The sequence below is a fragment of the Polyodon spathula genome, chromosome 3, assembly GCF_017654505.1.
Source record: "Polyodon spathula isolate WHYD16114869_AA chromosome 3, ASM1765450v1, whole genome shotgun sequence".
Classification (NCBI taxonomy): domain Eukaryota; kingdom Metazoa; phylum Chordata; class Actinopteri; order Acipenseriformes; family Polyodontidae; genus Polyodon; species Polyodon spathula.
This window is the reverse complement of record NC_054536.1, coordinates 38,566,813-38,627,760: the sequence shown is the minus strand read 5'-3', so window position 1 is coordinate 38,627,760 and position 60,948 is coordinate 38,566,813. Positions and strand designations below refer to the sequence as shown.

The 60,948-nt window shown below is 37.5% G+C and overlaps 2 protein-coding genes and 1 non-coding gene across 3 annotated transcripts; all 3 read right to left on the bottom strand.

Annotated features, from left to right (window-relative positions):
* Positions 1–9,698: 9,698 nt before the first annotated feature.
* Positions 9,699–15,553, bottom strand: LOC121308969 (uracil nucleotide/cysteinyl leukotriene receptor). The gene is made up of 2 exons (XM_041241734.1): positions 15,464–15,553; positions 9,699–10,677 (listed from the first exon to the last, which is right to left on the bottom strand). Exons 1-2 carry the CDS (start codon positions 15,526–15,528, stop codon positions 9,699–9,701), a joined length of 1,044 nt encoding a protein of 347 aa, XP_041097668.1. The 5' UTR covers positions 15,529–15,553.
* Positions 15,554–20,517: 4,964 nt separating this feature from the next.
* Positions 20,518–20,590, bottom strand: trnaf-gaa. The gene has a single exon. It is a non-coding gene; the product is annotated as a tRNA-Phe (tRNA).
* A 2,678-nt stretch (positions 20,591–23,268) lies between these two features.
* uba5 (ubiquitin-like modifier activating enzyme 5) lies at positions 23,269–36,304 on the bottom strand. Its single transcript, XM_041245211.1, has 12 exons — positions 35,882–36,304; positions 35,070–35,115; positions 34,896–34,985; positions 34,160–34,269; positions 32,868–32,954; positions 30,467–30,551; positions 29,993–30,097; positions 25,670–25,797; positions 25,409–25,544; positions 24,747–24,825; positions 24,537–24,643; positions 23,269–24,327 (listed from the first exon to the last, which is right to left on the bottom strand). The coding sequence occupies exons 1-12, from the start codon at positions 36,169–36,171 to the stop codon at positions 24,244–24,246; spliced, it is 1,347 nt and encodes a 448-aa protein (XP_041101145.1). The 5' UTR covers positions 36,172–36,304; the 3' UTR covers positions 23,269–24,243.
* Positions 36,305–60,948: the final 24,644 nt, after the last annotated feature.

Here is a 60,948-nt window from a genome sequence, read left to right as displayed (position 1 = left end):
CTGTAAGTGTAGAAAATTGTGTAGGTTGTCATGGTTATCCACCAGATACATTTTGGGTCAGGTGAGGCTATCAGAAGATTTGATTTATGTTTTTAGATACAAATCAAGGTGGTTTATCTTCTTTAAAACCATACAATCGTAATCAAATGAGGTTCTTTGTTTACTTCATCTTTGTAGCTGTTAGAGTCACAGTGATGTTACTTTCAAAACATGCAGGAAAAATAAGGATTTTAAATGGATAAAATTCATGTTTCATTTACAGCTACACTTTATTAAAGTAGATGGGTAGAGAGATGTGATACGCAGATAATTAATTAAAATAGAAAGATGAGGGAAAACTTTTTTGCAAAATGATAAATTACATTTAAATGATGTTTTCTGACCAGCAGTTCAGTATACATTTTGATTTAAAGCAGAGTAAAAACATTTCAATCTTAGCACATCTCTATTTTTACATGCAGTTAAAGGGATAATAGATGATCCATTAGCAGAGAGTAATGTTGAGTGTTCAATTTATGAAGGAATTATAATCATAGATTAATTTAATAGGGTATTTTATGGGTTACAACAGCACAAAAGAACATTAACAGTTGAACATTAACATGTATTTAAAATACTAATAGTATGTACTGACATTTTAATATAAGAAATAAATGTATGAGTCAGATGAAATGTAAAATCAGTATAAATATATACATTAAATTACATCAATGGCATCAATTTAAATTAAAAAAAATATTACCATGCCAGCAGAAACCTATAAATACCAGTATGTTTGCCCCCTTAAGAACGGTATTTGAATCATACCAAATCATTGGGCATCTAGCTCATTGTGGTAATATACATATATACGAACAGTATAGTGATCTCAAATGTGATTTACAATAAAGTTAGAGTAGCTAAGTATCACCGCAGTATCACCGGTGTAGTTAAAAAACTACAATTTTGTACCGGTAACCATTTTGTGTTCAATCTGGCCTCTGAAATACATTATTACTTTCTGTCAGAACATGGACTGTTCCAAAACCCTATTGGATCTATGCCTGGCTAAATATGTTCAGAGACAGAATGGTGTGGAAATACTAAAATTGGGGATATCAACACTGCAGGGTTGCCTTTGTGACAGTACACTAAACTCAAATATCCTTAATGATAGTACATGACTCCCTATATCAGTGGAGATGTTTTTCACACTGCCCCACTGTTATGTCTTTTGGGTCTGGAAATAAATGAGCCCAGACAAAGAGAACTGTACAAAACCAAGTGTTGTTTATTAAGGCAGTTATACACAGAACACACCAACACAGAACCCCAAGAACCCAAAGCACACACTTGCCTTCCCTTTTATACTGTCAGTTAACACGCGGCCTTACACGTGTTGATCTACATTGTAACTATTTCGTGCGTGCTGTGCATGTGAACAGTTCTGCACCTGCAGCAATATATAACACCCACTATGTTTTTTTTCTTGTTTAATATAGATTGCAATTTATTGAAACACAGACCACAGATACAGGACAGACAAAGAAGCAGACAGGCACTTGCGGGTGAACGTGCTGGTGCGCGTTTTTAATCAAAATAAAATTAAACAAAAAAAAATACTCACAGAGCAAATTAAATATTTAAACAAAACAATACCTAGGTCAGGCTGGACAGTGGCCTTCACTGATCCTATTCTTTCGTTTTATTTTTACTTTTGTTTGAACTCCACTCTTTATAACCCCACTGACCAGCAAAAGCTGCAGGTTTTTATACATGTGACCATCTCTGAATTAACAATAAATTAATCAGTCTGGAGATGGTCACATTTCACATGGGCTTTAACCCCATCCACTCTGCCAAACAATAATAAACACTTGTTTAAAACAAAATACATTCAAATCATGCAATAACAGCATCACCCAATCCCAAACAATATATTTCCTTTTAAATAAACCCACAAACCATTCTTTTAAATTCATAATACATTTCAAAATAACACATTAATAAGCAGGGCTTAGACCTGCCCCCTGTGTATGTGCAGGGCTCTGTTCTACCCTGCCGCAGGGACAGATTTGTGAAAACTGTTTATGGTGGTGAAACTGACTGAGTTTGTCATGTGCAGGAAGGCAAGCTGAAAAGCAGTTGGCAGCCATTGTCACATGCATCACTGTCTCCTTCAAAGGAACCAGGCTAGATAGACAACATGACCTTTACCCAGAAGAAAAGAAAATTCATTGATTACATGTCTAATTATCTGGACATCAAATGAAACTTTAAGAAGGCAAAGCACAGGACACTACATGGATAGTGTATCACAGAAACTCAATAATGTACTTGCTAAATGAATGTTTATCTAAAAGTCAGTTGCTGTCATCGAGTATAGCAAAATCTATTGGACAGATGATCCATGAACATTTTATCATGTTAGCAATTCAGAGAGTAAAATGTATGCAATGTTTGCTTCATTTGAACAATATTTAGACACAGGGTTGAGGTGTAATGTGTCTACATAGGTGATGACAATTAGGTTATTAAGCATTTCCGTGACGGAAGTTAAAATAGTACAGTATTGCCTTGTACATTTTTGCCGCTAATATCTCATGAACCATTCGAGATGTCAACTTCATATTTTCAAAGTTATCTCCTCAGGCTAAATATAAAGGTACCTTTCACTTTGACCTTTGACCAAATATGACTGCCATAAAATGTAATGTGACTTGTTGGTTTCCAGAGGATAAAGACCTTACGTTTCGCAAAACCTTTCGATTCACAACTGTGTTTCTAGGTCTAGATTGTTGGTAATGTACAAGAACAATGAAAACTTTTTGCCACTCATTTTACAAATCTGTCACCACTGCACTGATTAACAATTGTCTTTCCATTTTAATTGGGTATAGCAAAAAAACCTGACTCTACATGTGTGGGTGACTTAAAGCAACTAGTATAGATGGAAACTCCAAATACTAATGTAATCCTTGTTTATTTTTCCATCAACCAAACCAAACCAAATAACTGCAAATAGATACATTGCCTTTTTAAAAATGCATTTATCAAGTGAAAAGAGAAATGCTGTAACTAAGTACACCCAGACTCCATGCATCCTGTTAACAGAAGCAGTACACGCAGCACAGCACAATACAACTGTACTAGGCAATCTCGCACAGGCGTATAAGTAAAGATTGATAAGCAATTTAGTCTCACTCTCTCACCTTTAGTCTCAAATTGATGATGCAAAAAGCCCTTGTGGGATTTTGAAGTTAGGCTAGCCAATATTCTTTTTAGCAACTGAACCTAGCTGGACTTTTACAAAAATAAAGTTTTAATGATGTGATGACAGATAAAAACAAGACAAAAATTTGAAGCCAAAAAAATGAATGACTCATGGGTAAGAGAACAATCCATTTTGAATCCCTTTACATTCCACCTTTAACTTTGCTTTAAGTTGTACTTCCATTTTATTGACATTCCTTGTGATTCAAGATTCTCAAAACCTTATCATGATATGGTATATGTTGTGAGTTTCTGTATACCATTAGAAACATCAACAGTTATCACAAGGCACCTGCAGTGTTGACACGCCACCTTTCTTTGCAACCACAGTCTGAGAAAACACAGGAGACTCCAGCTCCTTCAAGAGTTTAACATGGCTTACTCAATTTACGCAAGTGACAGCGTAATCATGTACTCACTGCACTGTGCTATGCGAACCTGTCTTGCTCTAAAAAGCGATCTCTGGTCATCATTTGACTGTATCCCAATTAAACAAAGTGATGTTCCAATTAAACAACATAAATAGCACTGGGAAGAACCGTCTCCCAGAGTTGTATCCCATTTAAGCAGCAATCCTGATTATTAGTATCCTGATTAGGTGGTTGTAATATATAACTGATATATCTAAAAGTCTCCTCATACTGTTGGTGAAATGTATTGCATACAATGGATGACACCATTATTGTTTTGTTTTTTTATATTCACATACCTAATCATCAAAAATGTCACAATTACATTGTCTTCTGTGCTGAAACACCATCTACCATCAATCTTTAACTAAAAGCAGTTCACCTTTTTGGTCTCTAAAACAAATGTCACTCTCTGCACTAGTCTTGCAATTGATGAATTAATCCTGTTTGTGAATTAGTAATCAAAAATAAATTATTCTAGCAAGAAAGGTGTCTATTTCAATGTACACCCTGGCACCATCTTGCCAGGAAAAAGAAGTGGGAACTCTCCTGATTGAAGGTATCAAGGTCTCTAATTGGGTCACTGGTTTAGGTAACAGCTCGTTTTGCTTCATACATCTTGCAGCAATTACTTTTTGACAAATGCTAATGATTAGTAAGCAAGAAAAACATCTAAACACAGAAGACGGAGTGTGAAGATTACACCTTGCACATTTTCAGCATGTTCTCAATGTAAACCACTCAAGACCACATTTTACAGATCAGAAGAATGGTTTACTGCACCGCTTGTTCTTGGTAAAGATGTACTTTTAAATACACCACACATAAATGACCTATGAATTCACAAATCAACCTAGGGTTTAGGCTTCCCACCATATTCTGGCCAGTGTAATTCACTTTCCACAGGTGTGATTGATGTGGAATAATCATTTTTTAGTTAATCTATGATTTTAAAAACTACAAACACAAGTGCTTCTGTATCTAAGATTAAAAAGGGTTTGAGAATTTTTAATCACCAAGCTATACTTATTCAGCACGGGCCTCAGCAATTGTTTTCTTATTTCTTTATAAAACAAAACCCCCATCCTTGGCATTGTAGAGGGCACAGTATGCACACGATAGACTGGCACCCTGTCCCAACCCTACTGTATTTCTGTTTTCTTTATTTGTTTTTAATCATTCCATAGTTTTCGGCATCAAAGGTAAGCAAAGGGATGATTTTGCTGTAGAACATGATGTGATAACATAAGAAACACCCACTGCTCTTATGTTATTGTTATCTTTATGTTTTAATACAGGCTCATATCTGTGTCAATTCCACGTATTATAGAATTTACCTACTATATTGTACTCCTGGTTTTTGAGTACTGTGACAAAGAGTGAATGAATCCGAATCAACAATCTCCCTCTTGATTTGTGAGAGCATTGTACAACAGGAGCTGCATGCCTCATACTGAATGGTTGGGCAGTTCATTCTGTGGGCAGTCAGAAGCTGGCCATTAGGGAAGGGGGCAGCATTACGGTAGCAAGAGCCATCGCCCTAGTACAGTGAGCGAAGTTTCAGTCATGAATTGGAGGAGAGGTTATTGACTAGCTATCGGAGGGGACAGGGCTCAATGTACTTTAGGGGGGCGTGACGCCGTAATCGGTCCTTTGTTGTGGTTAATGGGAGGAAACGAGGACAGAGAAAACAGTGAGTGAATTGTTTGTATTAAATGACGGGTATCATTGTTTTTGCCAGGCAGTTGTTATACATATCCGGGAGCTGCTGCTTCAAGCCAGCCATAGGCCCGGACCACACTGCAGCTGTACACCAGCAAACACCCCTGGATCCAGCACCACACCTGCACCTAGAGCAAGCACGGTCTGGAGACGTGTCTGTATCTGTGTTGTGTATCTGTGTTTTGTGTATTATTATTTTGGGACTGCAACCCCTTGGTTTTTACACTGGCAATACCCATTGTTGGGTAGAGCCAGCATTTATTATTTATATGGTCAAGGAGAAAGTAAACAAAGGAAAATAAAAAGAACTTGAACCATGAACTTTGTGTGTTGTCGTTGTCTGGAGCACCTGCATCAGCCTTTCACTGGCCACTGCAAACCACATGTTCACAAGGACACTATAAGTGCTACAAATTAGTTATTCATATACAGTAGATTACTTGTCATAATGTGTGGTTCATGTCTGTGTTAGTATAATAAAAATATATTAAATAGTAATAATTTTATAAAAGGATGAAATATATCAAGCCCTCCAATATTTGAGGCATGAGAATATGCTTGTTCCAGCCCTGTAGCAAAAACATCTTTGCTTGAGTGTTACATGACTCATACTGCAGCTAAAACTACATTTTACAGGCTGCAGTCTTGCTCTGACTTATGGTTGTGTGACTCAACATCCCTGGCTACCTCTACATTTAATGTGCATACTTGTCGATGGCAGGCCTCCAGTCTATCATCAATGAATGGCTTGTTTTAGGACTGAAATTAAAAATTTGCCTGTGTAAACTCCTTAAGTTGGCAAAAACAGGTCCTACTGAAGATTTGATGGTTGATGAGCCCTCTATTATGGTCATCTAAATTATCTTAATCAAAAACTTGTCCTAATAAAAGGACATCTTCAGATTCCCTCCATATTGAAAGGGGCTGACAGAGAGTGGTCTGAATGGTGTCTACTGTCACAAGAAGGGAATTTACTGTATTTTAAAGGATAATATATTTTATTAGCACATTTTCTTTTTCTCCAGGTAGTTTTAACACACACACACACACTGCATTAGAGAAATCTGCCAGACTTTTACAACATTTAACACTTACTGACACTGCCTTTTAACACAAAATAAGGCCATTCCTTGGGCCGTTTTCATGGATACCTCTGGAAGAGACAGGATACAGTGTGGTGAGTGAATGCACTGGTGTGCGGTTTAATAATAAAGAAACAAAACATCTGTACAAACAAAATGGCACAGTGGCCAAAATAAACAGACACGGAACAAAACAAACAAAATCGCACAGCAATTTATTACATTTCTCAGTTCTCTTTACTCACGTTTCGCCTCAAAACACACAACCCTGTATCACCCGTGATCACCCTCGTTATACACCTGTGGCTGGAACCTTAATTAATCATTTAATCACTTATTCAATTCACAGCTCCAGCCACATTCTCTCGTGTTAACTTCCTCCCTGCCACCCATTATTCCACTCACACACACACACACACACACACACACACACACACACACACACACACACACACACACAGACATCCCCATGCTCACATACCAACATACCTTTTTAATCTGCACGTGAAGCGATTGTGCAATCCCTGTGCCTAAATACAAATTTACATTTCAAATCACCCATGCTACATAACCCACACTTCATTCACCACTACCCACATGCATATAAACATAAAACACGCACAGGAACAGGGCACCCCACCACAGCCATTCACAGATGACTACAGTCCTTTTGACGATGGAAATAAAACCTCTTGACCATCATTGGGGGCCATAATTGACATCTTTAGTACAGCCTTGGGTAATGATGGGCCCTGGGTTCTTTCACCAGCAGCTCCAGTATTGCCAGAATAATTTGCTGTTGGTGCTGCTGCTGTTGTTGTTCAGCCTAATATTCCTGCTCCTGCAGCTCCACCATTGCCAGCAAGATATTTCCTTTCCATAAGCTTCTAAAAGAAAAGGGGTTAGGCACCGTTATGCCACCATGTGTAATAAAGCAAGAGTCACTTAATGTACCACAATGAGAAGAAAGCAGGCTGCAGGTATCTTTCACTGCAAAAGCTGGCATTTATTATAGGAGTGGCAAGCAAGGCTTACATACAATGTTTTTACACAGTGCGTCTGTTGTGCAGTATACAAATTCAATAACAAAAAAAGAGTTGCACAGGTGGGCAAAACTAAATAAATGGGTCTCTTATCTGTGTCCTCCACAGCCTGCACAGGTAACAGGGAGCCAGAAGGATTACTCCCAGACAGAGTCCGCCAAAGGCTTATAACATTGCAATTACAAAATAAGACATCTGAATAAAAAGAAGGTAATCCCAGAGTTCAACATTCAACATACATGTTGATGATATAGTATAGGAGTGATGGAGGCATTGCAAGAAAACATACTTTGTAGAAGTATAAATATACTGCATTGACACAATAATAAATATCACACAGAGTTAGTCTCCACTTGCATGTTCGCTATCTGAATGGTTCCTTCAGATATCGCTCATGCATTCAACAAAATCTAGAATTGGAATGGATTAGAATGATATTAGATAGAATAAACTACATACAAAACATAAACTAGAATAAACTGCAACAATACAGGTCACATACATTTTGGTTGTGTTTGCACGCACACTTTTAATACAGTGAGCTAATTATAGATATGCCATTGGTGATAAACATCCTACAGTCATGCTCATCTGAAAAAAAAAAATTTTTTTAGAAGATTTGATAGGAACCATCTATGAAAGCCATCTTGCAATGCTCAGTCACACAACCAGATACTTGTACTGCCCTGCATTAAATAAAGAGAATATATTCAATCAAATTCCAAAAAATAGAAAGTCCTTTACGTAACAGAATGCACAAATTATATAAAGCACCATGTAAAACAATGCTAACATGATGTCATTTAAGCAAAGAAGCACAAGCGGGTACAAGTTGTGCTGGAGGCATAGCCAAGTGCCTGCAACCATATCAAGCTTATAGAAATAAAGTTAAAAAAAGGCCGAGGTGGATTAGCATCTACTGAGGAATTAGTTGAACTTGTATGGGATGCATAATAGGTATATGAATATATATGCATTCAAAATATATTCAGCAAATAATGCAGAGATAGTGCAAAACACTATCTTATGGATTGTTTTTTTTAGTATGTGTGTACAGTCATTATCGCCAGGTAATTCACACCCATTGGCTCTAACGTATACATTACAGTGCAGGAGTTTAAGGTACTTTGTGTAGCTTTGTTGGAATGAAGATAAAAGGCAGGTGGATTTTCCAGGAGTTTTAATAAATACTTCTCCAGTGAAGGTTTTTTTTTTTTTTGTACTTTCATTAAAGGTCATCATGGCATAATTAGCTCTGTTTTCATCTGTTTTTATAATAAAGGACTCCACCCTTAGTTGTCTGCCTCCTTCTTTTCTTGTGTCTGAAATGTAACTGGATGGCGAACCAAACTAAGAAGACCAGTAGCTGTGTCAGGATTTAGGGCATCAGAATATCTAATTATTGGAATGTCTCTTTCTGTTATTGGAGTGATGGTTTTATTAACTCGGCCTTCTTGTCTCAGTTTTTTACTTGTATTCACAAACACATTGTTTGAAGTTGTGAATTCTGTGTCACTCATTAAACTCCAGGATAAATTTTGGAGTGAGTCGTTCATATGTAGCTACTTATTGCTCGCCTTTACAATTTCTGACAGTACAATAAAAATATTAGATATCTAAGTCAAAATGTATAGTTTTTTAGAAAGCCATTCATTAAAGGTTTTAACTGCCCAATTTGTTTGCTTAGTGATACTAATTAAATTTTTGTACCTCAGCATGACAAGTTAACTTTTCTTCAGTTTCAGGAAAATTGCTTTTATGTATCAATGTGACTTCTTTCTCTAACCATTCTTTAATTGTCATGGGCACAAAGTTCAAAAGCGATGTCTTCTGTATCTTCCATGACAGCAAGGTGTTTTCTTTGATGTTGGGTGGCACAGTGATAAGTAGTAGCACAGGGGATTTGCCGTTGTTGCTAAGTAGTTCCTAATCTGACATTGTACTGTATATTGTCACTGCTTGGAATGCTGATTGACCAATCAGTGTGCAGCATTCTTATACTCAGTTTTATACTTTATAAATAGATGTATCTGAATATCAAAAACAATGCATTAAAAATGTACAAAAAAGAGTACTAATGTCTTAAGTGAACACTAACAGAGAACAGTAAATGTAATTTTTTTACTGAAAGCACATGTCAACAAGGTATGTCAATAAGAGAACTGGTTATGGCATTTCAGAATTCATGTCTAGTACTTGGAACCTCTTGATGGGGGAACGTAACCAGTGGTGCTATCTCTGTATTCATCTCTGCCGAGTAGATTTAGTAATGTTTTTCTGAATTTTTGTGTAAGAAAGAAGTACAAAATAGGATTCAGAGCCCCATTGAGGCTGGTCAGAGCAGAAGTGATGCGATTGCTGAGGGAGAGTGTGTTTTTCATTTCAGAGGACACGCTGCTACTAAATGCATGGATATAAACAAACCGGTTAACATGATATGGAACAAAACACACAAAGAAATCTATCATCACCAGTATGATCATCTTTATGGCTTTGTCCTTAATTGACTTTGTGACTTGATCTCTTTTACACAGCCTGTGCATGATAAGCAAATGAGAAAACACTGTTGTGATGAGAGGAATAATAAAGGCAACACTGAGAGACCCAAGGGCTCGTCTGGATGGCTGTTCCCGGTAAAGCTGGAGGCACACTGTAGTGTTATCCATGTGTACTGTTTGAGGTGAAAAAAGCAAGGGGAGCAATGAAACAGTAAGGGCAACCCATAGGATGCAACTTATTATGTGGGCATTCTTGAGCTTCCGCACATTAATGGACTTGACTGGAAACACAATTGCAAGCAAGCGATCCAGGCTTATGCAGGTCATGAAGTACAGGCTACAGTACATGTTGAGATAAAAAAGAAACCCCATTAAACGACATAGGGTTTCACCAAATGGCCAGTGTTTGCTGTTCAGGTGGTAGATGATACGCACTGGTAGTATTAACACGTAGGAGATGTCAGCTATTGCCAGGTTCCTCAGAAAGACAGTAAAAGTTTTATTTTCACTTTTGGAGATAAAAACCCACAATGCCATGGTGTTGCCAGGGAAGGCTACAATAAAAACCACAAGGTAATAACAAGCAAATAGAATATTCTGAAGGTGGGATTCTTTTGTGAAATGTTCTGCTTCATCGTCACTGTTATTGCTCATCATCGAAGATTTTAACCTAGGATTAAAGAAAAAGAAAATCGATATGGCAATTTATAACAAACAACACAATAACCACAAAACCATGGGTTTGAAACGCCCCTCAGAACTTACTGTGTTGTAATTTAAAAAAAACTACTTGAAGCACAATTTAAAGATTATAACGAAAATAAAATATTTGAACATAAACAAAATACTGAACACCAACCAAACTGGCACAGTGGCCAAAATAAACAGTTACAATAATTTAAACAAGCATCGTGCTGGTCTTAAGCCAGCACGCATAGCAATTGTTTATAAAGTTTGTCTCTCTCTTACTTTGTCTCCACTCTCTCGTTCATACTTTGCACTCTCATCAACCTTCACTTTTATATACGTGGCCATTTCCCAGTTGGTAATTAATTTGGAATTGGACACATTATACACAAGGTTAGCTGGATGGGGGATTTTAATAATAATAATAATAATAATAATAATAATAATAATAATAATAATAATAATAATAAACACAGGGGCAGGGTGTACCCCATCACACCAAACTACACTTTTCTTGTTTACCATTTCTCATATGTGGCTAGAGTAATTAAAAAAACATGAAAATGAATGTGTCCGCTACTTAAGACTTCAATCACAGGCTTTCCATGCGTATTTTTTTTTCGCTCGAGGCATTTGCTCGAGAAAAATGTCTCATGTAAAATGCTTTTTGGGTTTCCAGTCGCTCAATTTATTTTACTCAAGTAAACCGGGCTTTTCACCCGACGTCATGTAAATGAATGGGAAAGGCGGGGGTTGATATGTGAATTAGTTATGTGTAAAGTACTTGGGCTATTTTTGAAGCTTACTAGTGAAATGTGGTTTACATGCACAGAGAGCTGGTACATGATTGAATTTAAGCTGTAATAAAGCAAAATAACTCGTGCCTGGTTGGTTAATAATGTGTTTTACTGCTCTTGCCCAAATTGTTTTTCAGATGTCATTAATGGGGTGTCATGTAGTTAGTAGCGAATACTCTTTCAACTCATTTATCGTACGACTCATTAATTAAAAATGAACTCGAAGGTTTAAAATGAAACTGACCATCACCGTGGCTGAAAACCAGCAGAGACATTATATATATTTCCCTTTCATTCAGGGAATAAATCATATAGGGGATCAGGTGATGCTGCATAAATGACCCTGGCTTAGAAACCCTACTCCTCCGGACAGTTGACAGCTACTGAGGAAGCATTCAACACCACACTTGGGCAAATACGGGTAGTGGGCACTTGAAACAGTGGCAGATACTGATGAAACGGACTGAACTCTTGTCAACAAAATGAGGTGTTCAGGAATCAGTGGCTGCCAGTGAGACAGACAGGGAAGTTTACCAGTGTTGCCAACTCTCACAAGAAAAAAAAAGTAACACTGCCTTTCAAAACAAAGAAAATGTAAACCTGCGACTCTCAAAAAACAAGCCCAGTCCCACTTATTATATTTGATCCGATCTGAGGAAGCTCGTGCTGTCAGAGATTCTCTCTTTTCTTTTAAGTTGTATTGGATTTATTGTTGTTTAAATATTTAAGATGCAAACAAATAAAACACAATCAATATGTTCCTTTGAATTTGGTCAGTTCTGAGAGGGCATCAACAACTTGTTGGATGGTGTTGCGCTGTTTTGGGCAATCGAGTTGGCTCATGACATCCAGTTCACCAACTATATTTCATAGTAAGTGGTTTTATGCAGAACTGTAAGCCCACAAGAGATATACAACATGACAGACCAGACACAGCAAAAAACAATAATAAAAAAAAAAAAAGCCGCCCGCATTACCATTAAGGTGAACTACTTCACTGCTAACCATAAAATCGCCCATCGGCTATTACTTTCTGCCGTCTTGGAATTCACAGTAACTGACCTGCTCCCTTGCAGTATTTATAGTTAAGGATAAACACACTGATTAACATTTACACGTGAAATGCGGGTTTCCATGCGAAACTGGGTGTGGATTTTCCCTCTCTTTGGCCGTTTTTTTCAGGCCACAAACCTGATTTACACGAGTAATTCTCATAAAACGTGCACGCGCATTGCTATTCTACGTGCAAATTGACCAACATGGAAACCCCATGAATGGCATACACTGTCTGTTTACATCTGGAGACAGGCTGTCCAAAATAATAAGACATCTGGTTAAAAAAAGTACAAGTAAATTGCGCGCACGCACGCACACACACACACACACACACACACACACACACACACACACATATTTAGAGTGTTTGGTTTATTTTAAATGTATAAATCACTGCGCTAAGATAACATTTGTGTATTCTCTGTACACATTACATTAGACAAAAAAATTAAAAATTGATATTTTTTTAAAATAAAGTTCAAAAACATTTTAAAGGATCTGAAACTGATTTAAAGGTATCGGAAAATGCATTTTAGATATCTTACGTAAAGCTCCATTTAAACAAATCTGGAAATCATTTTCAGATATCTCTTAATGTAGTTTAGATATTTTAAAATGATTTAGAGATATCTTTAAATTAATCTGAGTTCTCTCTAAATGATAGTTTGGCTTGCCATAGGCAGCTGTTTTTGTTTTCATACAGCTTCACAATTTCTTTCAAATATTTTCAATGAAAAAGACACCAGCTGCATCAAAAATTGGAAATATTTCCACAAAAGTACCTGAAAGGGGACATTTCACATGTCTGTTGTTATTTTTACTTGTGGCTTGCCCACAGTGCCTTGGGGATATTGGGGACATGAAGGCACTGTGAGCAATTCTATCTTCAAGACTAACTTGGTAATTAGAAAGAATCAACTTTCAGGTATGGTTGTTAGCTCTGCCAATTGTCTGTGCCTGTCCACAACAAATGGATTAGGTGAGTTATATAAGAGAGCTGTAACACCTGGGAGACCACAAGAAATGCAAGCTGCAGGAAACTCTGTACAGTGAGTAGAACAGCATCAGTACAATTCTGAATACTTGGTGGGGATAAAAGTTATCCTTACCCAAAGTTCAGAGTAGGACAGAGCTGCGGAGGACATTCCAGCTTATAAATTCAGTTAATTTCTCTAACCGTAGAGGGCCAGAATACTACTGTAAAGGTTGTTTATTTTTCCCTCAATTGAATTGCCCAACTGGTGCTTGAACCCTGAAACACTGCTTCTTCCCCACCATCAATACTTTTTCCCAGAATTTGTGCCATAGCTCACTGGACATGCCAGTCATCAATAACTATTAAACATGCAATAGTACTGAATTTAAAACTACAAAAAGAAACTGAGTGTATTAAGTTTATTTTAGTATTCCTAATGATGAATGTAACAAATGAAAACCATAGGAGTAGAAAGTCTTCACAGCCAAAATGGATTATTTGTAGGTGGAGGAGAGAGGAAATTATATTTTCCTGTTTTAACAAAGTAGCACCTGCTTGTTCCTTTCAAATTGTGGGTAATGCATGTACATTAAATAAGCACCCATATGTTAATTAGTTAGCAAACACAAAGAAATTTGCATATCTAAAAATGTTTGATTTAATTAGAGAAACATAGTTTGTGAATAAACATGTTGTTGTTGACATGGTACTAACTGTAATTAGAAAAGGATTCAGTATCCTCAGCTAATCAGCTTCCAGCTGTAGCGGGCTCTAGTAGACAGTAGATGGCCGACGAAAGCAACCAGTCCTGTACTCGCAACTGCCGAGTCAGCTCGACTAGCTCAGACAGCATCTTTCAACAACAGCAAATGGAGACACAGATAATTAAATAATATTGCTCCATTCAGATGTCTGGCTCTGTATGGATAAACTGTAACAAGTACAAAAGTTATTTGTTAATAAAGTTATATGCTTGTTTCTCTAATTATGTATGTGATCGTTTATGAATATTTTTGGGACTATAAGTTTTCTGAGCAGAAGGGTACCCGACGAATCATTACAAGTTCAAGGCAAATGTAGGTTTAAAGTGGGTTTTTTTTTGGTTTTGCTTTGTTTTGTTTTGATAGAAAATAATGGGAATTGGGTTTTAATAGCGATAGTGCCCTCTCGATGAAAGCTGTCATGTGGTAGTTGATCTTAACTTTCGTTAGCTCCTCCAACTCTACTAAAGCAATTTGTATTGTAAATTAGTACATGTCTCCTATCAAGTTATTTAAAGCAGTTTCACTGACAGTGTAGAAGATGATTTACCCTGATTAAAGTACAACCATGTTCTGCTGAATTCTACAGTAAACACTACAATTTACAGCATAAAATTGCTATACAGTATAATGCTATTTACTTTAACATATTGAAGTTCTGTTCTGTAAGTAAATGGTGGTTATAGAATTGATACAATTTACTATGATTACTATTTACTGCATAATTTACAGCAGCCATTGTAATTTACTGTGGTTAACTGTTGTAAATACAGTCGATTACATTTGTGCTGTACATACTGCAAAGTGGGTGCAGTGTTCTGCTGTGTTTACTAAGTTTAACATTAATGGCCCTTATGAATTAAAACCCTATTCCATTGTATGCTGAGCCCAGAGTAATTCAACTATTACATTACACAAAAATAATCATAGCAATTGACATAAAACTATAAACGTCAAAAACAAAGTCTTTACAAAATCAAGAAATAACCTTTTACATATCTGTACAGAAACAGTACAGCAAGACACAGATCATTGCAATGCTATGTTTAACCCATGCTTCAAAAAAAAAAAAAAAAAAAACTTGCTGATTATTTCAATTCTGTTCTGATTAATTAAATAATGGATACCAATGTTTCATAATTTGCTTTAGTAAAATGAAATGGCACTGTTTCCACTTACCTTATCCTGTATATTCTTGAATTATCAAGGTCAGACTGCCTATTGGACATGGGTTTAATACACATAAACTGTAAACTATGTTGAGTGATATGACAGCGACAAGGCGAGGCTCTTGAGTGTGATTTCCTGTAGCTTCACAGTAGGAAGACTATAAATACCTTGTTCTTAATGTACATCAAAGGTGTTTTTTGTAAACACTACCAGGTGATATGTCAGGTTCAAACAGTTGATAAAACACATGTTTTTCTTTTACATGTACAGTATTCTGTACCCAGATTATTTAATGTATCCTTTTGTTAATGAGTCTATATTTGCTGATGTTTCAGCTGTATGTTCTAACATATTAAGACTACAATTTGGAATTCCCAAGTTACATTTAAGGGGCAAGGAAAGATTTGTTTCCAATTAGCTCAATTGTTTAAATGTATTTGAATTTCTTCCATTTATTCATGGTTTGAATCCTGCTCCGTAAATATATTTTAGTTCTAGACCATTATTAATGAGGCACACCCGGCTGCAGGCAGAGATCCTGTAGTCACTAATATTATATAAGAACATAAGAACATAAGAAAGTTTACAAACGAGAGGAGGCCATTCGGCCCATCTTGCTCGTTTGGTTGTTAGTAGCTTATTGATCCCAAAATCTCATCAAGCAGCTTCTTGAAGGATCCCAGGGTGTCAGCTTCAACAACATTACTGGGGAGTTGATTCCAGACCCTCACAATTCTCTGTGTAAAAAAGTGTCTCCTATTTTCTGTTCTGAATGCCCCTTTTTCTAAACTCCATTTGTGACCCCTGGTCCTTGTTTCTTTTTTCAGGCTGAAAAAGTCCCTTGGGTCGACACTGTCAATACCTTTTAGAATTTTGAATGCTTGAATTAGGTCGCCACGTAGTCTTCTTTGTTCAAGACTGAACAGATTCAATTCTTTTAGCCTGTCTGCATATGACATGCCTTTTAAGCCCGGAATAATTCTGGTCGCTCTTCTTTGCACTCTTTCTACAGCAGCAATATCTTTTTTATAGTGAGGTGACCAGAACTGCACACAATATTCAAGATGAGGTCTTACAAGTGCATTGTACAGTTTTAACATTACTTCCCTTGATTTAAATTCAACACTTTTCACAATGTATCCGAGTATCTTGTTAGCCTTTTTTATAGCTTCCCCACATTGTCTAGATGAAGACATTTCTGAGTCAACAAAAACTCCTAGGTCTTTTTCATAGATTCCTTCTCCAATTTCAATATCTCCCATATGATATTTATAATGTACATTTTTATTTCCTGCGTGCAGTACCTTACACTTTTCTCTATTAAATGTCATTTGCCATGTGTCTGCCCAGTTCTGAATCTTGTCTAGATCATTTTGAATGACCTTTGCTGCTGCAACAGTGTTTGCCACTCCTCCTACTTTTGTGTCGTCTGCAAATTTAACAAGTTTGCTTACTATACCAGAATCTAAATCATTAATGTAGATTAGGAATAGCAGAGGACCTAATACTGATCCCTGTGGTACACCGCTGGTTACCACACTCCATTCTGAGGTTTTTCCTCTAATCAGTACTTTCTGTTTTCTACATGTTAACCACTCCCTAATCCATGTACATGTGTTTCCTTGAATCCCAACTGCGTTCAGTTTGAGAATTAATCTTTTGTGCGGGACTTTGTCAAAAGCTTTCTGGAAATCTAAATAAACCATGTCATATGCTTTGCAATTATCCATTATCGATGTTGCATCCTCAAAAAAATCAAGCAAGTTAGTTAGGCACGATCTCCCTTTCCTAAAACCATGTTGACTGTCTCCCAGTACCCTGTTACCATATAGGTAATTTTCCATTTTGGATCTTATTATAGTTTCCATAAGTTTGCATATAATAGAAGTCAGGCTTACTGGTCTGTAGTTACCTGGTTCAGTTTTGTTTCCCTTTTTGTGGATCGGTATTACGTTTGCAATTTTCCAGTCTGTCGGTACCACCCCTGTGTCAAGAGACTGCTGCATGATCTTGGTTAGCGGTTTGTAAATTACTTCTTTCATTTCTTTGAGTACTACTGGGAGGATCTCATCCGGCCCAGGGGATTTGTTTATTTTAAGAGCTCCTAGTCCCTTTAACACTTCTGCCTCAGTTATGCTAAAGTTATTTAAAACTGGATAGGAACTGGATGACATGTGGGGCATGTTGTCAGTATCTTCCTTTGTAAAAACTTGTGAAAAGTAATCATTTAACATATTTGCTATTTTTTTTTTCTTCCTCTACGATTTTGCCATTTGTATCTCTTAAACATTTAATCTCCTCTTTGAATGTTCTCTTGCTGTTGTAATATTGGAAAAACATTTTGGAATTGGTTTTAGCTCCCTTAGCAATGTTCATTTCTATTTCTCTCTTGGCCTTTCTAACTTCCTTTTTGACTTGCGTTTGCAGTTCCATGTACTCTTTCTGCGTACTTTCTTTTTGGTGTGAGACACACCCGGCTGCAGGCAGAGATCCAACAGTCACTAATATTACATGAGACACACCCGGCTGCAGGCAGAGATCCAACAGTCACTAATATTACATGAGACACACCGGCTGCAGGCAGAGATCCAACAGTCACTAATATTACATGAGACACACCGGCTGCAGGCAGAGATCCAACAGTCACTAATATTACATGAGACACACCCGGCTGCAGGCAGAGATCCAACAGTCACAAATATTACATGAGAGACACCCGGCTGCAGGCAGAGATCCAACAGTCACTAATATTACATGAGCCACACCCGGCTGCAGGCAGAGATCCAACAGTCACTAATATTACATGAGACACACCGGCTGCAGGCAGAGATCCAACAGTCACTAATATTACATGAGACACACCCGGCTGCAGGCAGAGATCCAACAGTCACTAATATTACATGAGACACACCCGGCTGCAGGCAGAGATCCAACAGTCACTAATATTACATGAGACACACCGGCTGCAGGCAGAGATCCAACAGTCACTAATATTACATGAGACACACCCGGCTGCAGGCAGAGATCCAACAGTCACTAATATTACATGAGACACACCGGCTGCAGGCAGAGATCCAACAGTCACTAATATTACATGAGACACACCCGGCTGCAGGCAGAGATCCAACAGTCACTAATATTACATGAGACACACCCGGCTGCAGGCAGAGATCCAACAGTCACTAATATTACATGAGACACACCCGGCTGCAGGCAGAGATCCAACAGTCACAAATATTACATGAGAGACACCCGGCTGCAGGCAGAGATCCAACAGTCACTAATATTACATGAGACAAACCCGGCTGCAGGCAGAGATCCAACAGTCACAAATATTACATGAGAGACACCCGGCTGCAGGCAGAGATCCAACAGTCACAAATATTACATGAGAGACACCCGGCTGCAGGCAGAGATCTAACAGTCACTAATATTACATGAGGCAAACCTGGCTTCTGGTAGGGCTAGCACAGGCTTGTGAAAAGAATACTGGGAAGGGGGGAATGGCTGCCAGCAAGTTTGAGGCAGTGATAGTTTGTCACCAGAGCCATGGTAACTGACATCACTTAAAATTGAAGACCTCTTTCTTTAGGTCTTTCAGTGTGACAAAAAAATCTCTTCCGGTACGGGCTGAGGACAATGGAGTAACAAAGCAGACTTCACCACTATCCCAGAAAAGGCATAAACCTTTGCATACATTAATTTAAGAAATCTAAATTGGTGGCATAAATTATGCATTTTGATTTTATTTACATTCATCAGTGGGTTATTCAGTGAGCTCTGAAGGAGGTGGTGGTAGACCACCACTCCCCCCACCCCAGGGGGGGGGGTCATTTTTATGCTACCTCTGTCAACAGGCATGTAATCAGGAGTGTAATCCATTAAATGTAACTGGGAAGATCTATGGCTTATATTACTTTGATATTTCTGCCAAGGGGGGCTGACAAAAAAACAAAACAAAAACACACAGCTGCTATGACCAATATTATTTCAACGATGACTGATGCCAGTCCATTTTTCAGTTTGATGAAATTGGTTGTTACACTAAAGGTCAATGCCTTTATGTATCTCTGTATATATGTAGACGATAATGAATGCCTATAAGATCTTTTATCAAATGCAGGACCAAGAGGCTTACATTTTGGGTTGCAGCAGCATTACACATACATTATTATTAAACTGCTTTGCGTATTATAGATTGTTGCATCTCACAGAATTTAAAAACCCAATATTAGCTAAATGTCAATTTGGCACAAATTATGTAATGATACTTGTGGAATTTCTGTTACTTTTGCCAATTTGCATTGCGCTTGTCTGAAGTTTACAGTTTATCTAAGCAATCACATCTGCTGTACTATGATGCTTACATGTGACATAAAGTGCTTGAAATCCTGTTTGCTTAGCGAGTGAAATTTGACGAGGTATGATAGACTCGTAAATTAATCACACTGCACTCTGATTGACTCTCATATTGTTAATAAAACCATGAATAATTCTCTTCCTACAACGAAACCCTTACCTGAAGGCCAGTATCCTATACTGCAATCATTACACATCTAAAGCAGTTCATGTTTGGCAGTGAATAAGCGTTTTTGTTCATTTAAAAAAAAAAAAAGTGACCGGAGGTGCTGACTTCCTCAATTGGTAAGCACAGGATCACAGCGCCACCTACTGGGGTACAATTTCACTTTGAAGGATGTATTATTATTATTATTATGATTATTATTATAAGACATTGTATCATTGCCATTATGTATAATACATGTTAAATAATTAGTTTTTCTGCAGTCGAAAAATATGCTGCTACAATAGTTATCAATTGGCAATTTACATATCTATATATGCACACACACATACACACACAGTGCTATTTCAAATACATATGGACATATGTAGTTTGTGGGTGGGTTTAGTATAGATACAGAATATCTGTATCAACCAGTGTCTGTTTGCAGCATGTTTCAATGTTTGGTAAACCTCTAGTATCATAATTAACACAAATTTGTGTGAATGCCAAATTTTCTTTTATTTTTATCTTATGAAATAATATTATAAAAAAAGATTGCCGAAACCCGGGATCGAACCAGGGACCTTTAGATCTTCAGTCTAACGCTCTCCCAACTGAGCTATTTCGGCTACACTGTTAATAACACGAAATACGCATTTAGTCTGTCACATACTATCAGTAAAATATTTTCGAGAATATCTGGCTGCAGTATATTACGGCCATGTTTGTTTTTTTTAAATTTTTTTAATAGCATCTAAAATAATAGTATAATGACTCCAGACGTCAAATGTCGTTGCGCTTTAAAGACTATGTATACATGGTAAAACGGGCAATGGCAGTAGAACATTCCTTCTACACATATGTTATAGTTATATTAAATGGCAATATAACGAGAGAATACATTTATTTCAGTGTAGTTGTCGAACGAACCAAAAGCAAAAACAAAACAAAACAAACAAAAAAGACATTTTGCACAGTGGAGTGTTGAAAGGACTAGCTCAGCGAGAATGGAAATACCCAAATGGCAATGAACAGTGAGATTCGCAAGAACCGGACTTTTGATGTCTGGTCACTGATTCTAACCGGACGCTGTACAAATTCCCTTAAAACCAGATTTCCGGTTCAAAATCGGACAGTTTGGTAACCCTATAACGTAATCACACACGAAACATAAGCTTGATATAAACTCCTTGCAAGGGAGCCGGGTTTTTTACAGCTGTGTAAGGGTGCTATTCTTCTTACCCCGTGCACGAAAAAGACTGAACAAGAATGGTTCATGGTAGGATAGCCAGGAGGAAACCACTGCTCTCTAAAAAGAACATTGCTGCCTGTCTGAAGTTCGCTAATGTTCTCTGGACAGACGAGTCAAAATAGAACCCTTTGGCCACAATGAGAAACGTTATGTTTGGCAGAGGAGCTGTACGAGAGTGCCCACGACATCAGGAGAAGGGCGCTCTTGTCTGATCACCCCTCCCTAGTGTAAACCATCAAACAACATGCAGTGCTCTACAAGAGGAAGGCGAGGCAGCTGTGAGTCAGGGTATATAAAGGAAGTCAGGAGACAGAATCAGGGGAATATACACTACATTTATATTTTTACATGTATCTACAAAACTGATGAGAGTCCCAGAATCTGGGGATATATAGATAAATCTTTTAGCCTGTCCATCCATTCCTATGTAATTTAGACCTAATGCTTTATATATTGGCTTCATACTTAGTACACATAGATATTCAGTGATTCCCTAGATTCATAGTTTTCGTATAAGAAAACACCTTTCGTTACCATTTCTGTGCAAAACTACTCCCAAAGATGTGAAAGACTCATATCTCAGAAACCATTTGAAAAAGTGATTTCATATTTTTAAGGTTGTATAAACCCTGCATGTGTAATATGGCTGTCATATTGAGGTCATGTTACATTTTATTGTAGTATAGACTACACTTTGATCTACTGCCATAATGTTTGGTACGCAGCTGTATTCTTTTAATTTCTGTTACATTACTTGTGTTGTCCTTTAAAAAAAAAAAAAAAAAAAAAACCCTTTGACTGTTGCATTAGTGTAACCTCTGGCCATATTAATACTCACAGTTGTATATAGCCCCTTTCACACTGGTGCTCCTACCCGGGTTCCGACATGGGCTCTGGCTACTGGGCTCACAACACCCCCCCCCGTAGTGTGAAACCATGTACTTGGGTCGTACCTGGCTTGAAGTGAGCCACCTCAGGTTGTAGGTCGACACACTTTGACCCAGGTTGAGCCACATTTCTATTGACTGAGACACACCATGAGCCAGATTGCAGCAGGGATGAAGATTTGCTCTAATCAACATTTGGGCCGATGATTCAATCCAGAGAAGCTTGGACAGACACGTCCACAAATGCTGCTCATGGGACATTGCTATGCGCGTTGTGTACTTGCTTCTGTTTCAGTGTGAAATTGCATAGCGGACCAGCCTGACGCCTGGTAGGGTCAGACCCGGGTAGAGCATGCCAGTTAAAATGGGCTTATGATTCTCTTATGGTAATGTACATTATTTTAAACCTTTGAACATTTCATGATACAGCTCTTTCACATTCCCATTAATTTATGTTTACAAACCATTCTATCTGAAATAATCATTTATAGTTTATCTATTTATGTAAATGTTATTATTGTTATTTTTTAGGGTAAACTGGACAAGGCAGCTGTTCCTCTGTATAAACTGGCAGAAGTCTTTTGGGCCTTAACACACAAGTGTGGCCACAGCTTTAGTAAACCTAGCTGTATTATACTGTCAGGTGGTAAGTTGTAGCTACATTTTGCCACATTAAAAGTACAACATATATGCAACATACAATTTAAAAAGTAGTGGATTTAAACTATGAGTAAAATAATTAGAAATGACTACTTTATCTACCTATGCTTTTAATATGTTGTTTAGAAAAATCAAAGCAGCTCTGAAGGTCTATGAGGAGAGCCTGGGTCACAGTCATCCCACTGGGAGAGATGCTCAAGAATCTAGCTGTGTTGAGGTGAGTGGTGCTGGGAAGGTGCAAAATGCAGTGCTCCCACTTTTATAACAATGTAGTTGAGAGGCAGAGTTACAGTATAGTTCTATATAGACATGTGTGAAGTAGCCACAGAAGAGCATGGCAAAGAGGATAGTAAGATTAGCACCTTGCGTCATGCGAAGTGCTATCAAAGCCCGGTTAACAGTTATAACCTACCTGGTTGCTTTTCAGTGTATTTATTTTGTATATTGAGTGACAACTCATACATTTTCACAGATAAACAACAAAGAAAACAAGACACTGGTCTTTTAAAATGTTTTAAATGCTCTTCAGGATTTATTAAATATAATCACTGGGATATATTTTGTCTCAAACAACATAATTAGTTTTATTTAAATATTTTAGTTACTCGACCCAAACCTTTACATACGATACATAATGCTGAAATGTTTAATGTTTTTTTTTTTTTTTTTTGTAACAGATTATAATTCATTTGCAGACAGGTGACTGATTTACATAATAGCTTTTAAAAGCCAGTATGCACGGAACTCTGGTTTCTTTATATTTTAAGTCTTTTTTTTAAATTATTTCTACCTTACTGGCAAAGGGGGAAGTAAATAATGTGTCAGCAACTTCCATACGGCGTACTACCAATTTTTTTTCTGCATAATTACTCCCTGGCCAAAATTCTGATATTATATACATTACAACATATGACCAAATTTAAATACAGTAAAACCTCAGTTACGAACAACAAACTTAGCGAACACCCCACTTTTAGCCAGCAATATGCAATGCTACCAGATAGGCACTCCTAAGTGGTGTGCTGGTCATGAAGGCAGAATTACTGTACCAACAAATGTATCCAGACTTCAAAGCAAGTACTGCATTTTTGTTTAAAAAAAAAAAAAAAAAGCACTATGTTAACCCACGTTTTCCTGGATGTTTAAATTTGTTATAATTTAAAATGTGAACTTAAATTTATTTCCATGTATAAAAACTTTTGAACCATAGCAATATGAGTATTACATTACTGTATCCATGTAGTATTCTTTAGATTGAAGGTATAGATAGCAGGTGTACACATTTATTAAAACTATTGAAAACTGATTTTCAGAGTTAGACATTCAGACTTAGGTACAGCCATCATTCCCAAAGTGTTCATAACTCTGAGGTTCTACTGTACATAGAAAGAAAACAGAATTTTAAGCGTTACTGATACAGTATTTGTTAAGAATAAAAACTGCAGCTGCTTTAAGACCTAATTAATTTTCTTCATATGAATATCTACATTTTTCTCATCTGTGCCATAAGTTCTTCAAGACTTTGCTCAGAGTCTGGAACTGTTTCATCACCACAGGCTGCTTCCACCTACAATAAAGAGCAGACATTCATTAAAACGCTTGATGCCACAGCAACTAAAACTTACGGTTCTCGGTATTCTCTCAAATGCATCACTACCTTAATACAGTTAATACGATACATAACTTCTCTAGAGCGGACAAGACTTTTCATAGAGTATAATAGGTTTTTATATAAAAGCTTTAACTAAAAGTCAACTAATAATGACATATGCAGACCTTTTCTGGAACAGTGTACGCCACAGTGATCCCTTCTGGTAAATCTGGCACGGGACCTGAAGCAGCTTTTAGTTCCTCATCTGTGACCTCTGAAACCAGCTCAATGCCTGTCCAACAAAATGAGTCTCAGATTTTTTAACCATTTTGTTTTGTAAATTGCATACATTTACCAGATATCTGAATTATTCTGCAAAATATTTTAGCCCTTACCCCAATCATTGTCTTCATGAAGCACTTGTTCCTCTTCTACCACCACCACCTCCTGTTTTGGTCGTGCTGCCTCTTTATTCTATGAGTGAATACAGTGGAGTAGCATTGCTTTTTAAAAATACATTTTCTAAGCCTAGGATTTATTGTCATATATTCTTGGGGGCAGGGGAGCGGGAGGTAATGTCATTTTTTTTTCTTTTTGCAATTAAAACACACTCTTTTACATGGTTAATGAAATCAGGTCACATTTCCCCTAATCCTCTAATGTTCTTTAAATGGTGCCTTACATTGTTTTAATGCATCCATACCTTATTAAAATTAGTTCTTGAGTTCTTAAGTCAATGCTGACCATTTAATGTTTATATTGCTTCTATACAAAGTTATTAGATTTACCTGCTTTTACATCAGGTATAAGTTCAAGGTACACAACCATCTACTTTCAATACATTTATCAAATGATCAGCCTTAGTAAAAAATCTAAAATAGATATCTGGTTTCATGTACTCTGATTAGCATATATTATTCTATTAAAGTAATTTAATGTAGTTCAAGATTAGTGCTAATCTGGGAAATGAAACCAGCTGAATAGAAGTTAGTACTGTAAACATACTAATTAATATTTAGCCACAATATCCTAAATAATAAAAATACAGACTGCTTACTTTGTATTCCTCTTGCTGTTTTCTGCAGTGTCTGTCATCACACTGGGTGTTGGGTTTCATGACCATTGTGGGGAAGAAATCCTGCATTGCATTGTAACCCAAATAATAACTCACTGTACCAAAACCTAAAAGATACCTGTGTAAGCCAACAAAATCATTATTTGCAAAGGAAATGACAACAAGATACAGTTATGTTTCCCCCTAAATACCTTATCTGGTCCGGCCAGCATAAGTGAGGTGAAAATACATTAATTCACTTACTTGAGAACATTTTGAACTAGGATTCCTGCAACTACTCCCATGGTGGTAGGCAAGCTGGCAGCACAAACTCCGTCTCGTTTCAAGGTCTTCTCATCTATGTTGGAAGCCACCACAAGAGGAGGAGCACACTGTAAGAAATTAGGTAATCCAATTCACTGTACAGGCACTTCCAAAATACTCAATGTATAGCACTTTAAAGTAGGACTGTTACGAAAGTATAGGGTCAGTTTAGTGCAGTTTTGTTACTGTTAGTATAAGCCTCTGAGGAAAAGTTAAATAAAAAAAAAGTTAAATTATGTCTATACGGTAAAAAAGAACACTTAACTGGGTTTGCGGCTAAAGTGGAATTTGAAATATGAATCTGTATTACACCAGACTGTCACTTTAAAGAACTAATTGGTAGAGGTAAAAAAATGCAGCTTTAAATTTACTGTAATGTTGTTTAATTCTTGGTTGCTTATGTGTCATTTGTTTCAATGTTACATACTGGTAACATTTTACTCTCTCAGGTTTTAGCCACACATAGCTCTATCGTGTGAAATCAATATTTTTTTTGCAATTTGAGTCACCATTTCGGATTCAGACGTAAATGGGTTTGCAGAGTGAGTCAGCGAACTACAGAGCTCCAAGATGAGTAAAGGCCTCTACACACTGGATGTGATGCGATTTGTCCTGCGATAAAATGGTACTTTTGATGTGTCACTACCTTTCTTTCACACCTGTGGTGACAGGCACACACGTGATATACAGTCAATAAAAATGTATAATACATAATTGCTTTTCAGAATACTTATTTTAGTAAAGTTAAATGAATCATACACACCAGCTATATCCATTTCCCTGGAGATGAACTGCCAGATGTTCTCCCTCATTACCGTGTCTTTAGAATTTGTGTGTCCTTTATTGTACAGCTCCGGGTATTTTGATATTGCAAGAATTATCTTCCGCCACTGTTTACTGAAAAAGGCACTCAAGGGAAGCTGTTCCTCATTGGTCAGTTCCTCGTTTCAGTGTCTTCTCGTCGCATCGCAGGCAGTGTGAACGGCTTGTGTTTGATTTTTTGTTGTGGTGCGATCTGTCTACACATTTGCTTATCAGTGTGTAGAGGCCTTTAGCCTGTATTCTTTTCACAATTATCATGGATTTCATGATTTCCGTGAAAATTCTCACTTCTGAAAATAGATAAATACATATTTCTATCACTTAAATAAATACAGCAAATGCTCGTCTTATTGACACTACCTGTTACACTGCATTTATAAACTTGACAGCCGGTTTAGTTTGCTTCTGGTAAATGATTGAGCATAGAGCTGCAACATTTCTTTAAAATGTCTAACGAAAAAGACACCAGCTGCTCAAAGATTGTAAATATTTCTGCTAAAGATCGCTCTGTCCAGTACGAGGGCCATTTCATGTGTCTTGTTATTTTTACATTTACAGTGCCTATAGAAAGTCTACACCCCCTTGAACGTTTTTCACATTTTGTTGTGTCAGTGCCTCAGAGTTTCATGCATTTAAATTAGGCTTTTTTTCCCCCACTTATCTACATACCATACTCCACACTGTTAAGGGGAAAAAAGTTTTTATTGAGAAAAAAATTATGTATTAAAAATACAAAACTGAAAGATCATATTTGGATAAGTCTCCACCCCTGAGTTAATACTTGGTGGAAGCACCTTTGGCAGCAATTACAGCTGTGAGTCTGTTGGGATACTTCTCTACCAACTTTGGTCAAATACTGCCAAATCTAGGTGTGCATGCTTCTTTACAAAACTGTTCAAGTTCTGTCAAGTTCCTTGGGGAGTGTTGACGGACAGCAATCTTTAAGTCATGCCACTAACTTTCAATTGGATTTAGGTCGGGGCTCTGTCTGGGCCACTCAAGGACATTTCTGTTTTTGTTCCTTAGCCATTCCAGTGTAGCTTTGGCAGTGTGCTTTGATCTAGGCAGGGTCTTGGTGGTGCCATACCTGATCTGTGCCTTTCAGCAACTTTGTCCCAGAGTTCGTTTGAAAGCACCTTGGCACTTATGGTTGAGTCTTTACTTTGAAATGCATTGCCCAGCAGAGGGAACCTACAGGAACTGAATTTATCCTGAAATCATGAGAATCACTACAATTTAACACAGGTGAAGGCCAGTTAACTTGGTGTGTGATTTTGAAGGCAATTAGTTATACCTGAGCTAATTTAGGATTGCTATTACAAGGGGGATGAACACTTATCCAACCAAGCTATTTCAGTTTTTATTTTTAATTAATTTGCTACAAATTTCTAGAATATTTTTTTCACTTGGAAGTTGTGGGGTAGGATGTGTAGATAAATGAAAAAAAAAAAACTAAAGCATTTTAATTTCAGGCTATAAGGTAACAAAAGGTGAGTATTTTGAAAGGGGGAGTAGACTTTCTATAGGCACTATTTGTGTTTTTATTTTGTTTGATAATTCATGGATGGTGAAAATAGAATGTCTTTAAAAAGGTGGACAAAAATCTAAATATTGAACAATTTTGCATTTAGTGTTTTTCAGGTAAGCATTTAAATATTTAGCAACATTTGTTATATAATAATCTAGAAAACATGATCAAAATTGAATGTGAAGCTATTGTGTGTGCTTTAATACACACGTTTAATCGTGAAATATCACTAGACTGAAATACGCATTTTTTTTATTTTTATTTTTTACAGTGAAATAAATACATCCTTAGATATGAGGTCAAAATGCCCTGACATTTAACTCTTTCCAATGACACCTCAACAATACACTGAACTACCAGGACTGTGATAGATAAAATGCCAAATTGAATTAATTTACACACATTCTTCTATTAGTACACTTTTCATCCTCAATGTTAACGAGCTACAAGTTCTGACAAAAGCTCTCAAACGTGTATTCGACTTCCCAAAGTGAGCTTACATTTAAAAAGCTCTCATACAGTGACTAAAAGTGAATGTTAATACTTCCCTTTGAGCTTTAGAAAAGTGTCAGTTATATGAGAACAAAAACAAAACAGGAATCGAGGCATGAATTGAGCATAACATACAGTACACTCAGCTGCATCAGTCAACTGAGTTGATAAAATTAAATGTAGGTATTTACATTACTTGTGCATCTGTTGATTCGTCAGTTTGTTTTCTTTTTACAAAATGTGTCGGAACATAGTTGATGCGTAATACGTAGCTACAGTTTACTGCAAAGATGGCTAAACGTTCTGTATTATATTTCTTAGCAGACATCCTTATCCAGGGCGACTTACAATTGTTACAAGATATCACATTATTTTTACATACAATTACCCATTTATACGTTTGAGTTTTTACTGGAGCAATCTAGGTAGAGTACCTTGCTTAAGGGTACAGCAGCAGTGTTCCTCAACCCTCCAGTTAGGAGTCCTAACAACTACTCCACATTGCTGCCTGTTTAGGTAGTTAGATAGCTAATTGCAAATGTAAAAAATAACTAAAGAGCAGCTGTACAATCTGGTTGCTTGCATGCCTTGCAATGAAAGAAAAGTTCCTGTATGTATGCTGCCGACGTGCTGTAATTTCAATACTATAGTATCGAAGACATAAGAGCTCATATTTCAGCCGTCCAATCACCAATCTTTTTTTTTTTCTCATAACCATGACAACGGTACTGGGGTGGGTGGGACGGACATATATTTCTGAACCACGAGGATGAGCTAGACTTGCCGCAGCAGATTACGTTCTGATACGGTTTGGTATGAAATGTTTTTAATTGTCAATCGCTCCATAACTGGGTGGGCCCATGAGCAAAATGGATGTGCCGAGGCCCCTCAGGCCCAAGCATGGCACCGCCTCTGGTTTATGCTTCACCCTTTGTAGCTTCAAATTTTTCTTATTCTTACTGCGATTGGCTGCAAAGACAACAGAGCTAGCCAGAGATTGGATAATGTTTGTTGGTTGTTTTTTCTTATGTACAGTTTCATAGTAACAATACATTATATTCTGGGAAATGTAGTTGTTTGTGGATGTTTTAGGGGCGGCAGGAGGGGAGACAGACAAGCTGTACAGCAAAATTGCTGAGTATTTTTACGCATTCAATTTGAATTTATTGTATATTTCTCTTTTTAATGCAAAAACCCGGCAGGTACGCAGTTTACCTAGACCACTGCCTGCAGTCCTCCTTTTCAGATACCCTTGTCATATAGGCAATGCTTTTTGTTTCAGCCTACAAGCACTACTTGAAATGGTGGATGTTGGACAAGATATTTCAATAAATTTATCAAAACCAGTTTGCCTGAAATTAACACATTTGCAAAACCATTCAAACAAACAATATTGTACAAATAAATGTTTTAGAACATACTGCAAAACAGGCAGTCTCTCCAGGAATGATGAGTTGAATGTGTCCCGAAACAGCATTTTCACTGACGCCAGATTCCATCCATATCTGACCAATTTCATTACATGCCTGAAAAGGATCAAATTGACCACTGATGATTTCTACATCACCAGGACATGAAAATGGTACAAGACAACTTGCTCTCAAATAGCTCAATTTCAATGGTTAAAAACTGCAATACACAGATCACACACTACATTAGGATCACCCACTTCAAAATAAACAGATCGTGAAGCAATATTATTCTAAATAACTGCTCCAAGCAGCGTCACCAGAGATTTACATAATGGCACATGTGAAAATCTATCCGGTATTGTGGTTCACTAGTACACTTTGCATGATGTAATTTTTAAATGTTCTAATTCACGTCTAGATGTTTTATTAAATGATCTTCATTTCAGCCTTGTTTATGGAAATGCAATGTAATACAGCACTTACAGTGTTGACTGCCATACGCGCTTCAAAGTTGTCCACACAGCTCAAAACAAGGTCAACAGGGTTCCCTTCTTCCAGCCCCCCATTACTAAAGAGAAAAACATGACATGATAAAAACAGTACATCAATCGCACAGTATCGAAAAAGTTTAACATATTAGTATGAAATCAAGTTTATTATAGTCTCCTAAAAATATCTTAGGAGGCTGGAATGTATGATAAAAGTTTGGTGATCAAGGCAATTATTGTGTTCACCATGTAGTGTGACAGACACAAGATCAGCACATAACGGACAAAACTTTAATTAGGACCCTGAAAATATATGAATAGGCCAGAACTGATCTTACTATGAGGGATTAGACCTTGTTTAAAAATGTAAGACAGTAGAACTCTGCATAACCGCAATAATTGGGACCGAGCCCTGTGCAGCTGTGAAAAAGTGGTTGATCAGTAACCTCCCAAAACACAATCTGTTAATATATAAAACTCCAAAACTAAAAAATATATTGGTAAATATATCATGATTGCCGTGCAAGGATAGTTCATTATAAAAAACGGGTAGTTGCGCCTCTGACAGCTCATTGCAAGTGGGAGAAAACAAAGCAGCGAATGAAAGAGCAGTGTTTTAATTAAGTATAACGTTCAATAACAGAAAACCATTAGACAAATGTATTGTGTCGTTTGCATGTAAACAAATGCAAACACTCTTTGTAAGAAAAAAAAATCTTACAGAATTTACTGTACAGTAGTTTATCAGTGTCTTTGTCATTAGAAAAAATGACTTTTCTGTAATTTACTGTGCAAGTAAATGAATGTAAACAATTTTTATAACAAAACTCACAGGATTTACTGAATTTTACAGTATAGTATAAATTTTTGCCGCTAGAAAGAACAATGTTTTGTGTCACTTACTGCGAATGTAAACAAATACAAAAAGCATACAAGAGCTCCAGTTCTACGATTGATACTGTGTCACGCACACTATGAAACTTACACCCCCTAATTATCTTGACTTTGGATGGTCCACCGCTGTCTGCATCCCTGTAAAATGCACACAGCTTATTCTTCAATTTCTTGTTGCTGTAGATTGTGAGGATGCCCACACTGTATTAATAGGCCAGTTTTGTTGCTTGTTCTCCCTTTAAGACACTGTATTATATTTAGCTTTGTATCAACAGAGAGAACCATTGGTTTTCTCTTGCATCCCACTCCATTGCTTTATGTACACTTTTCACGTTGTTGCGAGAACGGTAAAACCGTGCAACGAGTGGTTGCCATACAGAAAGAAAACCATGCGTGAACCTTGCGATTGACTGGACATGCGGTTCTTCAGAGCTCTACTGTATAGAAATTAGCAAGTGTAATACGGGCCATTCAATGACATATTAGTTCAGTATGGGCCATTCAATGACATATTAGTTCAGTATGGGCCATTCAATGACATTGTTTTTAGGTCTCCCTCCAATACAGTTCATAGATATATTGCCTGATAGAGAGCAAGGTGGAAAGTCTGACTACAACATTATCATTTGAGTACATAAATGTATTGAAAAACACTGATTTACCATTAATACTGTATCATTATGTTACAGGGATGTTCAATTTTTGAAAAAAACTTCTTGTCTAAGGGACTACTTGACCCCTCCCCGTCACACAAAACACACACAAAAAAGTAGAATATAACTTGTAGGATTTTGGTTTTATTTAACAGTGAACACAATCAATCAATTTGTGATTAACAGGGCGGATCTAGCTTTGTAGCTTGAGTGGTTCACTAAATTCTTCAAGACACACAAAACACTCCCTGTGATCCCACCTCACCCCAACAAATGTATAACATACCTTAAGGAATAGACTTATAATTTTATAAATGACACAACATTATTCTTTCTAATCCATCAATACCTTAGTGACTATGATGTTTTTTTTTTTTTTAATTTACTAGAGTGCTGCACTTAAATATTAGGTTCATGTATAAAGAAATTTACAAAAAACTTAAATAATACCTTAACTTTAAAAGATTAATCTGTGCCTTGCCAGAGGCTCTCTTGGCAGCCATTTCTGTGTTTCTTTATAACCAATAGAAGATCAGCTTTTTCCACAGCTAGCCAATCAGATAGAGGCAGGACGTAAGCACTTTTTAAAATGTTTGGAGGTGCTTCCGCAATTCAGTTTTCAGAAACTTGCGTGGCTCTCTAGAAATATACTTGAAGTATTTTTCTAGCAATAGAATGAATATAGGAAAAATAAATAAACAAACAATATTTGTCCAACGGACAAAGTATAACAGCATAATTTGTTGTCCCTCACACAAATCTCGTGGTCCCGGGCGTCGGGTGATATGAATTGCACACCCCTGATGTTATATATCATTATTCATAGTAGTATTACATCAGAAAACTCACCTGATTCGATCCATGAAATGTGTAAAATTGTCCACTGTTGTAATGTTGTAGTTGTGCCTTTCAAACTTCACATCAGGATTAATGTTCCTAATAAAATGTGAAGTCATTAATACAAGCTAGTGGCTTAAATAGTATACAGAACTGTCATAGCTCAAGAACCTCTTAATTCCCATTGCACTCACACTGTCACATTTCTAATGTTTAAAGAGTTTTAAAACATAACTGCTGAACCAAAGTAGAGCTACATGCCATCATATTTTTATACTACAGTCAGCACTCGCACATCCGATCCTATAAAATTTTGACTTCAGTGGCGGTTAAACGCGTGTGATGCGTATTTGTATTGAATTTTGGTCCGTTCCAACCCTTGTCCTTTTTCAGGGAACACAAAAAAAAAAAAGATACAATGTCAAAAATATAGTTGAAGGGACTGTCTAAAATAAGTAGACCTCTATTTAGATGTACTGTAGTTGGTTTTGTTGGTACTGTATTATATTTTCAGCAGAAGTAGTATTTTAATTCAGATGTGATTCTGAAAATATCACTTACTAAAAGAGACAACACGTGGACTGAAATACAGTACATACTTCTAAATCCAGTACATATTGTAGCAGTATGTAAAATTCCCCATTAACAACCCAACAGCAAAATGAAATCAAAATGTTACCCACACAGAACAGCACAAAATGTAAAAAGTAATGAAATTTGCAAGAGTTTAAAAAAAAAAAAAAATCCAGAATTAAAACTGTATCCAAAGTCAATATTCAAAATTGCAGAATACAGTGCTCAAAAAGGCCCTAATGTCACAGTTCACTTGCAAATGAAAATGCACAAGAACTAAAGACATTACCATAGCTTGTCTCTTTTGCTTTATTTTTGCTGCACTTTCGCATTGTGAAAATGGAAGAAGTGCTGGGTAACTGCATAATGAAGACAGGCTGATTTGGCACATAGCCCCAAAAATAAACAAAAAAAAAACTTGGTCTGTGACGGACAAATGAGTACACTTTAACATTGAAGAGATGGGCTTTGTATCGGAAATCTGGTGACAGTCGGAAATCGCATTTGATTGGTAAGTGCATTAATTTGTTACATTTACATATTTTTATATATATATAATTGATTTTATTCTTAATACAACACCGGTAAAACATGACTGACGTGTATCTGGGTAACGGATATCCGAGTGCTAACTGTAATGTTTAATAGGCTTGCTGTTTAGCATGCTACATGACAGCTGGCCATTATAAACCCATACATGCAGGAAAGGATCCACTACCAAAGCACTTTACCTGAGAGTATGCTCTGCTGCCTCAACTTTGCTCATCCCAGCCTGGTGTGGCTGGAAGAAAAGCCTGTTCATGTTTGCCAGCTCCACCTTATCATAGTCAAACAGCAGCAGCTTAAATGGGGGAACACAAAATAAAATTACCACTGGCACCATGTCCTGTTTTCTACCTACTGGCTGCCGAAAATAATATGCATTTAAGGATATAATTATGATAAAACTTAAATGACATACATCCACCAAAACTAAGTGGTCATCTTCTCTTACATACTTACATTTCTGGCACGTTATTTTAAGTTAAATATGTGACACTGCAGCTACTGATCAATTGGCATTGTGTGTGGTATTAACTATTAACCATGTATTTACGGGTGTACCCAGCGTTTAAATCCAATATTTCCAATCACTGTAGGCAGATAGCTAATTGATACACAGTTAGCATTTTAAGTTTTACTGTAACAGCCACAAGAAGGGAGGAGAAATGTGTTTTTTTTTTTTTTTTAAATAAAAATAAAATCACAATAATTACAAATATTTAATGAACAATATTTGTGTCAATCAAGTCTTATTTCTCGTAGTTGGCAAGTTATTTGTAAACTATCACTCACTGTAATGACAGCTTAATTTACATATTTTTACTGCAAGGCAAAGATTGGAAATCAAATTATGAGAAAAAGCTACAAGCTATTTATTCTCATTCAAAACAATTTACAAATTACAAAATCAAAAAGTTTCATTACCTTACCAATGCCACATCTTGTCAGCATTTCTGCAGTTACACTTCCAACTCCCCCAACACCAACGACTGCCACAGCAAATGTGCGAATTTTCTGTCAAAATAAACACATTAAATTTTACAAATACGAAAAATAAATTCTTACACAGTAGATTGCATGCATAAAATGTGCAATTACCTCATAATCTTGTACAATTCCCATTCGTTTCAACGCCATTAGTCGGCTAAAAAACAAAACAGAGCTTATTATTATTATTATTTGTATTATTTGTATTCTTTACTAGTTAAAACACCTGTGATAGACGTTTACATGTATGTTTCACTGCTTGTTTTGTATTATAGCCTATATGAACAACTTCCAAAAACTGTGGTAGCATCTGACAAGAACCCATTCTCGTGGAGTTTTTGTTCGTTTTTCTAGAGATCACCAGCCCAGGACATTCATAGAATGGAATGCGGGGGAGTTCATTTTACTTTTTATTTCTGTGACCAGCCATCGCTGCATCATTATTTACTGACGTGACGATTCATCTATGAGCCGTACCATAACCATATGGCTGCTGTCACTGGATTTGTACGAGTCATCGTATACAACTGAGGTTTTCATCTTTTTTCCTGTATAATTGAAACTGTGTTATTGAATATGGATGTATAAATAGCCTATATTTTCAAACACATTCTCTACTCGAGGGTAACCAACTACAAGGAAAACTGCTGGGAACGCACATAAAAACACAAATTCAAATATAGGTTTAAAATGTATTTAGGACACGTTTAAGAGTTAATGCTAAATAATTAAATTGTACAAATGTTATTGATAAAACAAATGTGCATCTGTGTTGTTGTGGTCTAGTACTGCTTCTTCTGAATACCCAGTGTGTCAGGATTAACTGTAATCGAAATAATGCATAAAGAGACCGGTCCACACATCAAGGTGTGTGAATTGGGCCTTGTGAGCACTAACAATGTCTAACGATTTATCTGTCTTACCTGTACGGATTGGTATCCACCACCTCTGCGCTCATTTTCTCAATCCTGGGTCTGTGAGGTGTCTGGTTGTCACCCGCGCTGACATCTTCCACGCTGCGACTCGGTTTACATTTAAGCAGCTCGTTTTCTAATTCCCTCACTCTTAACTTCAGCTCCTCCACAGTAGACATGTTTAGTATTACAATTATTATTATTATTCTTTTTATTATTACTGTATGTGTATCGCCCCTTGCCACAAAGCCTAAGCAGTAAGCTATCGACACGTCTACACTAACAATAACCAGTCGCATGGATTCACTGCCTCTACAGTCCACTCAACAACAAAACCCCAAGCTTTGGAGAAAAAAGTTCCTACCCTAAATTTAAGTGTACATAGCTATCCAACAATTGATGAGCACGATCATGACAAAAAAATGAAAGGTCTTTATTTTGTGCATTTCTACATTACTATTAACACTATGTGTGTTTATAAATTACATATTTGTTTTTATTCTGTATGTATCTTTAACTTCAAATATCCTTTTGTTGTTCCAGATAATGTGAATGGACCTACTCATATACTGTACTTTTGTGATTTGACAACTTTATTTGATAACCTATACAATACACATATATTCTTTACTAAACCAATGCTGTGCACAGTACTAATTTACTGGAACGGTAAATTATTGTTTTAAAAACAAATCGGAACAAAGACAGTACCTGCAATTATTATAAACTGTCAGTGTCATACTTCCATACTGGTACTACCTAGTTCAGTCAATAAGCAAAACATATTTGTAAAGTAGGCTACTAAAAATAGGTTAACCCACTTTTCCAAATAGTATGCTATATATTTACTTACAGTACGGTAGGTATAAACTGAAAGAGCTCTAATGTAACAACCAGATGAGGGCAGCAGGAGGCGCTCACCTGTAGTGTACAACAAAGAAGAGGTTATGCAATGTAAGGACTTTCCCCTTACGAAAGTAACCTATAGGTTTCTATAGACCTATTGGCCAAATGTCCCAATTCTCTATTGGCATAGGTTTCTATAGCCCCTAGGCCAAATGTCCCAATTGTGTAAATGAGAAGGATACTTTCAGTGGATCTACATTCTATACGGAGGAGATTAATTACTCTTTATGTATTTTTCTTTGCAGATCAGGGCAGTCCAATCCTACTTTTCTCATACATAAAGCAGAAAAAAGATATGTTCTCTGGCAGAAGCCTTCAGGCCCCCTATTGCTAGGAGCCCACAAGGCAAAAGCCAATAATTTCAAAACTGTTTTTGCCTTTTCTTGTGCAGGCTGGGCTATAGCCTTTGCTACAGAAGCTCTCATAAGAGAAAATTTAATATTAATATTTAAGTTTTCTTCAATTATATTATCAGTGACTGGTGATATGTGTGTGTGTGTGTGTGTGTGTGTGTGTGTGTGTGTGTGTGTGTGTGTGTGTGTGTGTGTAAAAAGCTGTCATTTTGGAGTATCATCTTTTAAATGTGCCCTGTAAATTGTAACTATTTATGCTTATTAAATTGTATTACTGTACATACAAAAATGACAGCAATGTAAATAATACTGTGACCATTCAATGTTCTTGTGAGATACATATCTTTGCCACTAGAGGGAGAAGACATACCATTATATTCATCAGCCAAAAAATCTACAGTGCAAAACAACTTAAAGATACAAAATATACATCCTCACATTCACTTAAAGGAGATTATTAAATTTCAATAGATTTTCTATAAAATGTTGAATTAATAATTGAATCATTCCATGTCAAGTTGTAGAATTTCCAGGACAATAATGGGCTTCGTTTGAAACAAATTATACCTATCTATAAAATCAACTTTTCAAAACATGCCCTCTCATACTTTTGGGGGGCTGGGAGGCCAATGCCAGTGTCAATGTCTGAGCTCTATGAATATTTGAATAAGGGGAACAGTAGTCAGTATCTTTGATAATTGGTCCACACAGCGCTACATGCCTATAATCAAGTGTTTTGATTCTTGAAATAAATTATATATTATATATATATATATATATATATATATATATATATATTATATATATAATATATATAGCATTGTTTGATCGTGGTGATGTTGTACCTTAAACTGCTTTTTTTTAATGAATGATATTAGTTAACATCTCAAAAATAAAAATGACCATCAATTAACATTTTTCATGGTTATTTTTGGGACATTTGTCACATTCTGTCGCCACCCAAAAATTGAGAAATCATGAGTACTTTTCATGGCACACATTAAAACGCCTGTATTTCAGTGTAAAATTGAACTTGCTGGTGTGTGCGACACTCCAGCATTTAAAGTATTTAAAGTAGGTGATCAAAAAGTACACATTCTGCACAGCAAGTCATTTCCAGTACTTTACAGCTTGCAAATTAAATTCATCATTGTGGATTTGTTTTGATATGACAAACTTTTTTTTTTTTTCAAAACTGGTGAAATACAGATCAGTCATGTTTACTGTTAATGACAAATAGACAAAGCTGCTGATTTTGCTTGGTTTGTTCAATATGTTAATGAGTATTTCTAGCAAACGTTTAAAAAATTAGATTTATTATGTATTTTAGGGACATGTATCTCGAGATCTCAGGCTTCCAGGAGTTAGTCCCGTTCTGCCTTGTATGTTGTAGCATTTGAAACACTGGCAAAGCTGCATGAATTGGACTTGAATGCTTTATGTGTAAAAAATATGGTAAAGGTGCTGGCTGCAGTAAAAGACAGGTACAACATTTACTTGTTGCAAGACTGGATGCTGTTTTTAGGGAATAAACCTTAATAAAAGTACCGTTCATTTTACATTTGCAATAGCAAATTGTCAAATCCGTAGTACTATATATTTGCCCACCGTGACAAACTTTATGTACAAAATGTATATTTTTTAAGAATGATGCACCTTTTACACCTTTTTTTTTTTTTTTTTTTTTTTGATTGTCAAACTATATGAGAAACATTAATCTGGATAGAAATGCTTCTGTTAATGTGATAACAGGTCAGACTTATAATTCTGGTGCATCCTATTTGGGCTGAAACTGTTAACTTAAAGTAAATGCTGGCCTGTTATAAAAACAAAGACAATTGAGACAAGGGTTCATGTGTTAGTAAAGCATGACTTTTATAATTCTTTAAGGTAAACAAATAGGCTATAATCACACTTTCTGTAAAAGGGTGTGACAGAGATTGAATGATTCTAGGTGTTAGATCTCCCTCCCGACCTGTGGGGGCACTATGTAGAAGGAACGGAGTACCCTTAACTAAATGGCATGACAATTTATTCCTTAGGAAGGTCATTTAGGAAGGAGGCTGAGCTATGGCACCCAAGTAGCGGATGTGCTTGTTAACCTAGGGGTCATGAGCGAGAGTATAATAGGGGGCATAACGTAAGTGATCTGTTCCTTGGTAAAAGGTTATTGTTTTAACCTACAAGGAGTCTGTGCTGCCGTATTGTGAACCGTGAGTTATGTCTTGTGTCTGTTAACTGTTGTCTGCTTTTAATAGACTACCAATAACACAATCCAGAGCTGTAGCGAAAGCCAGCATAAACCCGGAAATCACTTTCACCCCTGCATTTCACAGAGAACTGTACATATACCACAAGCACTTATTCACTATCACTAAGAACTGTGTTTGTGTTTTGTGTTTAGTGCTGGTGTGTTAAACTGGACTTTCTGGTTGCAGGTCAAACCCGTGGGATTTTACAAACAAAGTAATTCACGCCGCTGTACACACTTCCATCATTTATTATTTACAGGTGTTTGCTAAAGGCTCTGGACACTGAAGTAATTTCAATAAACATCCTTGCACCTGTTAATTATTGTTTGTGTGATTATTTTGCTCTGCACTGCACTCACCTGTATTCACTCACCACTTTGACACAATGGGATGTTAACTTAAATAAAGGGGCATTTTCAACACAATCTAATAAACTGAATAGGAAAATCCAGGCCAAAATGATTTGTTAAAACCCAGGAACAACAGAAAATAAGATGTAGTACACTTATCTCTAATGTTGTACTGCTTGTCCAAAAAGTATACAGTATACATACCTGTCAAAACTGAGTTTTCAAAATACAGGAGCTTTTGTAAACTGAAATCTCATACCTGTCAACTTCCCTGGGTCCTTAACCCTCCTAAGTACAGACAGGGATTGCAGTAATCCCTTTACACAGCGCCCTCTTAGGTTGGGAGGGAGATCTAACACTAAGAATCATTTGATCTCACAGAGTGCTTGACTGGAAACTTTCCACTACTGGACTTCCAATTGTGGATTTAGCCTACTTCCTAATGGTTCAAGGTCTCAACTTTATTTATGCAATGGGAGAGATAAGGGGGATTCTCGTTAATGCCTGCTAAAAGCTGAAGAACTTGGGTTGGGTTAATTTGCCCTTACAGCCTTGACAATGTGGAATGGATTCCACAAAGTGCTGAATAGTGTTCAAGGGATAATCCATTGAGTCGTTGATATTTCACACAACTGGTAGGCTGAGGATCGTGATGATAAATATGGTGTTCAAGTTAATCCCTACATATTCATATTGATTCAATTACCAATAATCCAATCTTTACACTCCTTTACACTTCTTAGCATGGTATGGGTGTACATGGGTGTGTGCTGTCCTGCATTTAACGTTTTTTTTGTTTTTGTTTTTGTTTTGTATAGGTTCTGCTTTACCGAGATCTGCTTTCTGAAGTTATCAGTTAAAGAACCATAAGAGAAGTATTAGATCTGTATTTTTTTTCCATCTGCCCACCACTAAGTGTTTGTGGACGTAGGTAGCTGTCTCTTAGAGCAATCATTTTGCATTAATTTTTCCACTCTGATGACCAATGCCTTGCTACTGTGGGACCTGCTCAACATGCATCCACGGTCATATATTTTTTGCCTATGCCTTTCCCCATTTCTGGTAGACTGATTCAGGGTGATGCCAAATCCAGTGTCCTAATAAAGTGGCCCTGACTGTATATATCAAATGTGTCACTGCCCTATTAGTTTTCTCATTAGTATTATATTGTTGTTGTTCATATAAACAATAATTACATTTATTTTCTTGGAAATTCAGTAGATTTGTATACTAACAAAATGTTCAAATGCAGAGCACCCACAAGAGGGAGCCAAGACCTTGCTAAAGAAGTCATAGGGTAAAGTAAACTACAAAAAAATGAAAGGCCTTGTCTCACTTGATCTAGGTAGAAATGTCAAAAAAAGAAAACACCACTCACCTTTCCTAAATATACAGATTACTAATGTACAATATAAATGGATAACACATTTTCCAAAAATCTTAAAGTATTTGGTGTGAATGTGCTTAAATTCACTGGAATCACATTTTAATGTAACCTGAACGGTGAAACAGATTTGCCATTTTAAAATTACAGGTGATAACAAATTTGCCATAGGTCGATGTTAATAATAACGATATGCCCTCAAACAGTGATCTCATGTCTATTACATTAAGCCATGATCAAAGGGAGTGCCACATAACTAAAGTACATACAGTAGTACAGCAGCTGTTTAAAATTCAGTGTGTCATTGAGTTGCTCAGTCGTGTCGTTCTGTCGATGCCTCACAGATCACTGTAATAAGAAAATCTGAAAATTGGGTTCAGAAAAGTACTGTATTTCAGCTTAGTAGGTAGAATTTACAATGAAAAACCCTTGGTTTTACTTTCAACATATTGTGGTTCAAATATTTACAAGCTGTAATATTGGCTGATATTTAACTAATGAAATATGATAAGAGATTTCTATAGAGCTAGATTTATTGGAATTTGCTACTATAGAATACCAGAAAATAAAATTGAATCATGTGGAACTTTAACACTGGATCAAACCATAACTAATACGAATAGCACCATGAGGCAAAAACAGAAACCAGGTTGAGAAGGCTCTCTGGAAATTATTTATTCAGTCTATTTATTCAATGTATTTGTAAAGTATACTGCAGAGAACAAGTCTCTCATTCCCAAGAATATACTTTTGGCAGGCAGCGAGTTCTATGTTACGCATAGAATAATCCTGAAGCAGTGCCTCTTAATTAAGGAATATTTACACTGGACAAGATGTAATCGTCCCCGCAGTAACCAGGCTCTGCTTCTGAAATATATCATTTTATACAATGCTATTAGGCTATTTACAAGGAGGAAAGGCGGTATGTGGTCTGATTCGATTAAATGCCCTTCGTTGTTGTTTAAATTATATAAAAGTATACACAAATATGGTAGACATAATTCAAGGAATTTAATCAGAGATTGTATGTAAAAGGTAATGGAGTTTCGCATTCTATAACATTTCTGTGAGATGAGGAGCTTGGTCAGATTTAACCCAATTCTGAAACCCCCTGAAATTCTCAAGATGCTGTACACACCAATCTAATACTGAAAGCAATTAGGAAAAATAGTACATGCAGTAAAGGCACTGATAATAGCTGAATAACAATAATGTACCACACTGGACCAAAGGCAAATCATTCAAATGCTGGAAGATAACAAACAAACTGAATAAATGGCTGCATTTTACTGATGTGCTGCTGTCCCTTCCGAAAGTTGGAGACCGCATTAATATTTACAGTGTGGTAAAACAATAAGAAGTCAAGTTGTGGTGCCTTAAAACATTTATTCGACTTGACTTAGGGACATATCTTTAAAGCATTAACTTCAGTCTTCAGTTTGTTTTTTTGAGAGACAAATGTTCCGTGTTAGAAATGCATTTGTTTGTTACATTAGTTCTTGCTGTTTTTAAGCTACAGGAAACCTGAGAAATAAACAACTTGAGGGTGCTTAAGTATGGAAGTGCATTGCTGCCATAAATAAAAATAAAAAAATCACGTAATTTAGTGATAGGGATAACTTATGGGGGCTTTTTATAACCATGCTATTTGAGTAGATAAGCTGTAAGTATGATACAGTAACCAGTAAGCACATGTACTGCCCTTGCTCATGAGTAAATCATTTACAAGCTTTGGAAAGACATAACTTTGCAATCACATTTGTCTATGCATAAGGTTTATGCTGTTCTATAAACCAGTTGTTATACTAAATAAATGCTGTTTGTTTTAAAACATATTTTTGGTTGTACCATTCATTTGCTAAGACTATACAAACAAGAAGAAACAAATATCATTGCGAGGAACTGTAGTTCCTCGTATAAGTTATAAAAACTTGTTTCAAACTATCAAGTCTCTATACAGCTCCAAGAGTTTTGCTGATTTCACTATGTTGCAGCGGCAAATCTAAATCACTTAGAATTACCATCTGTACCAGCACCAAAAGTCTGAAACTTTCTTACATCAAAAGTGAAAAAAAAATGTAAATACCTCTGTGGCAAAGTGGTGAGTGATTACAGATGTGTGCAGTGCAGAACGGATACAAAAACAGACAGACAATGATGTCCAGGTGCGAGGGTGTTTATTGAATTAATTAGCAATGTCCAGAGCCTTATGGCGAACATCTGTAAATAATAAATGATGGAAGTGAATACAGCAGCGTGTATCACTTTGTTTGTAAAATCCCTTACTGGTTTGACCCGCAACCAAAAAGCCCAGTTTAACACAACAACACTAAACACAAAACACAAACACAGTTCTTAGTGATAGTGAATAAGTGCTTGTGGTATATTTACAGTTCTCTGTGAAATGCAGGGGTGAAAGTGATGTCCCGGTTTATGCTGGCTTTCGCTACAGCTATGGATCGTGCTACTGGTAGTCTATTAAAAAACAGACAACAGTTAACAAGCACTAACAGACACAAGACAAAACTCACGGTTCACAATACAACAGCACAGATACCTTGCAGGTTAAAACACTAACCATTTACCAAGGAACAGATCACTTACACTACACCCCCTATTAATACCCCCGCTCATGACCCCTAGGTTAACAAGCACATCTAAGAACATAAGAACATAAGAAAGTTTACAAACGAGAGGAGGCCATTCGGCCCATCTTGCTCGTTTGGTTGTTAGTAGCTTATTGATCCCAAAATCTCATCAAGCAGCTTCTTGAAGGATCCCAGGGTGTCAGCTTCAACAACATTACTGGGGAGTTGATTCCAGACCCTCACAATTCTCTGTGTAAAAAAGTGCCTCCAATTTTCTGTTCTGAATGCCCCTTTTTCTAAACTCCATTTGTGACCCCTGGTCCTTGTTTCTTTTTTCAGGCTGAAAAAGTCCCTTGGGTCGACACTGTCAATACCTTTTAGAATTTTGAATGCTTGAATTAGGTCGCCACGTAGTCTTCTTTGTTCAAGACTGAACAGATTCAATTCTTTTAGCCTGTCTGCATATGACATGCCTTTTAAGCCCGGAATAATTCTGGTCGCTCTTCTTTGCACTCTTTCTAGAGCAGCAATATCTTTTTTATAGCGAGGTGACCAGAATTGAACACAATATTCAAGATGAGGTCTTACTAGTGCATTGTACAGTTTTAACATTACTTCCCTTGATTTAAATTCAACACTTTTCACAATGTATCCGAGCATCTTGTTAACCTTTTTTATAGCTTCCCCACATTGTCTAGATGAAGACATTTCTGAGTCAACAAAAACTCCTAGGTCTTTTTCATAGATTCCTTCTCCAATTTCAATATCTCCCATATGATATTTATAATGTACATTTTTATTTCCTGCGTGCAGTACCTTACACTTTTCTCTATTAAATGTCATTTGCCATGTGTCTGCCCAGTTCTGAATCTTGTCTAGATCATTTTGAATGACCTTTGCTGCTGCAACAGTGTTTGCCACTCCTCCTACTTTTGTGTCGTCTGCAAATTTAACAAGTTTGCTTACTATACCAGAATCTAAATCATTAATGTAGATTAGGAATAGCAGAGGACCTAATACTGATCCCTGTGGTACACCGCTGGTTACCACACTCCATTCTGAGGTTTTTCCTCTAATCAGTACTTTCTGTTTTCTACATGTTAACCACTCCCTAATCCATGTACATGTGTTTCCTTGAATCCCAACTGCGTTCAGTTTGAGAATTAATCTTTTGTGCGGGACTTTGTCAAAAGCTTTCTGGAAATCTAAATAAACCATGTCATATGCTTTGCAATTATCCATTATGGATGTTGCATCCTCAAAAAAATCAAGCAAGTTAGTTAGGCACGATCTCCCTTTCCTAAAACCATGTTGACTGTCTCCCAGTACCCTGTTACCATATAGGTAATTTTCCATTTTGGATCTTATTATAGTTTCCATAAGTTTGCATATAATAGAAGTCAGGCTTACTGGTCTGTAGTTACCTGGTTCAGTTTTGTTTCCCTTTTTGTGGATCGGTATTACGTTTGCAATTTTCCAGTCTGTCGGTACCACCCCTGTGTCAAGAGACTGCTGCATGATCTTGGTTAGCGGTTTGTAAATTACTTCTTTCATTTCTTTGAGTACTACTGGGAGGATCTCATCCGGCCCAGGGGATTTGTTTATTTTAAGAGCTCCTAGTCCCTTTAACACTTCTGCCTCAGTTATGCTAAAGTTATTTAAAACTGGACAGGAACTGGATGACATGTGGGGCATGTTGTCAGTATCTTCCTTTGTAAAAACTTGTGAAAAGTAATCATTTAACATATTTGCTTTTTTTTTTTTTCTTCATCTACGATTTTGCCATTTGTATCTCTTAAACATTTAATCTCCTCTTTGAATGTTCTCTTGCTGTTGTAATATTGGAAAAAAAAACATTTTGGAATTGGTTTTAGCTCCCTTAGCAATGTTCATTTCTATTTCTTTCTTGGCCTTTCTAACTTCCTTTTTGACTTGCGTTTGCAGTTCTGTGTACTCTTTCTGTGTACTTTTTTTTTGGTCCTTTTTTAATGCTCTGTAAAGTGCCTTTTTTCGCTGAATAATTGCCAAAATTTTTTTTAATTGATCTATTAAACCATTTTGGCAATTTAGTTTTACATTTAGATTTGTCTACTTTAGGGATATAATTGTTTTGATACAAATGCCTCTAGTACTACATTTTTGAAGAACAACCACAGTTTTAAATAACTTTAGCATAACTGAGGCAGAAGGTTAAAGGGGAGCTCTTAAAATAAACAAATCCCCTGGGCCGGATGAGACCAAAGAAATGAAAGAAGTAATTTACAAACCGCTAACCAAGACAGGGGTTGTACCGAGACTGGAAAATTGCAAACGTAATACCGATCCACAAAAAGGGAAACAAAACTGAACCAGGTAACTACAGACCAGTAAGCCTGACTTCTATTATATGCAAACTTATGGAAACTATAATAAGAGCCAAAATGGAAAATTACCTATATGGTAACAGGGTACTGGGAGACAGTCAACATGGTTTTAGGAAAGGGAGATCGTGCCTAACTAACTTGCTTGATTTTTTTGAGGATGCAACATCGATAATGGATAATTGCAAAGCATATGACATGGTTTATTTAGATTTCCAGAAAGCTTTTGACAAAGTCCTGCACAAAAGATTAATTCTCAAACTGAACGCAGTTGGGATTCAAGGAAACACATGTACATGGATTAGGGAGTGGTTAACATGTAGAAAACAGAAAGTACTGATTAGAGGAAAAACCTCAGAATGGAGTGTGGTAACCAGTGGTGTACCACAGGGATCAGTATTAGGTCCTCTGCTTTTCCTAATCTACATTAATGATTTAGATTCTGGTATAGTAAGCAAACTTGTTAAATTTGCAGACGACACAAAAAGTAGGAGGAGTGGCAAACACTGTTGCAGCAGCAAAGGTCATTCAAAATGATCTAGACAAGATTCAGAACTGGGCAGACACATGGCAAATGACATTTAATAGAGAAAAGTGTAAGGTACTGCACGCAGGAAATAAAAATGTACATTATAAATATCATATGGGAGATACTGAAATTGGAGAAGGAATCTATGAAAAAGACCTAGGAGTTTTTGTTGACTCAGAAATGTCTTCATCTAGACAATGTGGGGAAGCTATAAAAAAGGCTAACAAGATGCTCGGATACATTGTGAAAAGTGTTGAATTTAAATCAAGGGAAGTAATGTTAAAACTGTACAATGCACTAGTAAGACCTCATCTTGAATATTGTGTTCAGTTCTGGTCACCTCGCTATAAAAAAGATATTGCTGCTCTAGAAAGAGTGCAAAGAAGAGCGACCAGAATTATTCCGGGCTTAAAAGGCATGTCATATGCAGACAGGCTAAAAGAATTGAATCTGTTCAGTCTTGAACAAAGAAGACTACGTGGCGACCTAATTCAAGCATTCAAAATTCTAAAAGGTATTGACAGTGTCGACCCAAGGGACTTTTTCAGCCTGAAAAAAGAAACAAGGACCAGGGGTCACAAATGGAGATTAGAAAAAGGGGCATTCAGAACAGAAAATTGGAGGCACTTTTTTACACAGAGAATTGTGAGGGTCTGGAATCAACTCCCCAGTAATGTTGTTGAAGCTGACACCCTGGGATCCTTCAAGAAGCTGCTTGATGAGATTTTGGGATCAATAAGCTACTAACAACCCAAACGAGCAAGATGGGCCGAATGGCCTCCTCTCGTTTGTAAACTTTCTTATGTTCTTATGTTCTTATTCTTCTGTGGGTGTTTTCTCTATTTTACTCCAATCTACATCTGTTAGTCTCTGTTTCATACCTTCATAGTTTGCCTTTCTAAAATTGTAAACCTTAGCTTTAGTCATTTCTTTTGGGGATTTAAAAAACACTTCAAATGAGACCATGTTGTGGTCTGAGTTTGCCAGTGGTTCTCTGACCTCTGTTTTAGTTATTCTATCTTCGTTATTTGAAAAGACTAAATCAAGGCATGCCTCCCCTCTAGTGGGTGCCTTCACAAATTGTGTTAGGAAGCAGTCATTTGTCATTTCCACCATTTCTATTTCATCCTTCGCGCTACCCACCGGGTTTTCCCATTTTATTTGGGGGAAGTTGAAATCCCCCATTAGTATGGCTTCTCCTTTGCTACACACATTTCTAATGTCATTGTATAACAGATTATTGTGCTCACCGTCTGAATCTGGCGGTCTATAGCATGCTCCTATTATTATGCCTTTTGAATTTTTGTCCGTTATTCTGACCCATATTGATTCGGTTTTATTTTCTTTGTCCAGGTTTAACACCTGGGCTTCAAGACTGTTTCTTATGTATAGCGCTACCCCTCCTCCTCTTCTGTCCTGCCTGTCTTTCCTATACAGTGTATACCCACAAATATTAAATTTGTCCCCATCACTCTCAGACAACCACGTTTCTGTAACACCTATCACATCATAGTTACCTGTTAGTGCAGTAGCTTCAAGTTCGAACATCTACCAATCATGTGATTCCACATGCTGGTCAACGTCAAAATAAACCAGGGCATGCAAGCAGTTTGATATCCACAGCCCTATTACAAAAAAAAAATGACTGTTGTTTGAATTTGCAACATGAGTTCCTTGAAAAGCACATGGCCTTAGCACGCTGAGCCACTGGGCTGTTGTTGAAATCTGTTAATTTTTTAAGCTTAGATCCATGCCTATCCTGCTTTTGCCGAAAACCTGAAGGCTCTGCTCGATTCTAGAAATTTTCTATTTCTTTTATGAAAATATCCAGTTTCCTGTTTGGTACATACCATAGAATGGAATTGTACACAAGAGTGGCAAGATTTATACTAAAGTGATACAAGTTACTGAGTTAGTGTTACTGTGTTTGTTTGTTACAAAGTTAAGTGAAGGGTCTGCCCAGCCTGAACAGTTTTGTTTAAACTATTGTTTTGGCCCTTGTGCCAGTTATTTTGTAAGTGTATTGTGTGTGAGATTTGTGTTTTGTTTGACATTTTAATTTGATAAAAATTTGATTTGATAGTTGATTAAACAGTGCAGCAGCGCTTTTCACTGCAGTTTACTGTCTCTGAGTCTCTGTCCTCCCAGCTATCCTACCACACGTGGTGTCAGCAGTGGGATAGCACCCCCTAGAGACTCGGAGTGGGACTGTAGTTTAAAAAAAACAAAAACAAAAACATTTTATTTATTTATTTATTTTTTTAATATGGAGCTGGCCCAGGAGGTTGAGGATGACAGCTTTGAGTTTTTTTTGAAGAGCCTTGCGGCGGAGTTGTGCCCCGGCTGTGGGGCGTATGGACACACAGTGGCTATCTGCCCCACGCAGTATGAGGAGGAGGAGCTGCCATCCCGAGAGCCAGAGAGGAAGGAGTTGCTGTCCCGAGAGCCAGAGAGGGAGGAGCTGCCGTCCCGAGAGCCAGAGAGGGAGGAGCTGCCGTCCCGAGAGCCAGAGAGGGAGGAGCTGCCGTCGCCTCACAAGGGTCTGCTGCCGTCGTCGCCTGTGGTCAATGCAGGCTTCGCTTTGCTTGGGGTCGCTGCCAGCCCTTCATAGCAGCAGGGAATACTGTGGCCAGTGCTGCACAAACGGGTGCTACCGGTTACGAAGAAGGGGGGGAGGCGAGGAGACCACCTCCACCACAGCCCTGACCACCACCCCTGGAAACCAGTACGGCGTCAGGTAGTGTGCTCCCTTGCCGCAACGTTGTGGTTCCCGTGTCGGAATGCCCAGAGCTCCCTTCGCTGGTCCTAACTCCCAGGTCGCAGCATTGCCAGGCACAGTTGCTTGACTGCTCCCCTACTCCGTGCCACCTGGACTTGCAGACGTCACGATGTGAGGATCGGACATCGCGTGTGCTCCCCCTGTTCCTCACTTTGTTCCCCCTGAAGCTCCAGATGTTGCTGCGCAGTTCCGCAGTCGCACACCTCTGCCTGCCATTGCTTGCCCCCGGTCGCTAGCCTGCGCTCCAGTTGCCCTGGTCAAGCCGTCTGGGTCCCCCTTTGTTGGTTTGCGGTCCCTTCCAGAGGATGCCAGAGGGACCAACCCATCCCCAAGCCCGCCCGCAGGAAGGGGCAAAGATTAAAGTTTGTGGACTTGAGGGAGGGTGGTTGGCTTTCAAGGGGGAGGGGGGGGGTGTGGCCGTGGGGCCATGTGTGCTACGCCCAAGGGGGGGGCGAATGTGGCAGGGCAGGGCCCTGTTTGTAAATATTGTTGTGTGGTGTTTTGGTGGTGGTTGGCAGGGATGGGGTTAATTTCCTATCCCTGCCAAAATACATGTGAGAATGTGGCTGGAGCTAATTGAATAATTGATAATTAGGCTCCAGCCACATTCTATAAAAAGGGGGAAATTAGTTTGTTTGGTGGAGGTCTTTTGGGGTGAGTGTTACTGTGTTTGTTTGTTACGAAGTTCAGTGAAGGCTCTGCCCAGCCTGAACTTTAGCTTTGTTTAAACTTTTGTTTTGGCCCTTGTGCCAGTTATTTTGTAAGTGTATTGTGTGTGAGATTTGGGTGGATGCCTCCCATTTCTCCTAGAAGGGACTTTTCAGGATCCCTGGGCTGGAGACTTTCCCCACAGTTTCCAGGCAGGGACTTCCCAGGATCTCTGGGCTGGGGAGTTTCCCCACAGCTGCCAGGCAGGGACTTTCCAGGATCCCTGGGCTGGGGACTTTCCCCACAGTTTCCAGGCAGGGACTTCCCAGGATCTCTGGGCTGGGGAGTTTCCCATCACCATCTGCCTGTACTTTCCCTCACCAACTGTCAGGCAGGGTATTTCCAGCCATGTGGATTGGCTGGGGTGGGCACTGCCTCCCTCCAGCTCCCCTATGAAAGGGGCTGTGAACAGGACCTTGAGGTTAGCCTGGAGAAGAAGGAACTGTTACAAGAATCTGGATTGTTTAAACTGGTTATTTTGTTCAATTTATTTATGTGAGAATAAACCAAGTGTTTACTTTAAGTAACTCCACTTTGTGCACTTCTTGATATTGCTAAATATATATATATATATATATATATATATATATATATATATATATATATATATATATATATATATATATATATATATATATATATATATGAATATTGAATAACACATTAAATATGTGTGTTTTTTTTTGTAATTAACTTGAATGTTATGGTTTAACATTAAAAAGGCTAAGTGTCTTGCTGTATCAAATCCAGCCAGAATAAGCACACTGTTGTGAAGTGAATATTTCCAAAAACAAAATTTGATTAAAGTAGAAAGGTGACTGTGGCAGGCTGGCGAGTGAATAGAAGCCCAGAGACAATCTGCAGTTTCAAAAAAAAAAATACTAATTTTATTATAAAAAAACAAAAATAAAGTGCACAAGGGCAAAAACACCAAACACCAAACACCAAACACCAAACACCAAACACCAAACACCAAACACCAAACACCAAACACCAAACACCAAACACCAAACACCAAACACCAACCTGCTTCCTCAGCTCCCTCCTCCCAAATGAGATGCAGAGACCTCCTTTTATGTCAGGTGGCTGGGCGCTGATTGATCGTTAATTAACCTAATCAACTAATCAACCCCAGCCACCTGAACATAATAAAACCCAGGCAGGTAGGGGAAATTAACCCCATCCCTGCCAATTTAAAAAGGGCAGAGCTTTGCTCTGCCACAGTGACATTTATATCTTGCAGTAAAAAATGACTTTTAGCAAAATGCTTACATGTTCGTGTTTAGTGCAGTTGTCTGTTCATGTTAATCAGCTGCCAGACAGCTTGTTGATGGGCACTCACTATATGATATAAACACACTCAATAGGTCTGGAGTAGGGAATCCAATTTCAGACACTTCCCAGTCCAGGAGTTATTGATTGTCATTATTACTATTATTATTTTTTAAATCCATTTTGCAATAATAATAATACCGTGATTTTTGCTTTTATTAGCCTAATAATTAGTACATGTGTAGGCTAATGCAATTACTCGACAAAGGAGATCTTCAACGAATTAGTCAGAAAACACATACGAATTGCAAGTAAAGATATCACAGTCTTGTATGCTCCAGCTCCAGCGCAGTGATTTCACTGTCTAAGTAGGGCGGCACAGCTGCCTGCTAAACTCAATAATACTGTTATTTAACTTAGATAAAACACAGTGAACTGATTAAACTAAACTACAAACACTGAACATTTAAACTCCAGAAAGCAAACATACCTAGTAAATACTACACATTTTTAAAAGAAGCAACATCATACAATTATTTTTTTTTCATCTTTTTACCCTATAGACTGCAGAACCACCGCCCTGCTGTTTAAATATGTAATTTAGCCACGTGTGCGCTCAACGCTCACTCACTGTCAGCAGCCGGTTGGGTGTTTATAGTTAACCTCACCCAACAGAAAGGAAATGTACACCAGTACAGCTATGGTTTTATTTGAAAGGAGATTCAACATTGTTAATTCGACTGCTAAGTTGCAAAGTACTACAATGTGGTAAAAAAAATTAAACATAAAAATAAAAATCCATTGTCCGCCATTATAGGATTTTACTTGCGTACCCCCTGAGGAGCGCTCGGGTACCCCAATGGGTATGCATACCCCATTTTGAAAACCGTTGGTCTATAGAAAGGGTTAGACTAACTTAGTCTCGTACCTATTATCCTCTAGAGGGCAGCAGCAGTTATTTTTGGGTTCAGTGCAATTGAGACCTTTTTTAGTATGCAGCTGGGGACTAACTTGGAGAAAAGATCCTCAAGCAAGTTCAGAAGCATTTAACCTAGAAAGGAAGGGGGGAGAAATCAACAAAAAAAAAACAGAAGGGAGACTGCATCAAAACAAGGACAACAACTCAGGTAAGACAACCATTAAATTTATTTATCTAAATGCTAGAAGTATCAGAAACAAAATTTTAGAACTTGGAGCTACTGCATTAACAAGTAACTATGATGTGATAGGTGTTACAGAAACTTGGTTGTCTGAGAGTGATGGGGACAAATACAATATTTGTGGGTATACACTGTATAGCAAAGATAGGCAGGACAGAAGAGGCGGAGGGGTAGCGCTATACATAAGAAACAGACCTGAAGCCCAGGTGTTAAACCTGAACAAAGAAAATAAAACCAAATCAATATGGGTCAGAATAACGGACAAAAATTCAAAGGGCATAAAAATATGAGCATGCTATAGACCGCCAGATTCAGACGGTGAGCAAAATAATCTGTTATACAATGACATTAGAAATGCGTGTAGCAAAGGAGAAGCCATACTAATGGGGGATTTCAACTTCCCCCTTATAAAATGGGAAAACCTGGTGGGTAGCACGACGGACGAAATTGAAATGATGGAGATGACAAATGACTGCTTCCTAACACAATTTGTCAAGGCACCAACTAGAGGGGAGGCATGCCTTGATTTAGTCTTTTCAAAAAACAAAGACAGAATAACTAAAACATAGGTCAGAGAACCACTAGCAAACTCTTTAAAACCCCCAAAAGTAAAAACTAAAGCTAAGGTTTACAATTTTAGAAAAGCAAACTATGAAGGTATGAAACAGAGACTAACTGAAGTAGATTGGAGTAAAATAGAAAAAACATCCACAGAAAAAGGATGGCTGTTCTTCAAAAATGTAGTATTAGAGGCGCAAAACAATCACATCCCTAAAGTAGACAAATCTAAATGTAAAACTAAATTGCCAAAATGGTTTAATAGATCAATTTAAAAAAAATATTCAGCAAAAAAAGGCACTTTACAGAGCGTTAAAAAGATACCATAAACAAAGTACACAGAAAGAGTACAGGAACTGCAAACGCAAGTCAAAAAGGAAGTTAGAAAGGCCAAGAGAGAAATAGAAAGGAATATTGTTAAGGGGGCTAAAACCAATTCCAAAATGTTTTTCCAGTATTACAACAGCAAGAGAACATTCAAAGAGGAGGTTAAATGTCTAAGAGGTACAAATGGCAAAATCATAGATGAAGAAAAAAAAAAATATATATATATTAAATGATTACTTTTCATAAGTTTTTACAAAGGAGGATGCGGACAACATGCCCCACATGTCAACCAGTTCCTATCCAGTTTTAAATAACTTTATCATGACCAAGGCAGAAGTGTTAAAGGGACCAGGAGCTCTTAAAATAAACAAATCCCCTGGGCCGGATGATATCCTCCCATTAGTACTCAAAGAAAGGAAATAAGTTATTTACAAACCGCTAACCAAGATCATGCAATAGTCTCTTGACACAGGGGTTGTACCAACAGACAGGAAAATTGCAAATGTAATAGTGATCCACAAAAAGGGAAACAAAACTGAACCAGGTAACTACAGACCAATAAGCCTGACTTCTATTATATGCAAACTTATGGAAACTATAATAAGATCCAAATTGGAAAATTACCTATATGGTAACAGTATCCTGGGAGATCGTGTCTAACTAACCTGCTTGATTTTTTTGAGGATGCAACATCGATAATGGATAATTGCAAAGCATATGACATGGTTTATTTAGATCTCCAGAAAGCTTTTGACAAAGTCCCGCATAAAAGATTCATTCTCAAAATGAACGCAGTAGGGATTCAAGGAAACACATGTACATTGATTAGGGAGTAGCTAACATGTAGAAAACAGAAAGTACTGATTAGAGGAGAAACCTCAAAATGGAGTGAGGTAACCAGTGGCGTACCACAGGGATCAGTATTAAGTCCTCTGCTATTCCTAACCTACATTAATGATTTAGATTCTGGTATAGTAAGCAAACTTGTTAAATTTGCAGACGACACAAAAATAGAAGGAACGGCAAACACTGTTGCAGCAGCAAAGGCCATTTAAAGTGATCTAGACAATATTCAGAACTGGGCAGACACATGGCAAATGACATTTAATAAAGAAAAGTGTAAGGTACTGCACACAGGAAATAAAAATGTGCATTATAAATATCATATGGGAGATACTGAAATTGAAGAAGAAATCTATGAAAAAGACCTAGGAGTTTTCACTGACTCAGAAATGTCTTTATCTAGACAATGTGGGGAAGCTATAAAAAAGGGCAACAAGATGCTCGGATACATTGTGAAAAGTGTTGAATTTAAATCAAGGGAAGTAATGTTAAAACTGTACAATGCATTAGTAAGACTCATCTAGAATATTGTGTTCGGTTGTGGTGCAGACAGGCTAAAATAATTTAATCTAGTCAGTCTTGAACAAAGAAGACTACGCTGCAACCTAAGTCAAGCATTCAAAATTCTAAAAGGTATTGACAATGTCGACCTAAGGGACTTTTTTGACCTGAAAAAAGAAACAAGGACCAGGGGACACAAATGGAGATTAGACAAAGGGGCATTCAGAACAGAAAATAGGAGGCACTTTTTTACACAGAGAATCGTGAGGGTCTGGAATCAACTCCCCAGTAATGTTGTTGAAGCTGACACCCTGGGATCCTTCAAGAAGCTGCTTGATGAGATTCTGGGATCAATAACTATTAACAACCAAACAAGCAAGATGGGCCGAATGGCCTCCTCTTGTTTTTAAACTTTCTTATGTTCTTATGCTCTTAACTTGGTCTGCCAAGTTTGTTGCAATTGGTACTTAACTTGTGTACTAGTTTAGTACGAAGCTGCGTACGCCTATTGCCACTAGACAAGTTATAGTTGTACATCGACTTTTTGATTAACCACATTGGTGTGTAGTTTATCTTCATTTGTCCAATGTGACTAGTGTTTGAGTGTGTTGCTTTTTTGGTTTGGTAAATGAAAGGCACTGAAAGGATGAAAAGTGCAGTTGGTTGTGTACTACATAATGTTAAAACCTTAGTAGTTTGTTTATTTATTGGTTGTGTGTGTTTCATATTTCTGTCACACCATAATACCTGCCAGCACTGTAAATGTTGGCATTTGAAGTGTTATTTAATTTCTTTTTTTTAACAATTATTTTTGTTAGTTTTCCCATTTTTGGAAATAGGGCCCGATCTTCGATCTTTGCGCAATGAACCTTGGTTGTTAATCTCACCTCCTGACCTGTGAGGGCGCTAAGCAGCGAAAGTAGGATCCTTTGGACGGGCTGGTCTGACAGTTCTTTCCAAGGGTCGGGAAGTCGGTCAGTCTGGAAGAAGGCGAGACTCCGTTGCAAGAACGTATTGACCTGGAAGGGAAACGACGTAGCAGCTGCAGATTGTAGAGACAACCAAGGGGTCATACATGATGGCATAAAAGGGGCCAGAGAATCGCAATCTACTCCTTCGCTTGGTTTTTGTGTTAGAGACTAGAAGGACTGTGAGAGACCCAGAAAAACGTGTGTTTAGAGAATATTCGTAAGTGTTTTGTTTTGTTTGTGTCTGTTACTAATTGTCTGTGTTTGTAATCCAGAGCTGTCGCCTTTGGCCAGCACAAAACTGGATCAGCACTTCACCACAGTCACTATAAATAATTGTTATCACCCACCAAAAGCACTAGTGCACGCCCCCGGACTGGTGACTGTGGCAAGCATTATTGTGGGGCGGATAACATGTGTGTATTATTTGGGCTGCAATCCCTGTTTCTGTTCTCCGTGTCTTACACATTGCTGTGTATAGCCGGAGCTTATTATTTGGTCCCCAGATCAGGATTTACAAAATAAACTTATTTTTTTCCAAACCGGATTACAATTGTCTGTCTGTGATTGTTCCTGCACTGCATCACCTCTGCACATGTTCACAATCAGCAGCCACTTTGCCACACATGGAGACTATGTTTTCTGTTGGAAAGATCTGAAAAAAACAGATTCATTGTAGTTTATTTTGCAAGTCTTAGTGACATAGAAAACAGTCATGTGACCTTTATCAGAAATCAGATGCCTTATTGCTATTCTGCTTTCCTTTGATGGTGCAAGCAAGGCATTTAATCATCCAAAACATGCTTGCTTGGACCTTTCGTTGCCAGGTGGGGTTCTTTTCCATACGATTATGTTAGATCTTTAGTTAAAATTTGATTTTGTTTCATCAGATTCATCTGAAAACTCTAAACATAAATAAAAAAAGCTAATCCTAAAAAATCATTAAACTGAAGATCACTGGCCACCCATAATCAAAACTGCTTTCCTCCTAGATCAGTGGTCCTCAAAGTAATTTGGACATGGATATAAATTGATCTTACTTGGCTGTTTGCGGGCATGCTGACTATTGCATGGGTTATCTTAAACACTGCCTATATATATATATATATATATATATATATATATATATATATATATATATATATATTTAAGAGTTTTAGTGGGAGTTATTCTTGGCTCATTCTGATAAGGCCAAGTCTCAGGCAGTAATTGTGCGTGCTGCACTTATTCTTGAAATAATTTATATAAAATATATAATGCAAATATTTTTAAATAGCATGTTTACACAGATAATCATGAATAAACTAAAATAAAAAAGGATAGAAAGCATCTCACTTTGTTTCAATTTGGTGTTAACATTACTCTGTTTTAAAGATCGCTCATCTCCAAGTACAATTATTCAGAGAACGTGGATTCGTAACAAAATCTAATACGGTGTTTCCCTTGTCTGGTGAAATTAAAAAAATATAGAGAGAGAAAATTAAATTCTAAATACTGAAATGTACAAACACTTTGCCTCAGCTCATGAATGATTGGACAGCTGTCAGATCTTTCACTTTCCCATTGGCTACTCAATCGCCTTTCATTGTCATGCAAAATACTGTGAACACCCTCTGCTTTCTTATGATTGGACAGCTGCGTAAAACTTGGCAGATATTTGACTCTCCTATTGTTTAAACTTATTGTCAGTGCCTGCAACTGAAACAGACACAGTTTCTGTCCCACCCAGCTAGCTTTTGATTGGGCTACTGCAGAGAAAATGCAGATATTCAATTGATTGATGGTATCGCAGAGGCCTTTGGGAAAAAAAAAAAAGTTGTAATTACAAGCACAGAACAAGCGAGCAGCACTGTGACGCTTTTGTTGGAAAACGTGTTTAAAGCTTTATTTATTTTCCCACGCTACGACCCACCATAAATGTGTTCTGACCCATAATTTATTAACAGCTGCTGCAGGCACGATGGCCTGGCTTCACAGGCACGAATTTGAGGACCACTGTTCTAGACTGTTGTGGCAAACACAGTAAATCGATACTGTTCTTTTAAAAGAAGAAAATAAATTGCTGTATAATAAAAGCTGAGCAGGGAGCTTGGTCAGGGAGGCTTGCTAGTGGTCACTGTGGGTGCTGTATGGAGGTTGGTGGTTTCAGTTCCTGTTTGTCATGCAGACCATGAAGCAAGGCATTGTGTGATGTCATCAGGAAGTTTGGAGCTGAGGGCTGTGAGTGCAAGGGTGGAGTGTCTGTGTTCGAACAAAAACAAAACTGTTCTATGTTGTCAGCGGCTGCATGAGGAAAAGACTGCATTCCTAAATTCAACGCTAAGAAGCAACAACTCTCAAAATCATTCCTAAACTCACCGTTGAGAGCTAGTGACAGGCAACGTTGGCTCAAAGCTGACTCAACAAACTCACTGACTCTCAGAGCTGGTGAGCTGCTCAACAGAAAGATGGTGACACCCACAAAAATAATGAATGGGATTTAAATGTAGATACTGATACCACAATCCGTCGCCAAAACGGTACAACACACACACGCACACACACACACACACACACACACACACACACACATAATTATTTTATTTATGTATAGCAAATAAAACACAGCAAATATAACAACTTCACTAAAACATATGCAACATATTTAATACAAACTTGTATTTAAGATTAAGATTCTTTTTAGATTAAGAATCACTCATTTTAAATTGTACCGTTTAGTTCAGGAGTGCAATGAAAAGTTCCTAAATACCCGGAAGTGTTGTGACATCAGTAATGTTTTTGTTGAGTCAACGCTCAACAGTACCGTTGGATTTAGGTACGCACACAAGTTTTAACTAAACCACTTGCTGAGTGTTTGGAATAAACTGTGTGCCTGAAGCCGGATGAACAGACTGGTTAACTAGCCTGTTCGTTCCAGTGGAACAGGTCGTACAGTTTTTGAATATTGTTGACTTGGTTTTAAATCATTAAAAGGACTCCCTCATGATCGTTTAGCCGGTTGTTAAAGGACAACAGACTTTTCTGTGACTTTGGTTAAATATCCAATACAGTCTCTGCAAGGAAGAGTAAACAACTTTAACACAGTTGACTTGCAGCATACTAAATAAACACTACTTTGTTAACAATGCTAAGTTTATGTTCTGCTGGAAAACTATTCCTTTATTCTCTAATTGCTACAGTATTACTAAAGAGTTGTCTTTGGTAACATAATGGTAAAGTTAGTCTGTCTATTGGAAAGACCATGTTTAAAGCAGGTTTCCAATAACAAATCCTCGACAACCCACCTCCACTGGGTAAACCTGGATTCTCCATCCTCACTGTTCCGCATCAGCAGCCAGTTGAGTGTACCGAAGTATTTTCCTTTCATACGTCTCATCCACAGCTTCCTCCCATGGCACTGTTAACTCTACCAAGTGAACAAGACATGCTGATCCAGACCACAAGACTATCAGGCCAGAGGTTAGTGGTGGCAATCTCAGGTGGGAAAATAAACTGTTTTGCAACATCTGCCAGCATTTTCCAGTCTCTAGCACCTTCCAGTAATCCTAGATGAGTTTTGGTTTTAATACCTTTTCTTGGTGGTTGCTCTCCTGGACAGAGGAATGTTGTTCTTCGCGCATCATATATTGCTGGAATTGGTGACAACATGTTGGTTATGCAGCACTTGTCTTCCAATGCTAAGGCCAAACATTGCAGCACCTGGTCATGACGCAAAGTAAACCATCCTTGGCTAAGACCAACCTTATATCCTGTCAAAATGTGTCAATGTAGCTAGCAATGAACACAAAGGACATGACAGATCATGTCTTACCCATAGATTAAGGTTCTGTGGAGATGGGAGAACATCATATGTTGACCTGATGATGAAACTGATCCTTCTCTGTTCCATTGTCCATAGCTCTTGCCAGCCAATCTTGCGTTGTTCCACACTCTCCCATCTCGTCCATGCTCCATACTTGGCCTGGGAAACTGCCCTTATGCATCTCATCCTCTCCTCCTGCTTTTGCACCTCATTGACTACCAACTTCCTTCGTTGAGCTGGGGATTGTGCCATGTAGGAGGAGCTGAACTGAGATCTAGGCCTCCTCTTCCATGCTGTACTTGCCCCATAATATCAGTGATTTTGGTAACCAAAACTGTTTTCCATCCAGACTATTACAATACATCATTCTTACAAAATAGCAAAAGGCAGAAAGACTAAACAAACTGTCTATGGTTGTGTAGCAGGGCAGCACATTATTAAAAAGGACCAGGGCAAAGCCCCTCATTTATATTTGTTGTTGTTAATTATGATATAGATATAGTATATATATATAATATAGATATGATATGTCGGGAAATAATATACTACCTGCATCGACACGAGACAAAAATAACAAAAGTAAATTGCGCAAAGATCGTCTCCACTACTTTAAACCGTCGATAGGAGACGGTCATAATTAATTTTTGGTACATCTCTTCACTGTCATCCATGGTCTGTGACAATTTATATAGTATATATTATATATATAATATATATATATATATATATATATATATATATATATATATATATATATATATATATATTAGTTCTTAGATGATCCCGTATATGACAGCACAAGTAGGAAGGGTGGATAACTGGAGGTTAATATGATGTTATCTGCTCTTTTTTTTGTTTTGTTATTGTTTTTCATTTAAACGTGTTCTAGCAGAGGTGAATTTGGCAGCTCATCCTCTGCCAGTAGTAATTAAAAACCATGTATAGAAGGTGACCATCTCCTGAATTAATTAAGTGATTAACTTGTTGCTAATTGGGAGATGGTCACCTGCATAAAAGCCTTCAGCTGTCTGCACTCTGTGTGGGTGTGAGAACAGGAGTCTGTCTGCACTCTGTGTGGGTGTGAAAACGGGAGTGAGATAGGAGAACGAAATATAAAGTAAGACCAAGAATAGACAGGATCAGTGAAGGCGGTTGCCCAGTCTGACCTGGGGTTTTGGTGTGTGTTTACTGTTTGTGGTTTGTTTTGTTTGAACCTTTTATTTTGCTCTGTGAGCAGTGTTTTTGTTAAAATATTTTATTTATTTTTGTTTAAAAATAAACAGCGCCGCAGCACCTTTGCAACCGCAGTATTCTGACAGCACCACATGGCTACCCTGTCACAGGTTGCCATAATACAGCCTGTTTTTTACAGTAAAAAGCACTACTTCAGCAGTTCTTAGATGATCCCGTATATGACAGCACAAGTAGGAAGGGTG

Bases quoted from the DNA above. Each gene is read 5' to 3' on its own strand.
- LOC121308969 (XM_041241734.1), bottom strand. From the start codon at position 15,528: ATGTGTATTAAACCCATGTCCAATAGGCAGTCTGACCTTGATAATTCA. The intron at 10,678-15,463 runs GTAAGTGGAAAC...CTTTAATCCTAG, and splicing joins TCAAGAATATACAGGATAAG to GTTAAAATCTTCGATGATGA.
- uba5 (XM_041245211.1), bottom strand. From the start codon at position 36,171: ATGCGACTGGTTATTGTTAGTGTAGACGTGTCGATAGCTTACTGCTTA. The intron at 32,955-34,159 runs GTAAAGTGCTTT...ACATTTTATTAG, and splicing joins GCAGCAGAGCATACTCTCAG to GAACATTAATCCTGATGTGA. The intron at 24,328-24,536 runs GTCTGCATATGT...TCTTTATTGTAG, and splicing joins CGTACACTGTTCCAGAAAAG to GTGGAAGCAGCCTGTGGTGA.